The sequence below is a fragment of the Aquila chrysaetos genome, chromosome 14 (assembly GCF_900496995.4).
Source record: "Aquila chrysaetos chrysaetos chromosome 14, bAquChr1.4, whole genome shotgun sequence".
In the NCBI taxonomy this organism is placed as follows: Eukaryota; Metazoa; Chordata; class Aves; order Accipitriformes; family Accipitridae; genus Aquila; species Aquila chrysaetos.
In genome coordinates, this window is record NC_044017.1 from 16,275,756 (window position 1) to 16,347,844 (window position 72,089).

General features: G+C 40.8%; 1 protein-coding gene across 1 annotated transcript; it reads left to right on the top strand.

Moving 5' to 3' along the window:
* Window positions 1-32,004: 32,004 nt before the first annotated feature.
* Window positions 32,005-50,212, top strand: EDNRB (endothelin receptor type B). Its single transcript, XM_030036594.2, is given in 9 exon segments — window positions 32,005-32,113; window positions 32,436-32,720; window positions 32,722-32,988; window positions 41,695-41,807; window positions 41,955-42,159; window positions 42,509-42,658; window positions 44,347-44,480; window positions 45,080-45,188; window positions 46,712-50,212. Coding segments are annotated over 8 exon segments (1,341 nt in total). The 5' UTR covers window positions 32,005-32,113; window positions 32,436-32,489; the 3' UTR covers window positions 46,844-50,212.
* Window positions 50,213-72,089: the final 21,877 nt, after the last annotated feature.

Sequence of the window (72,089 nt, forward strand, 5' to 3'; positions counted from 1 at the left end):
CATAATCGGTGCTATAGGTTAGAAGAATATTTACTGCTGTTTGTGCAGTTCTCAGCATCATACAATTGATACAAACACCTCTGTGGGTAGGATTTAGTTTCATATTCAAGCACTTAAAATCAGGTGTGTATCACACTGCACTTGTGAACTATGAATCTACTCTCACATTGTAGACATGGTGTTCAGTTCAATTGCCTGAATATTGCAGATGTAACGTCCAAGGGTAGCTAAGATCTCCCACAAGGCTGACAGATATGGGACAGGACCTACATGGCATCTGGACCCTTCTAAGTAGCAGAAAAAGGACAAGTAGAATAACCTGGACAACTGCGTCAAGGCCTTGGCCAATACACAGTCATAATACGCTTCCATGAATATAAGCATCAAGTGCCACCTGAGAGTCCAAGGTGCTAAAATATCTGTACACACCTGATGAATGTGACTCAAGACCAATGGGAGACCTGTGATTTTTCTACAAAAGCAGCTGGGGACCACAAGGGAGACTGTAGAGAGTCTGAAATGGCAGTGAATATAGATGTTTAAGCAACTGCATCATGCCAAATGTAGTCTGGAGAGCTACTGGAGTCATCCTAGAGTAGACATCCTGGGGGAGATTCACTTGGCTAAAGATAGGTATGACATTTGAGACTCCTTCAGGTATTTGTGAAACCTTCAAAAGTCAGGCAAGGTATGTGAGCACATATGAGAGACTTGTGCTCTTCTGAAGAGGCAGCTAGATACCTCTCTGTGTCTAAAATTACACTAATCACTTATCAGCAAGCAGCAAGCTGTATATCTATGTTAGGTGAGCTGAAAAGCTCAACACTGCCTATATGGACTTCATTGGCTAAAGCAGGAGCCTGCATTGCATGTAGATTTTTATACTGTCGGCATGTATATTTGAGTGACTGAATCTGGAGTTGAAAGTAAACTAATTCATTAACTAATAGGAAAGATTCTAGTGCATCTGAATTGTTGATGGAAGACTGGACAGGAGTATCACCACTACAATGCCATGTAACCTGAAAGTCAAACCTTATACCAGCCAATACTGATGCTGGAGGACATCCTTAGTATTCTTGTAACTCCATCTTACCTCTCAACTGTGATATATAAGCCATACATTTTAATGTCCCTGTACAATGACACTTATTTGAAGCCCACTCCGCTTTATATTCACAGGCAGTGGTACTGAAAAAAATAGCTTTAAGTGACATGCAAAAGACACAGAAACAGCCTTGAGCCCTTGTTACACTGAGTACAAGCTGCAAAGTGCAAATGTAAAAATTCTTTGGATTTCTTTCACATCATGAATAGTTTTTACCCCTCATTTAGTCCATCTAATGTGTTCATTAAACTATGCAGCTTAAAGTAAACAAATGTAAGAACAGGAAACTGAATAGATAAGTTTAATATTCTTAGGTAGGGACTTTACATTTTCTTAATATAATGCAAGAGCACAGATTTGGTCTTACATTTCTACCCTGAAAACCAGACAAATGCTTACACGAGAGACAAATAAATGTTTGGTCTATTACAAATAACTAGTCTACACAATTTTTCGTACTGTTGTATACTCACGTAACACAGCCTAAACCTTGGAAGACTGAGCTATCTTACCTCTCTCTTTCTGCCAAATAAAAATAAATGGCTTAATTAACATTTAGGCCTTTAACCAAGAGGATTTGAACATGGAATAATTTTTCACCTGAAACACAGCTGGCACTATAAGTCTTTTTTTTATTATTATTTCTTCGCTATTACAAGCTAGAGATTGGAAAATTAAATACCATAGAATTAATCACCAGAAGGTCAGATTTTGCACTCGCTTGTGCCAGAATGCATCCAAAAAAGGACTAGTGGAACCAATGTATTTACATTAATGATATATTTGTATCACTGAGGTGAATCAAGCTCGGTGTATTTAAAATGAGCAGGGGACAGATCTAAGAAACATATATTCCCCCAAAAATTAGCTTCCAAGTAAGGTTGTCAAGACTAGACAACAAGAACTTACATGACAGTCTAAATAAAAGGATCCTGATGAAAATTATTCCAAGGTGATTTCAAGTTCTATGTAAGTTTAAATGAGTGGAGCTCTGTTAAAGGCTCCAGCCAAGTCCAGTGCTCAGTCACGCAGAGGACCAGATGTTTTCATGTCAACCTGGAAAAGGTCTTACGTTAATAAGAGTATAATGAATGGGGCTACTTAGGGTCTAATCATGTCACTGGCATGGGACCAGAGTATACAGTCAGCAGCTCTCAGTGTGAAAACAGTGCCTATGCAAAACAATAAATAAAAATAAATTACAGTATTTTACAGAGTTCACCTTCAGAAGACCCTGACAATTGCTATCTTTTGCCATTCTTTCACTCCAAGTGGCCAAATTGCAGCCCACCACAATGACCATTCGGTAACAAGGAACTGAGGGTGCATGTTACATGTCCTGGAGTGCACAAGAGCCTTTCAAGTATTCCTGAGCTGGGGATTCCTGAGGAATGCGTGGTAACATGTGGCATGGAAGGAGCCAAGCATGGCACCTTCACACAGGGAACAACCCAAACTGCACCTAGGTTTTATATAGCGAGACTTACGTCGTTCACACTAAACAGAAGCACATATTCAGTCTTGGGGCTGAGATCCAGGGGTGGCTTGGGAAGTTACTTTCTTGGCAATGTAAACTTAACTTATGTCATGTTTAAGACCGTGGTAGCTATTTCTTGGAAAGTATGGACTGCAAAGCATGAAGGTGTGCTCAGAAGCAGGAATCAAAATGGAAAAATTACAAACATAAAATAAAATACATAATGACAAAAATAAAAATGTAGACAGTTTATTTTGCCTGGTGTTCCATGGTTTTCTCCCCAGGGGAAGGATTAAAGGTTCTTGTCTCTAGCAGGTAAAGACCCCACCAGAAAAAACAGCCTGACTCATCAGACGCCCTTTGAGGAACAGCCAGAACAAATACAGATGGCCGATAATGCACAGTATATGTCATCTACAGATAACATTCAGTCTGAATACACATTAGAATGGAAGAAAACTGAAATATGAAGATAATTTCTTAGTCAGCCTTACTCATCCACTCCTTCAGAATACCCACAAAAGATAGTCACTTCTATAGAAGTTTTTGCAGAGAAAAACCTTTTTAAAATTTCCTGAGGTATACTTTTTGGAGAATAATATGAAATATAAATGTTCTGAACCAGTACATCCCACAGGTATCATGACAATCCTCTGATCAGCATTAATCATTCAGTTTTAAGGTGATTTTGAGGTAAGCAGAAACTCTGCAACCATTTTGCATGGTCGCAATCTGCCCTGGAAGACTTTTTCTTATCAGCTCTGTGCCTTTCCTATATGCCTTACTGCAGCATGCTCCAGCAGGAATTGGGAATGAGTGATTCTCTTATTATCTTTTTGCATTAAATGAGAAGCTTGCTGAAATAACAATCTTTCTGGCTGTTAGATACAATACAGTACTGTAAATGAAAGGAATGAAAGTGCAAGGGAAGTCCCTCTTTCTGGTGGTCATATAAAGTTACTCAGCTACAGCTTGCTGGCTCTTCCTCGCCGTTTCCCATTGCTAAACTGCAGTACAAGACAGCGAGAAATGCGCTGAGTACTTCCATAGCAGTTGCTACAGGAATGTTACATAGCTACAGATGTGAAAAGAGCTGGTTGTATGATGATGAGGGAGGGGAACAGCAGTTCCCCTAGACAATCTCTCCCTCTCGCAGAACACTACAGAGATTCATATTGCAGAGCCGTGATAAACTGTGGGAAAACAATGAATAATTGGCAGTCTCCTACAGTTGCTTCAGAACTCAGAGCTACCATGCAGCTAAGTGACCTCTGCTTCTCCTAGGTCACCAAGAGGTAAATAACAGGAGAAAGGCAGTAAATGAAGCATTATTGTGCAGGCTCTGCCTGTACTGTATCAGTTCTGTAGAAAAATAAAGGTTTCCTGTGTTCTCTTCCTCCACGGTCTCAACTGTGCGATTAAATGCAGCACTACGCTATGTGTGGTGTGAGTTACTTTGCCCCAGGCTGAGCACTGGGAGGTTCAGGGAAACAAAAAGGTTCCCAGAATGATGTGGTTTACTCAATGAGAGCTTGAGTAAACTGCTTTATATCTGTGGCCTGGAACATATGGGCTGACCAAGGGGCAGTCCCACGCCTGTGCCTTACACTGAGAGGCGGGAAGAGGGGTCCCTGGTCCTGCAGTCGACCCTTCCCTTTCTAAGGCATGTGTGCGTCTCCTACGCTTCTCCCCCACTTGACTCAGGCCATAATTTGCAACACTCCAATATACGAGTGCATTTGCTACAAATCAGTGATTGCATTTTGACATGAAAACATTACTGGGAGGAGGGTGAGAAAAGGTATATTAGGCTGGACAGAATGCTTACAGGCATATCCTGCTTCCAGAACCTGATCTTGCTCATAAAGAGCTAGTTTATATATATGTGGATGGCATTGTAGCATGCCTTGTGGTGATATTCTCAAGGAAATGCTTAGCCCTTCTCTGGCAAAAAGAAGTCTTAGAAAACTGTGGTGTTTTGGTTATGCTCTAAGCTTAAACAAAGCAAACATATGAAACACAGAATTACAATAAATGAAACTTTTTTGTTTGCTTTACTCCTGTGATTTCTGGTCAGTCTCACAGGTCATAATTTACAGTTTTTAAATGTTCAATACCCAGCACATCATGTTAAAGTCATTTTGCTCCAGCAAAAAGGTGATTGGCTTGTCAGTGAAAATATGCAGCATGGTCAGTATCTCTGCCTTGAAAGAGTTGGGCATGATCCTAGAAGCCTTTGTTCTTGCCAGTAATCCTCATGCACATGAACAGCCCCAGTTCAATAATCAGGATTATTCACTTCAGATGCAATAGATACGACTGGCCCCTTAGCTTCCATATTCTGAATCTCACCTTGAAAACGCATTTATGCATGGCTTGGCCACATTCACTGTTGAACATCTACACTTCTTAATTTAAGGCAATGGCTTTTCCAGGTACTTGGGTCAGAATTGTACATTATATTTACACTTCTTTTTGATCTCAAATGTGCTCCACCCAGTTTTTCACATGCAAAAACTAACCACTTTCATGACCCACTTAGTCACTTTTCCTTCAAGGATCCAGACAGCAATTTATCCTTTACTTTTCTATTACAAAAGAAATATCATATGCTCAATGGGAAGAAGGCAGCACATGATTTCTCAGAATCAGGAGCAGATTTGAAATAGCCATAGCTTTGGGCTGCAACCCTGTTTTGTTTGTAGCTTGCTAATTTGCAGCATAAATGCAAATGACAAAACTTCCAAGTATTGGAACATGTTTCTCATAAAAGCCAACACATGCTACACTTACAGGCAGAACTATACTATTGGCCAACAATATAAACTTAAGTAGCTCTTTTGTAGTCAGTTGTCCACCAGGTATAGTGGACAAAGTGTTGAAATTGGTATGGTGGCAATTCAGTGAACAAGAAAGGCAAGACTGGTGTGTAAATGATAGAAACTGTATGAAGATGCATGTGTTTTCAAGAGGAAAGAGGGAGGAAGCTGAAGAAAGAGCCCGCAATAGATAGGGTATCTGGAAAATGTGTAGAATATCTGCTGAATATCTGAGTCTGAAAATATTTTTCACAACAAGCTTATCTGACACATGGAGGATTAAAAATTTATTTCATTACATCTGGCTTTCAACAAAGTATCTGAAACCACATCAGCCCTGGCTTGGGTGGCCAGGCTGCTTTGGTGGTCACTTATTTTCCCACTGGAGACATTCAAGTTTATCTCAGATTAAAGTTCTACCATAATTAAATTTTATGATCTGCAACAGCAAGCTATTCTCATTTAGACTGCTGATATATCACCCTGAACATTCTGAAAAGACAGAGAAGGTCTTGAAAAACAGGCCAAAAAATGCTGTGGATGTTTACATATATCATACCATCCAGCTATTGCACAATGCATCGGCCTGGAGATACTTCTATTTATATTTTCATCGGAGATAAGAGGTATTTATTTTTGCCTTCAAGAACTGTTGATTAAACAATACTTGTCAATAAACATTAAGTTTGCTCAGGTTTCATGAAACAATCAGACAATTAGCTTTTTAAATGTTGAATTAGACTTTCTTGTAAGATGCCATAAAAACTGTAACAATTGAGGCTTTATTAAGGACAGCTGTGTTCTAACTAGAGTCTCAGGGTTTAAAGCTGGTTTGATTTTAGTTACTAGTGGAGACAGCCACCAGAAAAATACAACTTCTCTGCGTTTCATCTGGAGATACCTGCTCATGCACATAGCCCTTACTCAAACAAAGACATTCAGGGGGAAGAGCTGGGCATGCCATCCAGCCAGGAATGATTTGACTAGTACCAATGTCAGAAATATGTCCTTGTGTCTGCCAGCATACAGACACAGAGGGAGCTGAGTGACCCAAGGGAAGACAGCTGAGCATGTAGTCACACCACCTTCTCCTTCTTGCTTTAATTACAGTTCTTACGCAGCAGGTATCATTCATGCTTACACATTTCCTGGGTACGTATGGCTCCCATACATCACAAGTTCAGTTTGGCCCCTCGCAGAATGACTGTGTCCTTGTTTCCAGTCCCCTCTACTTTGAGAAACATTTCAATCTAAATACATTCCCAGCTGGAAGATTCACTTGGTCCAGCTGCCAGAAGAATAGCTCTCTGTATCTGGACAGAGTCCTAGTACTTGATTGTTTCCTAGGGAACCATGCAAGTGTCACACAAAAGCCATACTCCAGAGTATGAAATTCTTAATACATAAATCTATGCTTCTCAATTAGCAGTGACACCGTCACAAGGAAAACACACCAAATGCAGTGAAGAAAAACCTTAATGGGGGCATTCTGATAGCATTTGTTGATGCACACACACTGAAGCTAGCCATGAGAAACTCATTGCCTGGCAAAATGTACAAGCACTTCATTTTCTAAATAATTGGTGCTTGGCGAAATATTTGTGCACACTTATCATCATGTCAGAGATGCCAAGGCCAATTGAAAGTCTAAGGCATTCCTCAGCTGAGATGACAAAGGCCCTCCACTGTGCAATTCAGGCTGCTGTGGCTCAGTGAAACGTTTTATGTAACGCGTCAGACAGACATACTCGAATGTATCTGCTCTGCATGACATTGGTGGCATTCCTTCTGATAGCAAGCGACTTTCATTTAGGCTGGATCAGTTAAAGTTATGTGAGCAGGAAGGATATGAAGCCCATACTGAGTACAGTTTACCATGTGATACACACAAGGTCTTTGCTTAAAAAAGCTTTCAAATATTTCTTGTATCTGTGGGTTGCTATTCCACTTCATTGCCATTTTAGTCTCCAAGGGACATTTCTGTTGTCTTAGCATCCATCCATAATTAGCAGGGGAAGACAAATTAATCAATACTAAAACACCATGAATATATGACTAAACTGGATTTATGATTTTATTTCATATCGCCAGGAATTCTATTATAAGCAAGAACAAACACCCTTTCCCTTTATTTCCAGCCCATCCCTAAAGAAGAGAGCACTCCCTCTGGTATGCTCTAATAGCCCCGTGCCATGTCAGATATGCAAGGCAATCATAAATCCACTTTAGCTTGTTAGTTTACTGCTGTTTTCTATCACCAGACAAGCACAAAGCAACTGGAATGTGTCAGTGAATCTGGCCCTAAATCACACTTCTTTTTTTCTTTTTCAAGTGGTATTTTTAAGCTGTGCCAAGTAATAACATTCCAAGACACCCAGGGAAGAGAGTTACACCACATTCACTGACTTTTTAGCATGTAGATGGCCTGATTCTCTGTGAAGTCCTGGCTGTTTGGCACAGTTTGGGCGAAGCAGTATAAGCCCAGCTTAGTAGTTATACAGAGTTTACTAGAGTAGTATGTATGAGTATGTTATTCCTGAAAGAAGTACACCAGAATTCAATAATTCAATTTCTTTTTTGTTTTATAAATATATTTTAGGGAATTAATTAAGTCATAATTGTAGTGAAGGAAAAGTTTCTCAAAAATTTTCTAAGAGGAATAAGTTTCTTCCCCTTCTTACTTTCCTTTTATTTTGAACTGTGCTACATTTACATTTTACTGTTGTTTTATCAAGAGGAAAACCAGAAGTACATAAGCGACAGTCAGGAAGATAAAGCTGCACTATTAATCCAAAGTTAAAAGTCAGATCTGCAGCAAGGTAAAAAAAATGCATAGAAGATGCAAAGACAGTGGCTGGTGAACCTAGAGAGACAAAATGTCTTTCTTTAGCAAGACATGGATGCACATGAAAGTCTCTTTAACACCACATTCCTGAGTGACTATGCCCGGTTCCATAGTCAGAATAAATGAAATGGTAATTGCTCATCCATTACATTTGACAAGGATGCTGCTGTTATTAAAAAAATCTTGTTTCTTTCGTGTGTCATTCTATTGCAAAGAAAACCATGAGAGTACACCAGTGGTTCATGAGACATCGTGATGATATGAGTGCTCCTGTGGCCAGGGAATGGCTTATAAGCATGGCTTTTAAAACTATGGGACTTACATAGTTTTGTTTAATGTGCCAGGGAAGAGCAACAATCTAATTCTGTTTTTCTGAAACCATGAATAACTGTTTTAGTTGCTTTAAATAAATAAGTGGATCAAATTAGCTATATATATAAAGAAGAAAATTCTCAGGAAAACCAATACAAATACAATATGCCAACCTATAGTCAGCAGCAACTCAAGTAATCTAGGGCAGGAGAGAGAATATTTATACTGGGAGCCAGTTACCACATTTGACACCTAACCCTCCAGCCCAGCAGGGCTCCAAATACAGCCAGCAATTACAGCTAGTTAGGGAACCAAAGGTTACATAGAGACAAATGAGGCCATAAAGGGGCCCTGCTTATCAAAAATTTTGAGAATTACAGATTTCTGTTTTGTATATTCTTCTGCTCGTCTTCCATAGGAGATGTGTTTCATAGGTATTTCACAGTGCTAACTTGGCGGTATATGCTGAAAGTGCAGTATAGTCTGAAAGAGAGATAGTAAATTAGTGATGTAGAGGTCGGTATAATTTAATGGCCTGATTTCACAAAGGCCCAAGGATGTGGTCATCTTTTTCCCTATAAGCCTGTATTTTTGCCTGATTTTTATAAAGCTAATTAAGTGCTGTCAAGTATTTCATCTTGTAAGAAAACCTTTGGTGCTATCTGTCTTTGATACAAACATCTTAAAAGCAGCATGGGAATATGCTTCACTTTCAGAATACCCTATGTTCATATGGCTACCATGTGGGTCAAGAGTCCACCTATGCGTGCCCTTGCCCTAAGCATGCTACCATGCAGTGAATGCTTATGCCCAGAGGCAATATCTATACTAGATCATAAAATAGCCAGGAATGGTGGTCAGGTCAATTGGCACAGTAATTTCCTTTGTCTCTGCTCTTCTGAAGGCTTATTGTAGAAGAAGGTGTAATCTGTGATGTGTAAAATCCAGCCACTAGATGTGTCTGTTTGCAAGTTTGAAACTAAAACTTATTGAGAAAAGGGGGAAGGAAGTCCTAGAAATCATATGTGACCCAGTATCTCAGTTTCCATTTAGATCAACAGTTAGTCAAATTCTCAGAGAACTTGCTGAAATATGTACCTTACCATATTTCACCTGTAACCACAATGTTGGTATTTGGGAAGTAGCCACAGGATAGCAGGATCACAGGATAATTCACAAGTGGGAAGGAACCTCAGCAGGTCTCTAGTCCAAACCGCTGCTCAACGCAGGGGTAGCTCTGAGGTCAGATCAGATTGCTCAGGGCTGCCTGCAGTGGGGTTTGAAAACCTGAAAGAGATAACACAACTGCTCTGGGCAACCTGCTCCACTGCCCTCAAGGTATTGCTTTTTGGTGAGGTTTTTTTGCTTTGTATCACTTGGTAGCTTTTCTGTTCCAATGTAGGACTGTTGTCTTTTGTTCTCCTGTCATGTACCTCCTTAAAGAGCCTGGCTCTGTCTCCCGATGACTGCCCTGTACCAGGGGGCTTCTGTTAGGTCCCCCCAAAGCCATCTCCTCTGCAGGCTGAACGAGCCCACATCCCTCGGCCTTTTCTCAAACGGAAAGCGTGGCAGCTGCCCTGAGCATCCTGGTGGCTCTCCACTGGACCATTCTCAAGATCTGTACAATTGCATAATTACCTTAATAATAATTACCTTAAGCTGACAGGCTAAACCAATTTCTAACATATCTTAAGTTCATTATTAGAATTCAGAAGATTTTAAGGACCTGTTAAAAACAGAAATATTATATTTCTTATGAAAGTACTTTTAAAAAATACTCAGTGTTATTACAAAGTATATACTATGTGGCAGCTGGTTGCCCTCTGCTTTGGATAGGGAGTTCTAATTCAGCTTTAAGCAGGGAAAATCCTAGAATTGGCATGCCAGTTTTTTATTTTGGTCCTTACTAAAATGAGCTCTAAGCTAGTCAACAAAACAGAGAATGAATCAAGGCACTTATTAAAGGCCTATTAAATCTCTGTGCATTCAGAATACTGCTCCTCAGAGCTGAAATCTTTCCTTCTGCTATCTGGGCTTCTAAAAGAAAAGTGATATATAAAAAAATAATTCTACTGTGTGCAGCCAAATCTTTAGGTCAGAAAGGAAAAGAATGTCTACAAGCGTGATGGTCTGGCTAAATGGTCAGAAACAGTGTCAGGAGAAGAGGCTAAATTTCTCATACCTGTTCCCAGCTTACTCAGTGCCTGGATAAAATTAAACACAGCACAAGTCCTGGTAGCTGGTGCCAAAGCACATTGAGTTGTTGTGTAAAAAGCATCATCACAAAGCCATGGGCTTTTAAAGAAAGTGGCAGCAAAGCCTGTCAGCGTGTATTATACACGCTCAGAATACATCAGTTGTATCAGGGAAGATAGGCAAAGGGATATTCACTTTCCAGATTGCAACTCATTTAGGTTCAGATGCTCAGCTCTGTTAAAAACAGAGTAAACCTGGGTGTAGCTGGAAACATGGAAGTCACAGAGCGAATTTTCTAAGGCATTTGAGTATTTCAAGTTATATGATACCTGTGTGTAGTCTTATTTGTATGCATATTGTTTCAGCTTCAACTCTCCACTACCTACGTAATTCCTGAGATGTGATCCAGCTCTTATTGTAACCACACCAGTTTGTTTCCTCTTTTTCCCTGCTTCAACCCTCTTTATGGCAGATACCTAAAAAATAAAGATACAAATGGTCACACAGCACTAGGAAAAACAGCTCCTATCTGAGCCAGTCTCCCAAAGTCAGGAGTTCTTTTCAAAGTAGTAATTTCAAAGGAGCAAGATAACTGCAGATGAACTGACCTTGTTTAAAATCTTGGACAAAACAGAGTCACTCATGCTGCATGCCAAAACTGGTTCTGTCTTAGGGTTGTGAAATCTTTTCTTATGAAATCTTAATCTAATGCAGCACATTTCTTCAAAGGATTTTGGTTTCAACTACAGTTTTCTAATAAACATCACTTTCCTGAGAAAAGCCTAACTGCTTCTACCCATGAGCAGGACATGAGTCTCTTTAGAGTTAGATTATGACATACCAGTTGGGTATACTTTCTTGGGGAACACAGCAGACAGAAAAGCAATTCAAAATGAGTTTCATAAAGCCCCAAATTCGTCTGTTTTGTACTGTTGTATGAGGGGTCAATAGCCACTAAACTTTGCTCCTTCAGTGCAATAACAAAAGCCATGTGCATGACAGGCTAAAGCATAAAAACCTTATGCAGTGTGCCTCAGGATTGTCCTGCGAATTCCCATAAATTCTTCTTTAAAGCCTTGAAAGAATGTCGGATAAAAACATCATTGTTTTGTTCTCCAGTCATGACATGGTCTTGACTCTCATTAGACAATTAATCCCTTTACAGAAGTCTAGTCCTCTCTTAGTGGTCCCTTGGAAGTGAGACTAGCATGGGCAGAAAAAAGAGAGTATTATACTTTAGCAAAGGAATGATATTAAGAAAAACAAATCAAAACAACTCAACTTTAGAATGATTTATTATTATATTGTCAATCCTGGAACAAATTACAGCTTGTCACAAAAATTGCTCCAAATGCTTCTGTGGTCTGGTTTTAGATTATTGCTATCTTTTGGGGCTTGCTTATTCAAAACAGTAAGTGTTATATAATTAAAAACACTATGGTACTTAGTATTTTACACTGATGAGGGACATTTTGGGTCAGATTATGAGCTGTTCATTTGTTCTTGCACTTGTCTCGTTGTTTGACTAAGACAGCATCACTAGTTTATATGCCTTGAAATGACCTTAGTATAATGGAACTAAGGACTTAGCCGTGCACACTGTCCTCACTCAAGGGAATTTCAGACAGGAATCCACTCGCGTGTTTGTTTAACTGTTTCACTGGGTCAGGAAAAGAGTGATCAACATATTGGCAGATCAAGTCCACCTGCGTGGTACTTTGATGAGAGAAAAAACTTATATGAAACCTCTGAAGTTACATGTACATTCCACATGTGGAACAAGTAAGCATTCAGGATTTGTTATGGGAAAATAAAGGCAATACTTTCTCTCCTGTATTACTGGAGATAGAGAAGGAGAAATCATAAAGGCTAATCATGGGGAAAGAAGAATTGTCTGAGATCCTAAAGAACCCCAGTCATTTTTGAAGTATAAAGAACGGAGCACATGGCATCACCAGCACTTCATTAAGAACATGTTCTAATATGCCCTTCTGTCCTTAGAAGTTATCAATATCTAATTATTTGGGGCTCATAATTCTTTTGCTGTTTTCTGCATTTCAGCCACAGCCAAGGCAAAAAAAAAAGCAGCTTAGTGCAAACAGAAGGCACAATTGAATCAAATATGTTTATAGGTTCAGAAGTGGAAACAGAAAGAAACATGCTGATACTTAGTCTTGCATAGTAAATGAACTTATGAATTTGTATATTTAAAAGACCGTCAGTGATACAGAGGATAATCAAGTCCCCTAGATTTATTTAGGTAGCTATTGTTCACTTTTAGCATGATTTTAACAGTAAAAAGGTAAGGGAATACTGGCATTATTGCTGGTGGTAGAAAAAGTTTCCAGGAATGTATTAGGTAAAAAGCAGTGTGGTCTCAGTAGGCACAGAAAAGATCTATCAAATCTTCCAGATTTACCACTTGTCACTGTATGACTTTTCCTCTGACAGCAAATTGATTACTGCTGCACAGACCCTGCGCCATGTGTTAAAAAGGACCTATTAAGGTCTAACCTCTGCAGTGATGGCATCAATATATTTTACCAGGATCAGTGTAGTTTCCACCCATTCCACTTTGTCCACACATCTGCATATATGAAGAGATTAATCCTAATTCTAGTTCAGACAGTAATTTCATACTGCTCAATCACCTAAAATAGCCTTTCAATTTCTACCCTCTCTGTAGGGTAGAAGTCTTTTATTGAAGCGTTATTCTCAGGGCACAGGAAAACTGCACAACCATATATGATGAGATTGCATCATGTCAGTTAGGCTTCTCCTTAACTGCCTCCAAACACTGCACTCACGAAAACCAGGCTATTCTCTGCATCTCCACCAGTTCCATCTGAACATCAGGGAACCCTTTTTTACTGTGAGAGTGACTTAGCACTGGTACAGGTTGCCCACAGAGGTTGAGGAGTCTCCATCCTTGGAGACATTCAAAAGTTGTCTGGACATGGTCCTGGACAACTGGCTGTAGGTGGCCCTGCTTAGCAGGGGGAGGGACCAGATGGCCTCCAGATGTCCCTGCCAACTTCAGCCCTTCTGTGATTCTGCAATTGTGTAATCTCCAGTGCCAAAAAATTGAAGCCTTCTGAGGTAAGGCTTTCAAAGGAAGGATGATAAGGAACTGGGTAAGTATGAAAAAAAAAAAGGTGGGATAGAATAGGGAATTAGCCTAAGTTCAAATATTTAGCATGAAAAGATATCTCAAGCTACATCTTATTGTAGCTCTTCAGCTTATCCTATTTACCATACATTTTGCTACATGAGCCTGCTAAAATTCAGTCATTTGAATTTGCTATTTCTGATAATTGAGAGTGAGGGAAGGCACAGCAGAACACAGACCACTTGCATTCCTGCATGATAATCCAGAACAAAACTCATGTAAAACATGAAATACTTCCCACATTTATCTTACACTTCTGTCTTTGTGATTTGGTCCCTATTAAACAGCCTGTATTACCAAAGCCACTAAGAGCATCCACACAAAGATATCTGAAGAGTGGCCACTCCAGGTCACTGTAGCAGTGAGATTTACCTACGGATGTCAGATGCTCAATCACCTAAGCTGTTCAGGTTCCCTCTTCTCCTTAATAACTTCATTCTCTGGTTGTGGGTTTTGCTTCTTTTTCCCGATTTTCTCCCCCATCCCACTGGGTGGGGGGGGAGTGAGTGAGCGGCTGCATGGTGCTTAGTTGCTGGCTGGGGTTAAACCACGACACTGGTAAAGCCAAATTCTCCTTCCTTGACTGATTAGTGCTCTCCTTGGTTGATTAGTGCTTCAGGTGAAAAAGAAAACTCCAAAGAATTCTTCACCCTATAGCATATAATCCTCCTTTTTGGTCCACAGCTCTCAAGAAGCTCTTTTATTAAGGTACTTCTTTGACTACCTTTCAGACAGGATCTTCCTGTATTCAGTCCTGGATATCTGTGGGGATGTCTAAAGTCTCTGTCTGCGTAATCTAAAATACCTTAGACACTTTTTTCAACTTCTTAGTTATTTCTTAAGTACTCGTCTTCTGATAGCACTCAAGGAAATCTTCCAAGCCTTCATTCACACATCAGTTCAGGGGTCAGCTGTATTCCATAATACCAGCATGAGTTCATCTCACTGGGGTTCACAGGAGTCCTTCAAGATGGAACCAGAAGATTTACTTTATTTTCAGCAATTTTGTAAAGGAAATATCTCACTTGATCTGCAAAACACCTTAAAAGCAAAACCCTGTTCTGTTACTTTCCCAAATAACAGTTTAGTTGATTAGCAGCTGAATCACTATGAATTAACTTAATGTAACTTCGGTTGGATATTTAAAACCACACGTTACAAAGATTTGTGATGTTTCTGTCAGGTTGCATTCACTTCAGACTTGGGAACTAGCTAAGTACTTAATGAAGTGTTTTCATACAGAAAATCATGGGCAAACTTTGGAAAGCTTGGATAAACCAACAGATGTCCAAATGATTATTTAAAGGTCATTTGAACTTAAATTGTGTTTCGTGACAACCTTATGGCATGAAATTCTCACAAATACTTCCTAGTTTTCACTGCACCAAAAGTGCAAATAGTAATTTTTTAAAATTTTATTTACCATGAAAATAGTAATTTCTTAAAATATACTGACAGATACGTATCTAATCCAGCAGCAAATAATACCCTGTGACCACTTAAAACCAAAGTTAACCAGATTTGATTGGTTTGGTTTTGGAAAGGGTTTTAGTTCAATTCAGTGGATGTTCTGAATGATGACTCTAACTGTATTTCCTATAATCTCACTTCTTTTTTACAAAGTAAGTTATTTTGTAAAAGTATCAGGAATTATAATGAGCAATTGGCAATCAGTTATGCTAAAGTAAGACATTATAACATGTTTATAAAAGCTTTTATGGTAACTGTACATCCTCTTAACATTTTAGTTGAACCCAACAAAAAGAATGGTAGAGGAAAAAAATTAAGAGAAAAGAACAATAAAAGAACAAAGAAGAAAAGAGAAAAAAGATCCACATAAATTAAAAAAAGGAATTTGGAAGGGCATGATTCAAATGTCTGGAATTACATTAAGAATCAGGAGCTGATTAGTTGCATTAACAGCAAACTCAACAGCTTTGTTGAAGTCACTGACACCTTTGCATCAGTTTTTCCATCTTTAGTAACAATATTTATCAGAACAGCAATAATGGTTAAAGTTAGATTACCTTTTGTGAGATGAAAATTAATGCCTGGACTCTTACACCTTCAAAAGGTTGTCCAATTATTAATTAGCTTACCTAATTAAAGGGTTTTAAAGCATAAAACATCGTTACAAGATTCTTTTAATAGATCACAAACAGCCAATAAAAATGTTTTTTCCTCACATGTGTAGAAATAAATCATTTGTATAAAATAGAAATTGCCTGCTGTGCTTTTTATGAAAATAACAGTAGCACTTCAGACAATGAAGCTGAGGGTGGGACTACTAACAGTTATAAATACAACATTAACAACGTCATTGTATTTCCCTTGACTTCCACATTTGTATCTCTGGGGAAATAAAGGCCCTGTTACTTACTAACTTGAATTCCTGTCATTGTACTTTGGGAATCAGTTGCTTGAGATGAAAACCTACAACGTATGCCTAAGGTTATCATATTTGGGGTCATTCACAAGCACTGATGTATAGTTTAAAAAAAATCTTTTTTTTTTTTTTTTTTTTTTTTTTTGAGAAAAGCACAGAGAGAGAGACCTGTAATAAATCAAGGTAAACAACAAACTATGTGATAGCAGAAATTGTAGTGGAAAAGTGAAAAATGTCCCACCGCTTTTTTTTTAATTAAAAAAATAACCACAGTGTACTGTGATAATAAGAATATTTTTTTAAAGTTTTCAGCCAGTCCAAAGCAATGATGTGTCAAGCTTTGTAAAAACACCAATTCATCATTTCCTTCCCAGTATCTTTCCCTCCCTCCTGCCACTACACAGTTAAAGTGAACTGATGACAGCAAAACCTTAAACAAAATGCCTATCCACTATTCTAGCTAATACCAGCGGGTAATTATCTCTCAGCATTCACTAAAAATCTACCCTGGGTCAGAGCTGCTGCTAAACTTCTTCCATCAAGCTATAGCATTCCTTTCCCTCTGAAAACATCTATTTTTGTTTAGAAAGGACTTCATTAATGTCATTACATGTTAAATCACATTATACACGTATAGACCCTTTGGTTGGTGTAGAATTCTGTTGCTCCTGTAAATGGGTGACTGAGAGCCCTGCTGGAGCCAGGCATGGTATGAGTAAGGAAGGGACGGGCCAATCAGTTGGACAAAATAATGTCACAAAAGGTCAGCCAGACTTCCAAGGTCCTGGAATCCCAATGCCATCTCAAACACGGTCCAGTTCCTCCTCAAGACTGTCATTCAAAAGAAATTCTTGGAAACACAAATGAAGAAGGAGTCACACAGGGACAGAAGGACACAAGGGCAACGCTCCCAGGCTGCTCTGTGGTGCTTCTCCATAACCTATCTGTGCTCATGGACATTATATATATACTATTTCAAGAAACTCTGAAGTCTTTAAGAGAAATAAGGCAGCACAGTGTCAGCAGTCATTTATTTGGGGTGTAGATGTTACGTATCTTGACGTCCAATTCTTTGCTATTTCCATTTGGTCAAAAAAATTATAGCTGTTCATTTAAAGGGGAATGGCCAAATGCTGGTGTCAGTTAGATGGTGGAATGGCAGCAGCAGTTTCTTGTTGCAATGTTACTTAATCTGTATAGTTAAGACAGGTCAAGGAAGGGTCTTTTCAATTTTAGTCCCTGGACTGAGGCCACATCTATGACGGTGTAATAAATAGGCTAGAGCTATTCCCTGGCACCGAGGCTGAATGGCATGGGACAGCCGACATCCATACAGTTAAACTCTCAGTTTTCAAGACAAAATAGCTATACCCTAACTGCTTGTCAGGATTAGTTCTTGCCCCTGCTAACTCTGGAAGCATGCCCAGGTATTGTTTGGGAGGGTGAGAGCTAGCCACTCCAGCTGTGCCATGGACTGTAGCATACTTTAACAGCATGGACCTCCAAAATCCTGTGCCTGGGATGTTCCCCAGGAATGTCTAGTTTACTTATACAGGCATAGCCAGATGTTCTTGGGATGATAAGAAGTGCTAACTTTCTGCCACATCTGAAACAGTCTCTGCAGTGAGAATGTAGAAACAAAAAAGGCTGAAGTCGTCTGTTTTCCTTTCTTCTACCCTTCCTCCCTCATGCGCTGCAGAAAAAAGAGTAGAATCCAGTCAGCTTCTTTTTCTTCCCCATACTGATATAGCAAGAACATGTTTTAGAAGTAACCTTGTTTCCACAGAACTATCATCAGAGTAGAACAGTTGGGCATGTTTCCCCTTGTCTTCCTCAGTCTAAGACTGAGAAGGATGTGTAAGCCTTCTGTTTTCCCAGTTTTCCTTAGTTTGTCTGACGAGCTGCTTCAGGAAGGTGCTGAGCAGCCTGGAAGAAACAAGGAGCTGCACCTGGGGGGTATGCATGTGAACAGAGCTTACATTGTAGTTTCCTTAGGTGTCACTTTTCCAACATTGTAAGGAGTATCTATTGGGGGTTTCAGTATTTTCCTTTGCCCAACTGGAGAATAGACTTCTGTTTGTGTCTTCTTTATGCATGGCCCAGAAAAGAGGCTCTTGTTATGACTTGGGGCCATTGTTTTTCAGATCTGACCAGACACCCATCTTTCCTAGACATTTCAGACTCAGATGCAAAACAAGGATTACATATGCATGCCTGTGCAGATGAGTATGCCAGTGGTCAGAGCATGTTGATAAGTCCAGAACTATGGATTCCTTCTGGAAAAAAAATAGGAGTCAATTACTAGAAAAAGTGCGTACCTGTGCCTACAGATGAGTGAGAGTGAATGAGGTTATCCTGTTTCAAAGAAAAAAAAAAAAAATATTGGGTGGAGCAGCAAGGGTAAGAACTTTTTGGATGAGAAGTGAGGTTATGAAGACATCAGAAAAGACCTGGTTTGCAAAACAAGCTAAACCTAGGCCCAAATGTGCCATCTTGTACTAAGCATTGTGAAGCCCTATTGCGGCCCTGTGTTTTCCAATCCACCAAAGATCAGGACATTTTGGAAATCTTATAACATAATTTCAACTCCCGAAACTTGCACCAGCCATTGTGAACTCAGGAGAGGCTGAGCCATTAACCAAACCAAACCTTTGGAATTTACTGTCTTTGTCCGTCATTATAAGAGAAGCTTTTTCAACACGTGCCTTTGATGCCCTGTTGTTTTACATTGTACTTCCCAACCCATTGCCCATTGTGTCAAATGCAGACAAATACTAATGTGAATTTATTATATTGACAAAGCTCCAGTGGACACTAACTGTGAGCCAACAACGCCTTTCACTTGGAACCAAGTCCAGGTTTCAGGCCAGTTTTCTCAAGGCTGAACACTTTTTAACAGCAAGCACTTGAAGCACTGACTCTGTTGTCATCAATTGTCTCTGTTTTTCAAACTGGGCACCTAAGTTGATGCTAGGCACAAAGGACAAAAAAGGGCTGAAACAATAAACATTGCAAACACCTACTATATAGTCTCTCTACAGAATTTGGAGAACTCAGTCCTAAAACAATCCTATCTGAAATGCTTTTATGTGTATCAAGGAAAGGAATGGGAAAGGGAAAGAAAGGAAAGGAAAGGAAAGGAAAGGAAAGGAAAGGAAAGGAAAGGAAAGGAAAGGAAAGGAAAGGAAAGGAAAGGAAAGGAAAGGAAAGGAAAGGAAAGGAAAGGAAAGGAAAGGAAAGGGAAAGGAAAGGAAAGGAAAGGAAAGGAAAGGAAAGGAAAGGAAAGGGAAAGGAAAGGAGGTAAATTATTTGCCTCAGACAAATTCTACCCATTTAACTTCACTGGTGGGGCGTACATGTCCTGATAGAAAGGCTTGGGCTGCTCTTCAACTCTGAGGCCAACTGGCCTAGCTACAGTCTCTATAGGTAATTGTTTTCACCTTCCAAAGAAGGGTGGCATCATTCACAGTACCTCTTGGGAACAGACCCTCAAGTGTACTCTCAAATGCTCTGACATCGTATAGGTAGCTATTGCTAGTCAAACCATGTCAGGGACTACTCTAACGACTTAAGAATACTGACAGCTGCAAAATAATGCATGAGCATGCACTTTAATACTGCTTAGTTTTCTAATAACATATGCTGAAAGAGACATCTAAGTTAAGAGCATTATTGCTCTAAGTTTTCTTTCTTGCCAATAGGAGAGAGAGGTCCTTCAGATTTCATATGTCCCAGATCTCACTCTGCATATGTTGGTCTTTTCCCATTGAATCTAGGGGTTCTGGGAAAACTAAGCTCTAACTACCAATGACTTAGTTAAGTTTGTACATTAGTTGGAACTAAACCAGTCCAAATTTTGCCACTCGTATCAAACTACTTACATGATAATTTAAAGTTCTCAGGTCAAAACCTGTCTTCAGTGTTATTTGTGCATACCCAACAAAGACAGCCTAGGCCATCAAATCCATTCAACTTTTTGTACAGTAATGATTTTTAGATTTGCAGATATTCTGAATAGTTTTAATCATTTTGATGCTCCATATAGAAAATTTCCATTTGTCAGAGAACATTGCTTTTTTATTTTTAAGTAAAAAAAATGTTAGACTGCCAAAGCCTTTTCAATAATGTAGAGTATCCTGTGTCCTTTACTCATGACATATTTATTAAACCTGGATTTTGTCCAGAAAAATATACCACTGGTGCTAATTTATTTCTTTCGTTATCACTGGTTTTAACTTTAAGGTAATTGAATACACCTAAGATATTTATTATGAAGGACCCTGTCCTGTCCCTCCAGAAGCCCAATGGGAGTGCTATTATTGATTTCCAGAAGAGTAGGACTGGGTCCAAATTATCTGAATCAATGCCAAGAAAAAGTTTGTTTTGGTCTGAGTTTTTGACTAGTTCCTTATGCCAAAAATAGAGATAAAGGAAATGTTTCCTCTTGATCATGAATATTAACCCATTTGAATCAAAGTATGTGTCACACTCTGACTGTCATTTTAGAAACGGAAACTGTAGGGAACATGCAACGAGCCATTGTCTAGAAAAAGTTATCTGAATTTACTGGTGGCTTAAATGGTGACCAAAGTTACACATGGAGAATTAGTTGGTTAGGAAACAGATGTTAAGAAGGGGAATAAATGATAAAAGAGGCAATGTGACATCATCTGCCCTTGGGTGGATGTAAAATTTATGTGACAAGACACAGAGAAGAATGAGGGATCTCAAGAAATGCAACAAACATGTAGGGAAAAGCTTCTCTTTCGAACTTATTTATCCTATTCTAAACCTTCTTCCAGCTAAAAGCCAGACACTGGGCTTCATCTCATCTAGTTTTAAACATCTAGAAGCTTGAAAATTAAATCTGAGCTAGTGACTATATTCTCACCAAACTCAAAGGAGGGAGAATACTAAATTACCAAGAAGATGAATCCTCTGAGCAATCTTATGCCCTAATGTCCAGATGCAGTTAATCACCTTCAGAGACAACTGATTTCATTCATGCAAAGAAATCTTATAAAAGCTACTTCAGGTTTAGCATCTATCATGCAAATGCCTAGCTCAGGAAAAGCCTCAGCTCATTGCCTAGTCATTGCTGAAGGTCTCATTTGCATCATACTCTTTGAGACACAACACAGCGCTCCACAGACATTCTATGGCCAACCTGCAGAGACTCATTAAGCTATTTAGATAGCTCTCCACCTAGTTTTAAAAAGAGATGGGCTTTTTTTCTTCCCTGTTCCACAGCTGCCAATTCCCTTACAGTTCAGGATGAAACCCTCCATTGTTTTGCCATATGACCTTTTTCCATCAGCTGCTCATCTTCTCCACTACCTCCATTACAAGTGGATCCAGCTCTGATTCTGTGAGAGATCCGTCTGCTTACATTTGAGGTCAGTGGCTCACTAACGGCCTGTCATTCCTCTGTGTGCAGAAGGCAGCTCCAAGGTCCACCGTAACCATGTCTTCAAGGCTTCCCTGGAACTTGCAGGATATGTCTGTATCAATAAATAAGATTAGCCAGGGACTCAAGGATACAACTTAAACAAGGTGTCTGTTTCCAGATTTCTTTCTGGAACTGTCTCTACTGTGCATTACGCCCATAACACACCCAGGCATTATCTAGGCCAGCACTAGCTGGCACAGACATCGCCACACTGCTGTGTGGGGGTTCTCTGAAGAGTGGTGAATTTAACCCATCTGTCAGTTAATAAGAAGTACATGGAACTACTCTTTCCCCTTTGCCAAATCTTGCTCTTGCACAATAATGTTTCAATCCATAACTGTTCATGGTGCTTAACAGACTGGCATGCTCTTGAAGCAAAACACCTGCAATAAGTGGGTCATGAAGCCCTCAGAAATGATGGCTGACTTACATTCTTAAGAACATATTCATCACTGAGCCGCTGATAACGTGGTAGGAACCACTGAGTACACATTTGCAGCTAATGTCAAAAAGTTAGGGAAAGAATCTGTTTCTCTAGCTGTTCCCTTCCTTTTTATTCCAGGTGCAAGAAATATGCCAGTTTCATGTTTCACCTGCTGAACCTGTTGGGGTTTAAAATGTTAAAGGGGGCAAAGGGGTTGCTAAAATAGCAACTGCAAAAAGAATAATGAGAAAGGGAGTGAACTATATCTTTTTTTAACAGTGAGGGCAAGCACAGAGATACATTAGCAGGCTCATTGCTGGTCTGATGTATAACAGTGTTAACTAACCCCAACTGCCTTATACTATCAATAAGCGGCAGTAGATCTGCCCCTTTGTACTTATCAGTCCATGAAAGGGGTTTAAATTTAGTAGGAATTAATTTTAACATTGTTACATTTGTACTGACAAGATACAAATTGGCAAATTGGATGTTACTACAAAAAACTATCATACAGCAGAGAAAATTACAATTGCATTCTTAAATGTTATGGCATCTTATCTTCTTTGCCCTAATTCTCATGGCTTTTTGCTCTTTGCATCTGGACTTCTGGCATAACATAACTATGAAAGAAATGTGTATTTCAGTCAAGTGATTTAAAGGAAGGGTTGCCTCAATCTAAATGCACAGGAATCATGTCTGAGGGATGTAACTTGTATTTAACCAGGAAATTCCCACTAAAATAAAGTGTGGGTTTTTGCAAGGGCATTCTGTGTCTAAAATAGAGGAAGGAGTGATCCTTATTCACGTCATTAGAGTAAGCAGGCAAGGAATCTGTAGTGAGGACACAGGCTAATGGGTTATCATTCTCTTATATTTAATCTAAAAATAAAACTTTGGTACTTTATTTTTAACATAATACAAGCATTCTGCTGACAATGAACAGAAATAGGGGAAATGGCTCAGATATAATGAAACCCTCTTTGACATTTCACCCAAATTAGAATGACCCTTTTGGAAGCTGCAATATTTGCACTTGCTTTTCTTCATTATCATTTCATTTTCTTCCTCTAATGCTAACCAGAAACATAAGTGATGAGGAACCAAGTGAAAGACAGTTATTGCACAATTTCAGTCCTGATGAGGAACAAAACAGCGTAGAAATGGCCATAGGCTGAGTTTTCAGAGGGTTAAAGCTGCTTCCAAAAAGTACCCAGGGCTGCATTTCCTAACCCAAACTGAATGCACACTCCAGCTAACACGAGGTAATACAATGCTGTGAACTTCTGTTCAGTTACTTTGCACATTTTACATGGTCCCATTCTAAAAGACAATTGCATATGAATGTCAAACACACCAGAAAGGAGGGACACGGGGCACAGGAGTAAATTCATGAACCATTTGATCTGCTGTGCACATTAATGAACACAGGAAGACAAAGGTGTGCTAGAGGTGGGTTTGTAGGCCACCAGGAGACTGGCATGGTGGAGAATGAGAAATAAGCAATACAAACCAGGAATGGTGAGAAGGATGCAAGGCAGAAGACTCTTGAAAACCACAACATCTATTTGTTGAATATTTATGAATTTTAAGGACGTTCTCATAGCTGCAGGTGAAAACCCCTGGAGAATTTATTCCCTACTTACAAAGAGTCTTTAGCAAAATAGACTCATGAGGACTACAGCTAAATTTGGAACCGGCTTGCTAAGAATTTCTCACCTGTTTGTACAGTCTTTCTGGAACCTAAAGCAGAAATTTCAGCACAGAATTAAAGACACTATATTCTGCCCGCTTACTACAGAATCACAGCCCTTACTCAATTACAGTGAAAAGATTATAAATATGTCCCTAAGAAGATACTGGCTTTATGAAGGACTCAGAGGTGGTATAAGCCTCTGCAAACAGAAAAGGAGCAAGATCAAGTTTCCAGAGGTAAAAAATTAAACAGTAGAAGAAAGGTCAGCAGATTTGATCTATGAAGGGTAGATGAGAGGGTAGCAGTTTGAATGTTTGAATATCAGTTTTGCCAGAACAGATATCTGGGTCATGCTGCTAGCCTACAAATCTGTGAATATGAAGGTCTCTCTGGGCCTTGTAATACATTCATGTCATATTCAGAAGCTTTGAAGCAGGAGAGTTGGAGGAGAAACCAGAGGGTTGCTCTGAGAAGAAACAGTATTCTGTGGCTTCCAGTAAAGTTCAAGTTCTTCTATGGAAAGATTTCAATAGATGAGGTCAAGGCTACAGAAAGTACATGAGATATTACAGGAAGAGATATGCCAGAAGCAGGTTTTCAATGCCTGGATGAAAAAGCCAAGATCAGGGCGAAGTGAAGAAAGTGGCTTTAGAGAACAGTTAACAAAGGAAAGGAGAGCAGAACCTAGAAGACTACATTTGTACCCCATGCAAACTAGGGAAAAATGAAGTTTGCACTGAGATAGTTCCATAATAGGGAAGCTTACTTGGAAAAAAATGAATCCCAGTAGCAGAAAGTCTCCAGCTTAGAAAAGTGGTTGGAGGAGTTGTAAGGAGTTCATTTCTGACTGATGTTGGGGAGAATATGATTTTGCTGGCCTGGAAGCTTAAGAGAAAGAGATACAGGTACTCTTCTCTAGCAAAGCAGAGAAAGAAGAAAGGGTCATGAAGGGGAGGTCATGGAAAAATGATACCTAAAGGTCAAGGATGGGGAGAGAGCTAAAAACAAGTTAGGGAGAACTTTTCCCTGGAGAAATCAAAATGTATTTTTGAGCAGGAAGTAGCTTTGGAGAGTTCCTCTTGAAACAAAAATACTCCATTTCCTGGAGATAAAAAATAGATTGCTCTTAGGAGCAAAGAGGTCCACTTCAGAGAATGGTGGCTTGATCTGAGAACAAATATGTGACCAGGCTACTAGAGCATCTACAGAGGCTTATTGTAGATCTGTAGACTCAGAAACAAGCAAGGTGATGTTCTGTTAATGGCTGCAAGTGGAGTGAGTGTCACAGAGCACAGGTCTGTGCAAACTGGGTACAAGAGTTCTGGGCTCCTCAGTACAAAAGACATATGAAGCCACTGGAGAGATTCCAGCAAAGGGCCACAAAGATGATTAAGGGGTTGGAGCACCTCTCCTACGAGGATAGGTTGAGAGCGCTGAGACTGTTTATCCTAGCAAAGAGAAGGCTCAGTGGGGGATCTTATTAATGTATATAAATACCTGAAGGGAGGGTGCGAAGAAGATGGAGCCAGGCTCTTTTCAGTGGTGTCCAGTGACAGGACAAGAGACAGTGGGCAAAAACCAAAACACAGGATGTTCCCTCTGAACATCAAGAAATACTTTTTTATTGTGAGGTTGGCTGAGCACTGGCAAAGTTTGCCCACAGATGTTGTGGAGTCTTGATCCTTGGAGATATTCAAAAACTGTCTGGACGCACTTCTGGGCAACCAGCTGTAGGTGGTCTTGCTTGAGCAGGGGGTGGACCAGATGACCTCTAGAAGTCCCTTCTAACCTCAACCATTACGTGATTCTGTAAAGAGTAGTGACGATAGTACCTGTGGCTACAAAACCTACTCAACTGGAGGACCAGAGACAGTAGGAGAAGATATCACACAAAATCACATCATTTAGAAACCAAAGTGGATTCCAGAAAAACCAAACTAAACCAAACCAAACAACTCCAATGAACTTGGGAGAAGAAAGGAGAGCAAACTAAAGAAGAGTCCATTTTGTAGCGCCAGAGTGGTCTGTCTTTCATGGAGGACTTGGAGGTTGCAAGTCAATACCTGTATGGCTTATGTTAAAGGACTATTTTAACAGTGGCTGTGCACCTGAGCAGAAGAACCCACTCTCGCCTTTAAACTCAGATTCTCCAGTGTGTCAAAGTAATGTAAAACATGTCTGGAATGGAAGGAAAGATTTTGAAGCCAGAATCAACTTGGTAATGTCAATAACAAAGTCAGATTTTGAGACTTCTTCCAGAGGCCACGTTCTATAAACAAAACAGCATCTGAAGACAGAACTCCTGTTTTCCCTTGGCTAACAGCATATGATCCTCTAGCACTAAATACAGATGTATGTAAAACTGACATTCACAGTTTGAGCCTTTACTATATAAAGGGAGAAGTCATGTTACTCCATGACCACATTTTTTTAATTGGTGGAGGCTAGATTTTTCTGCAAAATGTACAAGATAACAATAATACATGCCTGTTTTCAATATATTAAGGACTGTATTTGATGAGGTCCTGAGAAGACATGCATCTACAGTAACTACAGAATGTCCATGTAGAATACAAATCCTTCAGCAGTACCTTGAAAAATGTAGCTAAAGTAGCTGTCTCAGCAAGGAGCTGCACTGATATGAGAAAGTATAGTTTCATTTCATTAGGTCTGAGCCTCCCAAATACCTCCTACCAAAAATGTGATGTCCAGTAGGACTAGTAGTGTTAGGAGCTTCCTAAATGGTATCAACCAGCTTCAGTCTTTGCTGACCTGCAGAAGGGTGTGTTCTGACTTTCTCTGCATTGAGAGCTGATGGGCTACCAGCTATTTCCATGGCCAACATCCAAAACCGAGAAAACGGCCAAGCAATCTTTCTCATCCACAATCCAACAGTTGTTTGAAGTAAAAGGGAAGAGCTTCTTCAAAGGTGTGATCAGTAGGGACCTATTTGCACTTATAAGATCTTTTTATATCTTATAAGAGAAAAACTTAGAGCCCAAGGATGTGATATAAATCTGTAGAAAGCCTCTTCTAGCTCTCTATGAGCATTTGAATAGCTTCCAGTCATCCACATAAACAGTACTCCTACCTTTTTGGGTATATGACATCTAAACACTCTCTCTTGCATATTTCCCTGGGTAAATAATTACTGCATTCTGTCAGCGCAGTTTGGTAAGTCATAGAAGCATAGAATCATTTAGGTTGGAAAAGACCCTTAAAATCATTGTGTCCCCTCAAGGGAACAACTCTCACCCTAGAAATGGAAGTGTCTCCCTCTCCAACCCAAGCAGAGGATCCCAGGGATTATTTTAGTTGTTAAGCAGTGCAGCCACGTTACTGCCCAGGAGCCCCAGTGCCTCATGGCAAGAACCAGCTTTCATCACCACTACTTAGGGCAGACCCCACAGTAATAGATTTGATTTGGAGCTAGTTGGAACCATCCTGAACAGAGCCAAGCATGAAGCAAACAAGGAGCCTGTGGAAAGCCAGCTGTCTAGCACCTGAGATCTCTCCCCGGCCCTCTTTTATTTCACAGCATGGATTTCTTTATTCTAGAGATTTTTAATGGAATGGTTTTGTTGGTGTACAGCTTATCAGTACAATATAAAGTCAGTATGTGGTGGTGGGTTCATACAATCCAGATGAACACTGTTTGTATTACATGGCCACACTTGCAGAAAAGCATGGATGAGTGAATCACTGCACCTCTTGTTGAGGTCAGACATTTTGTCTGGAAATGAATTTAATCCAGACTTGAAAGGCTTGCCTGGAGTGATTTCTGTGCAACAACATAAACAATGTATGGTCGGTTATCACCTCCTTTGTACAAACGCACACATTTCCTAGCAGCTGAAAAATGTTTGGGGTTTTTTTTTAACAACTGATCTTATCTAGGCTTCCTGGGAGATTCTGATCCAAACTACAACTGGAATTTAAAAGTAAACCTGGTCACCTTTATTCTATTGAAGTAGCATGGAAAAAAGTGTCTTTAATCATTTCCGTAAAATTGAGAAATACTGCTCTTTCAAACCTGCAGCTACATTTCCAAACCCCTTTTGGTAGCTTTTCCCTTAATAGATGACAATTCCATGTATTTTACGCCTCAGGTTAATTACATGCTGCTATATTAATTTCAGAACTTTAATTTCCCTTATGATTTCCTTTGCTGATGCTGAATAGGAAGGATGAGGGGAATAAGTTTTACTAAGTGGCATATTATTTGTAATCTTAGAGTTAAATGAGAAAATAGAATTTCAGTTAGCATCCAGTCTGACTTAGAGCCCTGAACTTTATTCCATATAAAAATCCTTGAACTCATATAAATAAGGACTATAAGAGACAGACAAATGTCATCTTCTTAGTACAAATTTGATTGTCTTTCATTGTTTTGCATATTGCTGTTTTAAGATAAAATACGGAATCACAATGTAATCTACATTAAAACAGGTATCTGCACCAAACTTCATGTTTTGTTTGTGACATCTACTGTTATTGTTTCAGTATAACCTTTTATGATAACATAAATATTGTTCCACTGTTTCAAGAATTAGGTATAACATCAATACACTGCAGTTGACAGCCAACACTATAATTTATAGAAGTTGCTTAGCTTTGTAGAAGAAGAGACAAAGCATAGCTACACATCACACTAAAATGACTTTCATATTTTTTGCATAAATTTAGACTAAGGGGAAAAAATCAGACAGATAATGTCATTCTTCTTACCATCTGTCCAGGATACAAACACATGGAGTTACAAAACTGCCAATATCCTAATTTCTCAGTTTCTCAAAGTACATTTATTCCTTTAAAGTTGCCATTGGTAATGTTTCTGTGGTAACTTCTAAAACACTGAAAACTATTTTTCTGACTTTAATTCACCTCATGCATCTAATGCGTGGCTCACACTGAGACAGCTATTCTTTCTATTCATCCCAGACTTGCCCCAGTTAGTAGGCAAATTTCCACCAGACTCACTAAAAAGAAAAGCAGGCCTGATGGGGCAGATTTCCAAGGCTACTGAGTTACTGAACAACGTAAACAGAAAGTTAATGAGATTTGCAAAAGTACCTGCAAGGTCACGACAAAATTCCCATTGATTTAATAAGTATAACATGAATTAAAATATACAGTCCTGCAGTGTGTTTCATGAGCTTGTTAATGAAAGGGTTTTCTGATGCCATAATCATGACCACTTCTCATGATTTATACTACATATAACAGAATAATCTTTAAAGTTTTTCTGTTGTTAAAAATCATTCTGGTAGTGATTACAAGTTATCCAGTCTATTTACTTTCTGTATGACACTCCAAATTAAAAAAAAAAAAAAAAGTCAGAGCATTATCATCGTTCATGGAAATGTTGCATCTGACATAATTAAAATAGTGACTAGCTATAAGTCATGTAATTGTTAATAGCTAGTGGGATGGAATGTAGAATATGATAAAATGAGTGTCAGACAGTCTGGAGGATCTTTTAGATGGTGGTCCAGCTTTCCGTGTTTTGTACAAATGTGAACTTTCTGTAGGACAAGGAGTATTTCTGCTTTCTAGAAAACAAAACAAAACAAACAAAAAAACTCCTGGATACACTAGCAGCAGTTTGCATAATCTTATATAATGAATTCCATACAGTTCAGTGAGGAATTTATTTCATAGCTTAATTAGCAAAGGCCACTTAAGGGGCACCAGTCTATTATTTACAGATGGTTTTCTCTTGTTGCAATCTAGATTAATTTGTTAGTTGCTTCTTCATTTAAACTACAGCTAATTTGCCCAGATATCCACTATGCTTTCAGTGTTTAATACAGTATTATCTTAATCCTCACATAAATGTCTGTGAAACTGTGTTTTCCTTTACTTTTTCATTAATTAAAGCAGACTTGTACCACAGCATATGCTCTTTTTAATTTCTCAAATATTTTAATCTCTGAAAAATCAGAGTAGAAACAAAAAGGGTGGTAAACTTAGCTAGTTGTATTTCCTTGACTATCCCATCATTTCTGATGAACAGTCAATTTTTTTTTCATTATTGAATGTTCATCCTAACCAACAGTAACTATGAAAAGAGCTGGTCCAGGCAAACTGCTGGCAGCCAGAAACAGCTTAGATGCTTTGTCACATAGACCCATTTTGTGGAATACTGCAGAGCAACATGCTTCAGGTATCAGCAGCTGCCCAGAGTTCTATATATATTAGTGATGTTACTAAAAATTTCTGAAACTAAGTTGCTATTACTAAAACTTCTGAAGCTGAAGTAAGTGGCAGCAATGGTGTTGCTACCAAACGGTAACAAACATATCTTGTGGAGCTGTGCTAACAGAAGTGTTAGCAAATATATCTTAATGTAGTCGCAATCTATTTCTTGATGGTCCGGATCAGCATAGAAGCCTTTGAGACTTAGCAAGAACCTTGCAAGTAAAAAGCATTTCAAGATAAAAGCTAATGCTCTCTTAATAGGCAAGAGTTTCTAATAAAAATCAATACTGCCTTGAACAAAACATTGTTCACTTACGGATCGCTGAATTGGAAATTGAGAAAACGCAGAAGTGAAAACTGAAAAGACTTTGTTTAGGTCCCCAGGGCTCAGAATACTATAGGGTTAATCCAATGGTCACACTTTTGTCATTGGGAGAGGAATCCGCCCCGGTGCTGCAAAACGAAACCTGCTGCAAAACACAATCTGAAAAAGCCTGAACCTGAAAAGATCAGTCTTCCAGCTGGAGTGCAATCAACCTCCAGCTACCCTCATACAGTTTAGAAGTGACCCTGGTGCCTTTATTTCACAAATACTGCAATATAAAATGGGGAAGAAAAACGATTGTGCCAGCTAAATTAGGAAATGGATAAAGAATGTTTAAATGGGGAAGGTGCTTGATACAGCAGATTTTTAAACAAAGATGGAGATGTGAAAAGGAAGCTAAATGAGGATGAGAAAAGGCTGTCCGCTACAGCAGCTCAAGATGTTAGCAGGAGATGCCGGGAAGATAAGATAGATCAGACCAGCAATTTTGGGGAGAGTTTTGAAAGAAACATTTGGTTTTCAGTGTTTTTCTCTACGTGTATGTCAATAATGTAGGAGAGTGGGTCACTTCTGTAATGAAGCATTTGTGCCTTTCATGTTCTGCATATGATTTAGCTTCCAGCATGATTTAAAAAAAAAAAAAAATGAGGGAGATGTACGTAGAGATGCTGGAAGACAGCTTTAAATTCCACTCTTTTTAGTTAGAGATGCAATTGTTTCCAACCTTCAGAGGCTGTCCTTAGCCCCCACAAAGTCCTGTCCAAATCTCTTTGCTCCTTTCCTTACGCTTCGCTGAAGGGCGCAACGACTGGAACGGGCTCGCTGAGATCAGCTGCATCGCTAAGGCTGCCCAAAGCGGCCACCAGACAACCGAGCTGGACCACCGCAGCTTCGGAACGGTCCAAATACTCTTTCTGATGTAAGAAGAGTATACAAAGTACCCGGTGTTGTGAAGCGCTTTCAACCGCGGCACTAATCTCGTACGCGCGGCACACGCAGCTTCCCCAGCAGGCGTGTGAGAGGGGGGCTGCCCGAGGAGGGGGGTAAAATGCGGGGGGGGGAAAACCCGGTACCCAGCCACTGGGAATGAGTGCCGGAGAGGGCAGCGGGGAAAAGCCCTCTTCCTCCCCGCGGGCGTCCTCTCGCAATGCCAAAACCTCTTGTGACAACCCTTCCGATCTGGAAAATTGTTCCCAAACCCGCAAAACTACTTCCTTCGGCTGCCGCAGCCCACCCGCTACAGGACGAGGCGTGCCAAAGGGGCAGGTCGCAGGGCAGATCGCCGGGCGGGCACCGGGACGGGGAGCGCTTCGGCCGGGGGGGGCCGGGCCGCGCTGGGCTGGGCTCCGCGGCGGCCCCCGCGGGGCGGGTGGGGAGGAGGGCGCGGGTGGGGTCTGGCCGTGACTGATGGGCCAGATGCGGTTGAATGTTTTAGAAAAGGGGGGGCCCCTGCCCCGCTGGCGCGGCTTTAGCCACGGGGTTTGGTGCGCGGCTGTCGGCCGCCGGGTCCCGCCGCAAGCGCCCGTCCCTCCCGCCGCCGCGACCCGGGGGCGCCCATCGGCGGCGGCGAGCGGCGGCAGCCGGCCGCGGGAGGGGGCAGCCGGCCGGGGCGCGGAGCGCGGCAACCGGCGGAGCGCGTTTCCCTCGCTCGGCAGGCAGAGCCCCGCAGGCGGCGGGCGGGGAGGATCGGCTCGGCTCCGCTCGGCGAGGTGAGGGGGAGAGAAGAGGAGAGGAGAGGAGCGGGGCCGGGGGGGGGGGGGGGCGCAGAGCGGGGCGACGCCGAGCAGGTCCCGCCGGAGTCGCGGGGCGGGAGGGGGAGCACGGACACACGACTTCTCGCCCCAGCCGCCGCGCGGGTTTTCTCCCCGGCGCTGCTCTGCCGGCGGCACCGCCGGCACCGCCGCCCGTCCGCGTCCGGTGTCAGGCAGCGCCCCGGCTCCGTCCGCGGGCGGCGGGAGCGGCGGGCGGCGGCGGCGGGCGGCGGGGCGCGGTGTCCCCGCAGCTGACGCGCCGTCCCCTCTCTCCGCGCAGGTCGGCGCTGACGGCGGCGGGCGCCCGGCGGGGGATCGGCCGCGCCGCAGCGCCATGCCCGCCGCCCGGCCGCGGCGGCTGCCCGCCCTCCTCCTCCTCCTCCTCCTCCTGCTGCTGCAGCTCCTCAGCGGCCGCGCCGCCGCCGAGGGCGACGGCTCCCTGCGCCCGCCGGCCCCGGGCGGGCAGAGCCCGCCGGCGGCGGCCGACGCCTTCCCCCCGACGGCCGGGACCCCCGCGCTGCGGGGCGCCGAGCCCAACGCCTCCCGCCCGGCCGCGCTGCCCAAGGGCGGGGGGGGGGGCGGCTGGGGGGCGGCCGCGCTCGGCCTCGCCCCCCATGTGCACCGGGCAAACGGAGATCAAGGAGACTTTCAAGTACATCAACACGGTGGTCTCCTGCCTCGTGTTCGTCCTGGGCATCATCGGCAACTCCACGCTGCTGCGGATCATCTACAAGAACAAGTGCATGAGGAACGGCCCCAACATCCTCATCGCCAGCCTGGCCCTGGGCGACCTGCTTCACATCATCATCGACATCCCCATCAACGTCTACAAGGTGAGGGGGAGCCGGGGCCGGGAGCGGGCGCGGGGCTGCGGCGGGCTCTCCTCGGGGCTCCCCGCCGGCCCGCGGCAGGGACCCGGCACCTCCGTGGCTGCCGGCGGGGAAACGCGCCCCGCTTCTGCCCGGGAGACACCCGGGGGCTAGACCTCATGCCAAAAACCTGCCGGAAGGTGGTATTCGGGGCAGATGTTGGCCTTGTCGTCCCACGTGGCACCCCCCCCCCCCGTGCCCCGGTCCCAACCCTTTCAGCGGTCCGGGCTGGGAATGGGGCAGAAGCGTGCGGCTGGAGGTGGCCAGGGTCTGGCAGTCACCTGGAAACAGGTGCTGTCCTAGGGATAAGGGAAATAAATGCAACAGATAAATGCGCAATGGGTTCATGGCTTCCCTCCTTTCCCCCAGGAATGGAGGGGGAGGCACGGAAGACCCTCTCCTGTGGGGCGAGTACCGCTGGGTCCCTCTTGCCCAGCTGGGGCAGGCTTAGTCGTATATACGTCCCATGGGTCCGTACGGTCACTGGTGGCACAGGGACTGTTTCAGGAGGAGCCACGCTCATTCAAACTGCCCGATCTGTATTAGTTTTATACGTGCAGCACTTGTGAGGCACGATGCTCTCCTGAGCTGTGAACCCTTTTCCCCGTTGGCCAGTGTTGCAGCGTGGGCAGCCGAGAGGGAGTGAGCCGTACCTGCTGCTCTTGCACCTTCTTTACTCTGCCCTTTGACGTGATAAGACTTGTCATGGAAGGAGTACAATCTCTCCCTCCTCCACACAGCTTGCCCTGTCTATTTGTCCTTAGGAATTCATTGGGCAGTTGAATCCAGCCTCTAGTTACAATCAGCACTCTTGGGAGTGATGCTGGAAATCACAAGGCATCTTCTGCCTCGAGAGTTTACAGTCTGGGTCCCCGAGCACCCATCAGTTACTGCATAAAGTGAACATGAGAGCCTTCGTCTATTCCTTCTCCTCACTTCATACGCATGTTTGTAAACTCTGGGTTTTGTTACTTTTAGCTGTGGAAAACCACGTTGAAGGGACAGGTTTTGAATTTAGTCTTCTGTATCTGTAGTGATTACTCCCAGAAGGTGCTGAATTGGGAGAATCCTGTATCTTTATCCTTTTAAAGTATGGAAGTATTACAAAGCAAGGAACATCATAACTGTGTTAAATTCATGAGCTGGATAACTTGGATTACATGAGAGTTCTTCGATTTGGAGTTTCAGTATTTTCCATACTATACATTTATCATAGTTCTTGTGAGAGGCGTGTACTCTCCTGAGTGAGAGTGGAATTTATGAAATAAAATACTTTAAGCTGTTTTGAAAAAAATGTGGTTTTGTAAAAAAAGATACTGAACAAAAATTTTTTCATCTGTTCTCGGAAAAAAATCAAAAAGATTAAATCAATAACAGCTACTCAGTACAAGACTTTACAATCTCAGTGACACTATTTCAAAATTAAATTAATGATAACATGCAATAATATACCACAGTCCTTATCTTGATTGAATGATCATCAAATATATCTTTATGAGTAGGTTGGAGGAATAAAAGGTCAGATTGCAAACCGATAAATGTTATACCAGCTGTAAGTGCAGGATTTTTATTGTGCTATTGATAATGCTGGGAGCTAAGCAATAGCTCTCAGGTGCTAAATCTCCCACGCTACTACTCACATTAATGAAGAGCCCATAATAAATTTACATCTCCCTTACAATAGTGAGAGAAATATTTGCTGTTTTAAAACAGGACTTCTGAGTAAATGTAAGTTAAAAAAAAAAACAACCAAAACAAACCTTAGACATTGTGTTTATTTAATCAAAATTAAGAGTTTGAGTGAGGTTTGAAGTGATGATAGCTTTTCATCAACTCTACATCCCATTTAATTCCACCTGCAGAGCAACATTATGAGGGAGAATACAGCAATGCAATCAAAAACTGGCTGCAATCACCCAGCAGTATGGGAAAAACAAAGGCTAGCAAAGGCTTGGTTTGTAAATCAAGTATACTTAACAGTTGTAACTTGCAATTTGAAACAATTTTAAACTGGATGAAACAGATCTTCAGAATTGCTACCAGATCCTCAGTTAGACAGCTGCGTGAAAAAGAATGTGAGAGAATTTCTCATGTTAATAAAATGCCAGCAGTTTACTCAACAACACTTGTAGTAGGAAGTGTGAAAGTGTCTATGAATGCTTTCCAGACAGACCCATAAGAGAGAACTCAGAATTAGCATTAGGAACAGCATTTTATTAGGTATTAAAAGTGATAACTGCAAAACATGTGACTGTTTAAGTTAAGTGAATATTTAAGTAGCTGAAAAAAATACACAAATGAAAATTTACATCCTTAAATTGAGGGTATCTAAATAAAGAAAAGCAGGTGTTAGCTAGATTGTGAGGCAAACGCAGTCCAATGTGTAAGATGCCAATTAGTCCACTGCACTTGATAAATCTGAATATTGATCAATACGTTCAGTAGAAAATGGAAAGTATTGGAATCTGTCACACAGTCAGAAAAGTGGGTATGAAATGAGGTCTTGAGGGGCGTTCAGTTCCAGCATGCAAAACCTGGAAGACCTTTTCGGTGTTCAGGGTCCTGGTAAACAATCTGGTTTTGACTGTACCCCAGAATTGCAGAATGGGAGGCAGAGAAAAGCCTGAGACAATCATTCTGCAGTATGTAACGTTGTAGCAGTGTAGATTGCAAAATCGCTACTAACTGGATGTGAAGGTGGTCCTATGCCTGGTCAACTGCTTCACTAAACAGACTAAGTAAGCATGTCTGTCTTAATTTGAGCCTGCAAACAGCAATTAAAGGTGTGAACATAAGGAGCAGAAGGATAGAGTAGGCGGTCAGTAAGCTTTTTATGTCCTTCTCTGCACTTAATCTTTGGAAGACGAGACAGTGGCAGCTTGTACACCTGACAGTACAGGTCTGCAGTTCTGGAAGGCTTATGCTCAGTTTCCCAAATTGACAAAGTTGGTTAACTCCCACGTGTAAGAGACCAAAACAACATCAGGATTGGAAATTCCAAACTTACATTAGTTCTGCCTCTCAGGCATATTTGTGTAATAAGATAGGAACATAGACTTAAAAAAGCCATAATCAAATAATATAGTAACATGCTTCCTCTTCTGATATATAGACATCATCTCTCTCTCTCATTCTGTAATATTCATTCTCTTATATTAAATCTGATTTATTGTCATGTTCCAATGGATTTTTAACAGGGGGAACAATCTATCCTCTGCACACTCTTGTGTGGATTACTAAACTCTATCTATTTGCTATGACGCAAATGGCTGAGGAAGAAAATCTACATGGAAATACTGTCACAGGTTCCTTTATCTCAGAGCACAATGGAAGACCGGAGAAAAAATTTCCAGGGAAGGAACAAAAATTGGTCTTTATCCAAGCCAATGATCAAAGGCCAAAGTCAGCTTTGTAAGCAATGATTTTTTTTCAGTAATATATTTTAGGGATTACATAAAAAATAAAGTTAACATTATATAGCATTATCAAGCACTGGAAATATAAGAAAGACCACATTAGGGACTGCATATCCCATGCAGACACAAACTGGCCCCTTTGTTAATCCAGCTGTGCTCTAAAAAAGGCAGGATTTCCGTGGAAATGTCTTTGTGATGACCTTACTAACTCTTGTAATGCAAGTACCTATAGGGCATGCATCATGATAAAGCCACTCTCTTCCTAATTTTCCCAAAAAGTCAAGGTGCTTGTCTTTAGAAAACATTGTTATTAGTCCATATTACAACTCTTAGCCACTAGTCCTTCTGATGTTGCAGATAACCGCCATTTTATTGGGAGAAATGCATTATTTCCTTTCTTTTAACATCTGAACCACTTACTTGAGGTCTTGCAAAGTTCATCTCAGAATTTCTTACACAAAGTTGATTGATGTCTGACCACTTTAAGGTAGAAGTCTATTTTGCTTAGGAACCCTTTATGGTCAACAAATGCAGCTTATAGGGACTTAAGAAATATCTGAATTGTCCAGTGGAGGAACCTGTCCAGACTCTACAGGCAACGGGGGGTAACTTTGTTCTGTAGTTGGATGGGAACAATCTACACTGACGTCCAATATATGGGGTAGTGGAAATGTCTGTATGTTGTTGAAAGTACACATACATAGTTTTCATGATGGATCTCCAAACTGAAGTACGTTAGATGATGTCAGTATAGATTTGTAAATTTAGAGTAGTTTTTTCATTATGTATACATTTGTTATGTATACATTCACTTAAAAGATGCATGTGACAAATTTCAAAAAAAGTTTTCATCTTATTTAGTTTTTTGCTTCTACCCTGTGTTTATGCTTCCCAATCTGACAGCAGCATGGCTTTCTTAATAGTTACTTTTGACGCAGCCCTTTCACTGGGATTGTGAAATTGCAGAAATTTTTTACTTTGACAATACTTTATAAGGTTTCTGTCATTTTCAAGATGTCTGTATTATATTACTTAATGAAGTATTTTTTAAAAAAAAAATGAAGTTTCTAAGCAGAAGTTACTAATAAAGACACAGAAAAAGAAACTAATTGCCTGCCTCATATTAAGATTTATACTGTTCCTTGGATAAATCAGCAGAACATTCTTAACTTAATTAGGAAGCGGGAAATATATTTTCTTGTCTAGAGGGAAGATCCCTGCCCTGTCATCATAATTATTGTTAAATATTAGTAAGTTTTGTAATGTTGTCTGACTTATCCCTGATCATAAGCTTAATTCCCTGGGCAAACTTCCTGTTTGGAAAAATGCTTGCTCCTGTGAAATACTGAAAAAAACTTTTATCTGCATGACCTCCCCATCTCAAAAGTATCAGGTGAAAATCTGCCAGTCATTTCACAGATACATTGAAAAAATGTTGCTTGTGAATTAGGTGTACAGTTGCATGTCTGGTTTCCTGTGTAACTCTGCAATTCATAATGGTGAAAATACAGTCCTATCATCTTGTGAACGAGCCTTGCTGTGTGCGCACAGCTAGGAAGAAGTATGAATTCCTGCTCTGCATTTCCATGTGCATTCGTTGCTCGAGACTAGTACACTGACGTAAATTAAGTGCACGCTTTGCTAATTCTTTGTGCCCGACTGCCGAAAGTCAACAGTAGTGGGTTGGAGCCGTGGCATCAGCCGTCTGGCTGGTGGCCACAGCAGCCCAGCCATCGAGAGCAGCGTATTGTGCTCTCATGCTGGCGTATTCCAGCAGCAGATTATGAACATCTTTCTGTTCCTACACAACCAAGAGGAAGCAGGGCAGGAATTGCAATTCACAGGTGTGTCTCTGAGTCACTACATCTCTTGGGGCTACTTCCATAGCTGTGCAGCTTTCGCATCAGTTTAGGCTCAGGTCTCTGCCTGGTCTGGGAAAGTGTTGGCTAGGAGTGCATCAGATGTATTGGTTCTTTTAAGTATTATTTATCTCACTTCGTTCTGCACTGTGTTCCCTTTCCTTTCATTCTTACTTCATTTCATCTTCCACAGATTTCTGTGGCTTAGCAGTTAAAACTTTGCCAGTGTAAAATAAGTGACTGTAAAACATTGGAAAAGGTCACTCAGAATACAGCCGGTGGTAGTCTTCTCTTGGCAATTTACTGCTGAAAACGCAACATTATTTTTCTCTTCGCTGCCAGTTGGCAGTATCTCACGACTCCAAGACATTTATCATTTGTAAAATGGCACTCTTTGTACAGATACCCTATTATGAATGATAAGAAAATCTTTCACCCATACAAAATGGCATTAGACTACATCTATACTTCACTAAGAATAATCATTTCTCTTGTCCACAAATATGATGCTCTTGAATACTTTACAGTGGATTTTCACTGTACTTTAAGGGAGTGTTTTGAGGAGATGGCAATACAGAGGACAAACAGAAACAAAAAGCATAGTTCAGCAATTAAAACATTCTACTTTTTACCTTTTACTTTCTTAATGTTTTCAAGCTTTTGCCACGAAGCGTATCATTAACCACTTGCAATACCATGATGGAGAAACTTATGACTCATGCGTTAAAATGCTCAAATTTCACAATACATCAGCTGCAAGAGATAAAGGACATGTTTTTCCAATCCAATGCAGACAGCTGTGTGTCCATTCTGCCCCTGATTTAAGCTGGCTGAATGCAAGTATAATATTTTGATGTTATGCTAAACCCAAGCTCGTGCACCCTTTCTCTCAGTAGACTGCATTCGCTCGTGTGCAGCCCCATTATAATCCAGCCATATGGCTCCCAAACTGGAGCTGGCTCAAATCCAGTCAGCTTGGAGCACAGGTGTGACTGTCTGCACCTGAGAGATAAGCATTAGTTCAGGGAAATCTCCGATGTGTGGCTGAGCAGTTGTGATTTTAGGGAAGTGAGACAGGGAGTGTCTTGCATGTACACCAGCTAGCGGTAGCTGAAAGTCTTCAGCAGAATCTTCCAACAGAAATTTGATCAAAGTTCTGAACTGAGTTCAACAAAGAACATAATATTTTAATTTTGCAGTGCTTTTTTAATGAGTCATCTCTGGTTTAATATATACACATGTACAATATACAATAGATACTATAAACAAGTATGCAGTGTACTTACTACCCAGTCCTTGATTTCTATAGCAACTAGGTGTGGTAGGCTGGAGGTTCAATGCCTGATTGATATAAATTAAATTAGCCCAGGTGTCACTTGGTTCTGTAGAGTGTACATTTAGAACACCTCTAATTATTCACACTGCAATTTTAATAGGAGTTTGCTACTATCAACCCCTTACAGCAATTCAAAAGAAGTCTCAGGGAGAGGCTTTACTGAAAATACTTTAATTAGAGATTGACTTATTTTCCCACATCACATAAGTAAAATATACTGCATGGTTATTACAGCCTCATCCCTACCTCCTCTGCTTTATTACTTTCCATAAAATTCTCAAGAAACACATATCCTTAGAATTTATTTTTCTGCTTCATTTCTGCAGAAGCATTATACTCTTTGTCTTACTTAAAAGTAGATCATTTAAGAAACAGATCAAAGCTGGGCTATGTTACAGTTTTCCTACTGCTCTTCTTTCAAAGATTCCATTTCAGCACAGGACTAAATCAGATTTCTGAAGGTATTCTGATACCTGAAAATACTTCATAGGGATTTCCAAAAGCACATGGTCATGAAATGGACTTAACTTCCTTCATGTTAAAAAGAGTGATACTTATATGAGGGCTTTTCAGAAACTGTCTCGGACCATGTCACTGTTTAGCCATACATGCACATGTATGTGTGCTTAAGGACTTTGCTGAACCAAGCCAACGTGAGCAGGCAGCTCTGTGGCTATCTACAATCATTTTGGTCCCCAGCAGAATCTATACAATATGATGATCTATTTCTTCTTTTCCTACATCCCTGTTAAATAAGATGTCTGAGGAGACCTGAGCTCAGGGAAAGATTTTGCAGTCTCTTTTGAGCAGTTATCGTTCTTCTTTCCTCTCCTTTTCCATTTTGTAGCCCTCTATCTGCAACAGATCCAAAAGGCCTCATTTGAAGAAAGTTAAGAAAAACAGAGATGGACTTAGATAATGTAACTAATTACAGAAACGCAGAAAGTTTACTTTTGTGTATAACGATTGCGAGTATTTCTTGGCATAACCTCAGTTCTGGAGAGTCTTGTTTTTATGAGGAACTGGAAGATTTGGCTGCTGCTGTGGTGTAGTTGAGCCATTAGAGTAGCTCACATCAGAGTACAAAGATTAAATGTTTCAGTTTCTAAACTGAAGCTACAGGCGAACAGTTCATGGCATCAGCTGTGAGGAAGGCGCTCTCTGTGTCCAGTAAGTCTTGTCCCCTAAATCAGTTAAAATGTACTGCTGGGGATGTGACAGAAGATTTCCATTAAAGTGTATGACCCAAAGTGCAATTGAAGCAACCTAAAATTCATTGTGTTGTTTTCTTTATTCCGTACCACTTATAGGTATGCTGAATGTGCAGATAGTCCTTTAGGTATTGTAATACAGAATAATTGGAAAACTGGTCAATAAAGATCTTCAGTGTGGGATATATCTGATCTGTCTTTACCTGCTGCTAACCATTTAGTTCAAACTAGCTGTTTTGGCTCCCTGAGTGTCCAGTGGATCCCTCCTTTCGTTATCAGATGGTCAGCTGAAAACTGTGGGATAAATTGTTCTCCAGTGTTGCCTGACTTCTCAGCTGAGGGAGCCTAGACACCAAGCTTCAAATAAACCCCACCCCAGATGTGCAGTTGTTGGCTTTGTCCCTGTTCTGATCAGCCTCAAGTAATTTTCTGTATTTCTAGTAAATAGGGAGTTACTTGGAACATGTAAGAAAAGCAATGAACACTCAAGACAGCCAATACAAAGATGAAGGAAATCCCCACCTGCTCAGTCATTTTTCACCATAAACACTGGGGTGGTGAAGTTAGAAGCAAAATGAGTGGAGTTTGGTGAAGTTAGAAGCAAAATGAGTGGAGTTTGCAGGGCTTGAGAAGTCAGGACTAAGCCATTGTGCATATCCTTGCCCAGCCAGGGAGTGACTGTGAAGCTACTGCCTAGTTTTTAGGATACACACCTTGCAGACTCCCTTGTGAAAAGGTTCTTCTTGACTAAGTTTTACATGGTGGAAAAGAGAAACAATCAAGACAGAAGTCCATGTTGCAGCTTTTTTTAAAATGGTTCATTTCTAATTGTTGTTTTCTTTTCACAGCTGCTTGCAGAGGACTGGCCCTTTGGTGTCGAAATGTGCAAATTAGTACCCTTCATTCAAAAGGCATCAGTGGGCATCACAGTGCTGAGTTTATGTGCCCTCAGTATAGATAGGTGAGACCCATTTTTTCATCAAACTCTATAATTTCTTTTCTCGCCTTTCCACTCAGGTGATATAATACTAATAAGCTGAGCTTAAGCCAGTTAAACCAGGTGGGTTTTCTTATATTTTTAATTTCCAAATGTGTGCTATTGCTTCAGGTACCGAGCAGTTGCTTCTTGGAGTCGCATTAAAGGAATTGGAGTGCCGAAGTGGACTGCTGTTGAAATTGTATTGATCTGGGTTATATCGGTGATATTGGCTGTTCCAGAAGCTATTGCATTTGACATGATTACGATGGAGTACAGAGGAAAGGATCTTAGAATCTGCCTGCTTCACCCAACACAGAAAACATCCTTTATGATGGTAAGATGCTGACGTTTATAAAATCACAGCTCTCGGGAGCAGTTCTTGGATCTTCTCAGTGTCATGTGGATGGTAATGGGCACAAGTGTATGTGAGATGTAGGTGAATATAATGTTCAGATGAAATGCTGACAAATTTCTGAAGTATATCGGTTAAAAGAAGAGCATCCAGAAACTTTTGTCTTTTTGTGGGCTTTGGGCATATTACTATCTTGTCCTGTTTTCTCATCTGGAATGTACACCTTACAGAGATACTTTTCAGGACAGACTGACCAAATAGTTAGAGCATACTTTCCAAAATGCTCAACGTTCAACTCCTAACGATGTTTTTGCTTTTGTTTTCCTTCCAGTTTTACAAGCAAGCTAAGGACTGGTGGCTGTTTAGCTTTTACTTCTGCTTGCCACTGGCTATCACAGCATTTTTCTATACTCTCATGACCTGTGAGATGTTACGAAAGAAAAGTGGGATGCAGATTGCTTTAAATGACCACTTAAAACAGGTAAAAATTTATCCCTGACAACTCTGCTGATTGTAGAGAGGATGACAATAATACCTTTACTGACTTTACTGCCACCTCATTATTCCACTCTTGTATGACAGCTTCAAGATTACTACTAAGAAGTTTCCTAACACTGGTGCTGCTGAACTCATATATATATATATATCTATCTGCGTGTGTGTGTGTATATATATATATATACACACACACTCATATATATCTATATCTGTGTGTGTGTGTGTGTGTGTGTGTGTGTGTGTGTATATATACACCAGAGCTCTCAGAAACCTAAGATTTTAACTGACAATCACAAAACTGTTTTCTTTTTGTTTGGTGTTAATCCTTCAAGTTTTATAGTTTTTATTTCTTCTTTACAATCATAAGAGATAGATATTTTGTAGTGAAAACTGAGGTCATGCTGTAATCTAAAAGCTGGTGCTGTAAAATTATTAATTATTTTGAATCATTTTTGTGCAGAACTGTAGCGAGGTTAGCAGTATATGTTAGCAGAACAAAGCACATTCCAAAATAAGTGCCAAGTTAGTAGTGCACCAGAAACAAACATCATATGTCACTAGAATTAAACTACATTTGTACTATAAAGTATATTTGTGCTCCTTTCCTCTTACCTCAATAAAGCTCTAATTGAAATCTCTTGGCGCATTTAAAATAAGACCTGAGATCAAAGCACAAGAAAATGCAATCGAAAACAAGCTGGTATTTGAAAGTGATTGGGGAGATGAATATCATAGAATTATAGTATGGTTTGGGTTGGAAGGGACCTTTAAAGGCCATCTAGTCCAACCCTCCTGCAGCGAGCAGGGACATCTTCAACCAGATCAGGTTGCTCAGAGCCCCGTCCAACCTGACCTTGAATGTTTCCAGGGATGGGGCATCTACCACTGCTCTGGGCAACCTGTGCCAGTGGTTCTCCACCCTCATTGTAAAAAATGTCTGCCTTATATCTAGTCTGACTCTACCCTCTTTTCATTTAAAACCATTATCCCTTGTCCTATCGCTACAGATGCTGCTAAAAAGTCTGTCCCCGTCTTTCTTATAAGCCCCCTTTAAGTACTGAAAGGCTGCTATAAGGTCTCCCCAGAGCCTTCTCCAGGCTGAACAACCCCAACTCTCTCAGCCTTTCTACATAGGAGAGGTGTTCCATCTCTCTGATCATTTTGTGGCCCTCCTCTGGACCTGCTCTAGCAGGTCCATGTCCTTCTTGTACTGGGGACCCCAGAGCTGAATGCAGTACTCCAGGTGGGGTCTCACGAGGGTGGAGCAGAGGGGGAGGATCACCTCCCTCGACCTGCTGGTCATGCTGCTTTTGATGCAGCCCAGGATATGGCTGGCTTTCTGGGCTGTGAGCGCCCGTGACATTACCGGCTCATGTCCAGCTTTTCATCCACAAATATATTAATTTAAACAATTGCTTTCATGTCCTTGATTTTTCATATTATTACTGATACTTTTTAAAATTAGAGATACAGAGAATCAGTGCAAGACATGTAAAACAGTAGAAAAGATTAAGTACATATTCCAAGAAAAAAAGGTATTCTGATGTTCTCCTAACTCCTACTTTGATAGGGGGTTTATTTTGTTTATTAAACATTTGGATATGAGAAGACAACAACAATCAGGAGAGAGACAGAAACTATAACACTGTTCTGTCCAATTTTCTTTTTCAGAGACGTGAGGTGGCCAAAACCGTGTTCTGTCTGGTACTTGTTTTTGCCTTGTGTTGGCTCCCACTTCACTTAAGCAGAATATTGAAGCTTACTATTTATGATCAGAAGGACCCCAACAGATGCGAACTTTTAAGGTGAGACTGTAAAAATAAAATACCTGCGTGCTGCTGACATTCTCCATAAGCGTTGGATTTCCTAATGAATTAGCTTATTTTGTGTGTCTGAAATTTTCCCTGCTCCTTCATCCAGGACACTCTGGTTTCACGCCAGTAGCAGAGTCAGGAAATTATGAGGAATCCCGTGAACACAGACTTCCCATAGACACAGGCTTCTGTCCTGTTTGCCTGTCTTTTCCTGATCCCTTTTGGGACTGTCCTGCTGTCTTGTGGTGTTATGTGGGTGGAGGGGGGATTTCTGTCCCTGTTTTCCCTTTCAACAGAATAGCTAGGATTAAATCTGTGAGGAAACACTTGTGAATGTCTCCTCCCACAAGTTAAGGTGGTTGAATCTTCTGAAATTACTTTCATGAGAATGGTCTACTGATTCAAACTTTATTATTGATCACAATTGTTACCTCCATGAGTTAATCCTGTCGATATAAGCCCCTTTACTATTACGTTTAATAGTTAGTCTTGGTTGAGTGAAGCTGAGTCTAATTTTCATAGTTGTAAACCTCTACTAAGCCTTTTCACAGAAAATGAGAAGTGTCTCACTTACTTTAATTTCCACACAGCTTTTTTCTTGTGATGGACTACATTGGTATTAACATGGCTTCACTGAATTCCTGCATCAATCCGATAGCTCTGTATCTGGTGAGCAAAAGATTCCAAAACTGCTTTAAGGTAAGAGGCTGCGGGGAGCTGCTCCTCTGGTTAAAAGATGATGTCAGCAGTAAAATGCATTCCATAACATGCACAAAGTGTTTTAAATGGTCATTACATTTTATTTTCAATTTTAACTGGGTTGTGGTAGGTGTTCTCTCCCTCTCCTGCTGAAGCTACATAGAAAGGAATTAAGGATTCGTAGGGACAAAAAGAGAAAGCAAAAGAGAGGAGCGTGCAATAACGCCTCTCAGCACCATGCTAATCAGTGCTACATCACTTCCTGACTGGAGCTGGCACCCAGCCACTTCGAGAGCACTGACAAAGCAGACTCGGACCGCGCTGCGGAGATTCACGTAGCCATATCCTCTGCAACCCAACGGGGAGGGCGCTGACCCCGGGTTCCCCCCAGCCTGACTGAGCGCTTACATCAGTAGGCAGTTGTGTAAGGCAGAGGTATCCACTCGTCCTGTTCCAATGCCAACATTTTATGAGACGGACCTGTTCGTAGTTTTGCCATGGTTTGAGTGAATAGTCCTGGGCACTAATTCTCCATGCAGGATTTGAGGCTCTGGATCGCATGTGGATTGCAGCCCATCCATTGTTCAACCTTCATGTCTGCTCAGAGAAATGTCCAGATTTGGTCCGTAGAGCTTTTTTTGTGACCCCTTACTGTATTCAGACACTGTATCAGGGTTCTTACATTGCCTGCTGCAAATTCTTTGATTTTTCTTTTGTTGCCAAGCATTTAACCATTGGCCACTGCTAGGCTTATTCCCTGGCTGTGCAAATTCCTTACTGGATATGTCTTTCCATCAGAAGGCAGGCTGCTCTACATCTAGTATTGTTGGGGTATTTCCCTCATAATGCAACAGCACACATTACAGATGCTTTAGTGTTGGTCTTGTCTTCCCTGTTTTCATTACTGGCTCCCTGAAAAAGTCACTGGAGCTGAGAGCACCTAAGAGATCTGTAGCATCCTGAGCGTGGTAACAAGTAGGTGTTCAGGATCCCAGATGGACTTCCAGGACTCAAAGGCCAGTCAGTAGCATCAGCAAAAAGTCTGCAGTACATCTGGTAAATATTTGAACTGTATGTAGGTTTTCACCATTCTCTTTCCCCCCCCCTCAACTACATAGCCACATCTTGCTTAGAAAGTATAGATTACTGTGCATACATTTTTTTCCAAGAAAGATTATCAGACAAAGGACAACAAGGACAACAATTTTATTTTCAGGTGCATTTAGAATTGCACACCAGACTCAAAGAGGTATGTGTGTGGCCATTATTACATATAACTCATTATAACTCTTCCTGCCCTCCAGCACTCAGGTTGGTTGCTAATGGGACGTCCCAGATGTTAGTGGCCATTTGAGCAAAGCAGAGCTTAACTTTGTTTCTTTGCTTATGCTGTAATGCCAAAATCGTAGCTTGCACACTTGACGTTTCTTACTGTACCGCTGAAGAAGGGCAGTGTTGCAGTGCATTTTGCCACGTGTGCAAAACAAAATGATGTAAAATGCTTATTCCTTTTTTTTTAACAGTCATGCTTATGTTGCTGGTGCCAATCCAAAGATCTGTTGTCCCTGGAGGAAAGGCAGTCCTGTTTAAAGTTCAAAGCTAATGATCACGGATATGATAATTTCCGCTCCAGTAACAAGTACAGCTCTTCATAAAACAAGCATAAAAGGTATATTCTCTTACATTAATGCTGGTGCCTTTTTAAGTAAAAGTGGCAATTACTTTTAACGAGATGGTAATGTTTAGAAAAGTCTAGGTTTGTGTTTGCACAAAAAAAGAACATAAAAAAATAATTGCCCCAAAACTGTGTCACGTTCAAAATCATGGACGTTTTTAAAATCGTCATTTGTGGAACATGAAGAAAAGTGTAGAAAGAACAAGTCATTGTTAGCACTTGAATACTTCTGAATCAGCACTTCCAAAAGATCCCCACTTCCTGTACATTAAAAGATCATTTGTATTCGCTATAACAGTTGTAGGAACTGAAGTCACAGTAATTACTAAGCAGTATAATATAACATGAATTGGATCAAAGCCATTATTATATATAACTCAATATATTAACTTTTATAAAGCAGATTAACCACCATCACTATTGTGGGGGTTTTTTTTAAATAAAACATGAAATACTTTGTAATAGAAGTTCAAATGTAAAAAAGTAGCATTTTTATCAGGGTTATAATAGAGGTAGCTAATGAAAATATGCATTTTCATCCTATGAAAAAGGATGCAGTCAAGTCAAAAGTGCATTTCAATCTGATGATTGTTTTTACTTGTTGTTGTTAGAAGGAACGTCCCAAGGCCTCTATAAATACCATTTTGTAACCACTTTGTGTGTTCAATGCATTTGGCAGCACTTTGGGCATGGTCCATTTCACTGTTTCCATGTTATTCGTGTTTAATGACATCGGAGGAGAGAAAAACACACCAAAAGCAAAAATTAATACTAGAACCATACAAATGATGGATAGTATTGGAAACCAGCTATTTTTATCTGAAAACATATTGATTGTATCCCACATAAACAGTGAGCGTTCAAGAGCCTGACGGTTCTTTACTCAAGATACTTTTGCAACAATTTACAACTGTTTTTGCAATCCTAATACTGTCTTGGGGCAAAATCCTTTAGAAATAGCAGGTAAAAAAAAATGTAACCAAGGAAAACAGAGGGAGAATTTGAACTTCTATTTTCTTTTAGATTTAAATCTTCGTAAAGAAAATAATTCACAAACTGTACTTCTAGAGAACAGTACTATGTAGCACACTTGTCTTCATGCTGTTTTAAAATATGTTCTACTTCTATAGTTCCATATTTATGGGCTTAAGAAGATGTGTGATTAGTTTCTGCTTCTGTAAATAGTTTAGTGAAGCATAATTAATTATAAAGAATAAAAATATGGGCAGGACCCTGTGAGAAAACAGAAAGATAAAGATGCCTGTAGTAAACATGATGTGTGTTGCCAGGAGCAGTGCACGTTTTGTACATACATGACAGGTCATTCTTTGGCTTTTCATTTCCTATTAATTTGTTACAGATGTCCCCAAAGACTTATTAACATATTTCGTGCACTAAGGCATGGGTTTTTCAAGAAAAAATGTCATATAACATGCTTTTATAAAAGACATTTTCAATAGGCATGGTATTTTATTATAATAAAAATATTTATCAAAACTCAGGAATTTTTTTTTTTTTAATTTCCAAATTTTACGTGTAAGTATTTTTACCTTTTTTCCCAGTCTTGAATAACTTCAGATTTTTGAACAAAGTGCCTTAAATATGCTCAGGATGAAAACAGTTTTCATTAAAACGTTCAGCTGATGTTACCTTAGCTGGGTTTCATCTCATCTGACTTTAGGTAGCTACAGCTACCTTGCAGACAGCTAAAAACAGGAGAGGTGAACCCCATTCCTGGTGTTGCCCCATCAACAGCTAGTACGCATATGCTTGTATAAGCAAGCTGAGGACCTATGCACATGCATTTGAGCATGGGCACGTGTGTGTTGTGTGTGTCGGTATGTGTGCAAGCGTGTATGTTGTCTACCATTAGGTTGCTGTTACCATCTTTCTGCAGCACATGCACCCAGCCGCTATAATGCTGAACTTTTATAAATACAGATATATTTAAAGTTTTGTTCTTTACATTTTTACCTTAACTTTCATGGTAACTTTCTCACGGTAAGCCGTGAATATCACTTCACTCTGCCTGCATCTATTTCTGTGAAATGCATTTCATCTGTTAAGGATGGATAATCAGTTAAATCCTAAGTTTGATACTGATCAGTGTTATTTTCATCAAGTTATATCATTACAATATTGTACATGTATATTATTGTTCTTTTTATTTAAAATATAGCTATTGTATTGGCAAATATGTAACATATTTTTCATTTTTTCCTGGACTAATTCTTTGTTGAGTCCTGCTAAATCAGACATTTAGGCTTTGCAAATAAAGACCATATATACTGCCCACTTTTTGGAGTTAATATATACATATTAGTACACTTCTTGTCTTTTTTGCAGTATTTTTCAAAGCAGTATTTTTACTGAAGCTCTCATTTCCTGTAATAAAAATTTTCAAAACTTCTGCTCTCATATGGTTAAAAGAATACACAGGAGAGCTCCAGTGCATCTGTGTTCTAGCTAAGATTAAATCTCTTAATAGTGAAGACAGCCATTTTCAAAAGTCCTCTGTAAAAGGTCTATTCCTCCATCCACTGAAATCGATGAAGGTTTAACCATTCAATTCAGTTGGAGCAGAATTAGGGCACAACAACAGCTCTTTAGAAAACCTAGCTGACATTTGCTACCTTGAATAAAAAAAGCTAAATACTCTTTTTTTTTTTTTTTTTTGACAAAGGAGTTGTTTAGAAAAGTTAGGAAAAGAGGGTAAAATCCACTCGTGGGGTAAAACAGACAGTCTAAGGCGCTCTCAGCCTCAAACAGGGGGTCACAGGTAGCAGAACAACTGCAGAGAAGCACATGCATCTTTTTAGGAATTCAATGTGCGACAAGAGTAAGTCGTCTTTCCCAATGGTCTGAAGAGTTGACACAGAATGGCTTCAGATGAAAAAAATAAACTTGTAAGAAACTACATCACATCTCTGTGTTTTGGCCTTCAGGTAGTAGCTAGATTTTACTTCCCCAGCTGCTCTGAATTCTGCCTGCACACAGCTCTCTCGGAGTTAAGAGAGGGCATTTCAGACTGGGTGGACTGAACTGATACACTGGTACTACACCTCAGAGAACTGAATGCAAAATTTGATGGTTATGAAGCATCTGCTGTGAACTGTGGCATTTCACTGTCCAAAACAGCTCTTAACACACAGGTGGCTTAGCAAGAGAATGTTGTGTGTACTGAAATAATGTTTAAAGGATTTTTTTTTTAATTGTTCTGTATAGCTGTGTAAAATAGTTCTATATTCCAGTTTCTGTGGTCACTTAAAATAGCAACTTCTGTGGTTCAGACAGTGTAAACATAATAAATTACCAATAAAATATTTGTAATTTTGATTAATTACAAAAAGATGTCTGACCTTTTTTTCTTCTAGGGGGTCCCATTTAATTGTTAAACAGTGACAGTGATGTAAGAAAGAAATAAGCAATTCAGAACTAAAAATCAAAGCTTTTGAGTGTGTTAGTGTTATATAGCTGAAAACTGGAGAGAGTTCAGACTTGCAAACGCACTGCAAAATTGTCTGATGTTTGTCGGAACAATCAGTCATGCCTATCTTTGCTCTGTTTGTTTTTGCTCAAAACGTCAGTTGCAGTCTCTTCTCTACACACCCATATATAGTCACAAATCCTCCTGTGTTAGGGACATCACAAATAAAAGGCATGAAACTTTTAGTTCATTAGTTTAGAAGTGCATGCACTCAATGTTGGAATATGCCTCATGAAAACTATCATCCCTATGTATACTGACAGTGTAATTTTGTGCATATTTCAATTTACTTTTTTAAAAGCAGTGGAAAACAGTATCAGACTAAATATGCTCTAGCTGGTCAAATATATAACTTTATATGATTGCAGTATCTGTACATCGCAAAATGTGTTTGCTGCTACTGCTATTTTATTCCAAATAGTTAGGTTTCCTTCTGCTTAGTTGGTGGCCTGCTGCATCCGTATAGATTTGTCTTTTTTTCATGGTCCCACAACCTTTAGCACATAGTTTCAAGTTTCCTATGCCTGGAACAGAGGTACCTGTAGATATGAGATCTCTTGTAAGTAAATATTCTACTCAATATCTCTCATGGCCTCTTCACTTCCTTTCCCTTCATCTTTGGTCCTCAGTAATGCGATGGTCTTGAAGTCTTCACCAACAACTCATTACAAAGAAGCATTTTTTGCATATTTCTTTTGAGATCCTACAGCTTTCTACAGGTAGGCCATAGTCTTCACAGCCCAGCTAACTTACTCCCTTGCCACAGTTCACTTTTCTAACTATTGGTCTCGTCTACAGCTTTATCTACTGCAGTCTTGGCTCTTTCATTTAGGAGATTAACTGCAGCTTGTCAGTTTTCTAAACACACAAGAATTTACATAGCAACTTGGATATACATGTAGCTTACGTTCTTCAAACACTGAGTTCACTCTAACCACTCTTGAGGAGGGTAGATTTGGCACGCTGGTGTTGGTGGAGCAGGATGGTCCAACTGGCAACCTGTGGCTGGGTCTGGTCCATAGAGTGGTTCACTTTTTACTGCACCTTCCCTGCAGCCGGCTGCTCAGAGCATCGTGTGCTTGTAGTCTACTCAGGAAGGCCCAGGAGTTCTCCATGTACATGCTGTGCACTTCTATTCAAATTTCTAATCCAAGCTGCTGAACAGGTGTCCACATCAGAAGATCAAGGGAGACAAAAGGACTCAAAATTAGTCTTCTATATTCTGCTGGTCATCTTTCTTCTCAGTCAGCAGTGGTAAGATTACTGTATTACATAGCAACAGCAGTCACATGATTTACTGGCTTGCAATTGCTAACTTAAAAGTGCTATCATTAAATAAAACCCTGGCATCTATTTGGTCTTGTCAGTCTTTCTAAGTACCCTCATTTACCTGTGAAGGAGGTCCCAAAGCTCACCTTCACCACTGAAAAGGCACCCCCCCCCACACCTCAGTCCTCTTTCCTTCTCCTGAAAAAGAAAACTCACCTAGAAAGAAAATTCTACTATAATTAAAAGTAAAACCTTCAGAAATTGATATTTTACCTTAGTAATCAGTATCCTAAACCTCCATGAAATCTCCGTGACAAGCCAAAGACGTCCTGATTGTGGGAGGTAGTATCTGGAAGTCATTTTACTGTCATGATGTGGTAACTAGTTAGATCATACAGCTCAGCAGGGGGCTTTGTATGCTATGGGATGCGAGACCACACCAAAATTTTCAGAACAGTAATGTGGAAAATTCCACATTAATATCTACATGATGCCTGCCAGTGGATATCTGCAATTATAACTTCAGTGTTGCCATGAAACTTCCCATCCTCTGTAGCCACCCTAGAAGAGTGCCCTGGAAAAAAGTGAGAGTCAAAACCTGAAACCCAGTAAAACCTGAAAGGAAACCCTGGTAAGGAATTAGGGTAACCATACCTTCTTCACAAACCACACTCTCCAAAACTTGCTTCTACTTGTTTCGCTCTTGGGGGAGCAGAATGGGGGGAAGCATTTGTTGCCCTTTTCCCTTTTCATGACATTAATTTCCCAAAGTTTGCATTAGTGGCTTACAAGGCTGGTTACCCTGAAGAAACAGATCAATGGTGAAACCAAGGGAGTCAGACAATGGCTCTCAGTTGAAGGTAACAGGAAAAAGAATAATGACAAATCCCCAGGATGCTCACATCTTCACAAGGAGGACATGTTCAACACATGCCCAGCCTTTGCAGGGGCAGGAGAGAAACATGCCAAGCTAATAAAAACAAAACTGGTGGGTTTGATAAGTTTTAGTTAGAGCTGCAAGTGAGATGGCAGAAATCATGCAAAGTGGATTATTTTTTTGATGAAACTAAACTGGAAAAAGCATCGCAATTGCTAATGGGTGTTCACAGGACCAGACTGGAGCTTGCCAAAGGTATAGGAAGCTTTTCCCTGAAATGCACCTGCAGCAGGTGGCATGTCCTACAGATTTGGCCCTATTGGTCATCTTAACTTGCTAGCATAGATGTCGTGTTAATTTCTGCTGTATTTAAATACCTGAAACCTGCAGTAACAAGACTTATACACTTTTGATGCATATTTATATGTATATATAGATATGTATTTATATATTTATACCTCTGTATACACAAATAAAATGTTACATATTATGGAATATAAATTGTGTGGTATACAGAATATTTTTCATTAGTTTTGTCTGAAAAAGTTGTTTCAATAAAAATCAAGCATTTTTACAAAGTCACATCAATCTGAACAAAACCTAGCCCACTGTCTTAAAAAAAAACCCAACACTTTTAATGTGTTCTATCACCTTGATCTCATATTTTGAATTTTAAGCATTTTTTAATATAGTTTGAAACAATTTTACATTGGTTCATGCCATGATATGAGTACTGTAAACTACGTATGTCACACATGTAAACTATGAATGCCTGCCTAACTACTGGATTAGTCTATTGCATTTTTAAATTTTGTGTTCATAAGCAATAATAAAAGCCACTGCACACTGACATATTTTTGTTGTTTTCTGACTTGGATATCAGTTCATAATAATAAAAGTCTGAAATACTGACAAATAATGCACTACTCACACTGAATGACAAAATTATGAAATGTAATGAAAATATGTATAAGCATTTATTAAGTGGTATTCATAAACCTGAAGATCCAAAGAGAAATGGTTATGAAATAATTTTATAATTTCATTACTTTAATAACTGGTAATTTAACTATTTCATAGCTTTGAACTTTGTAACTTTTATGACCAATTTATGATAACAGAAAAGCTTCCCCCCCCAAAAAAAAATGTTAGAACTTTATATTTTGATAGAAGATGGAAACAGACTGTGAAATGTGAAATGAACCATGAAATTGATAACTCTGTTTCAACTACCTCCATAGGTTATGAAGATACTTCCTGTAGGACTAACTGCTAAAATTCTCTTGGTAAATTTGTTTACCCAAGTTTCAAACAGACAAAGAATATGGCAAACTCCCAGATATTTGCAACTCATTATTTAGTATCTTGGAAGCATTTGATCTTTATAAATGTGTTCATACTTAAGCTGAGATATTTCACTTACAAATGTCTTCATAGGAAAACCAATGTGTCACAAATATGTGAGGTCATTTGATATTTGTTTACATATGTATGTAATTTACGCAAGAGAGTTCAACATAAATTATTTTTTAGTTGACTGAAATAGAACAAATTGATAGTGTAATATTCAATATACAAGTCAGATGCATTTAAAATACTCTATTTATAAACATATCTATGCATACATGTGTTTTTATCTGTGTGTGTACATACATACACAAATATACATATATTACATAAGCCAAAATGTTGGTCACAGTAAAAGCAGCATATAAAACTAGAGAAGGTATAGTTGGGAGTAAAAATACCAGAAATTTCTAGTATATGTGATTATCTGAGACTTCCACTGTGCTTTTGCCTACTCAAGAGCTTACAGCTTTTATAGAAATAACCAAGTTTTCCAACTATTCAAGGTCTGACGATGATTATGCCAGTCTTTCCAATGAGTTGTAAAACCTGGAGTACAATCACATTTCATGGCACTCTTATAAAAGAGCAAGATTACTAACCGTGGGCTTTTGGCCAAATTACAATTTAAATAATTACAATCTGCTTCCTCTGTTCCTCTCTCTCCTCATCAACTGCAGCTTGGCTTAGAAGAGCATGCTGCCCTGTTCTGCAGTTTCGCACTTTGCGTGGAGACATCTGCTCTGTCTCACGCTGGAGGTGACTACATTTCAATGCTAGAAAATGGGAGCCTTCCAAATCCTTTGTCAATCTGTAGAATATTTGGGGGTGTTTCAGAATGAAAAGCAGAATTTAAATGTAAAATCAGTATCTTAACACTCAGAGTTTCTTTCAGTATATGTCAACTCAATGTTAAGTGTATCTAAATCACTCCTTTTTTTACTGACTCTGTTAAGGAGTTTTATAAACATCTGTTTTAAAAGGCTTTTAAATCTTTGTCTATCTTTTATTTGTGTAGTTAGAAAGATTTATTATGATCTGGAATCCACTAAATAATATTAAAGTACTTTGAATAGGCATTAGGCATGTCTACAAGGATAAGCGTAGAAAGCCAGGAGCTGCAGAGCTCAGTGTGCACCAAGCTTAGGCTAAGGCAGTTGCATTCCTTCCAGAGCAGACCAGGCTAACTTCTATTCAACTCAAATCTTGGGTAGAGTGAGCTAGTGTTAGTCTGCTTCCACCCGTGCAGGTGCATCCTAAGTGATGTGTAACTACTTACTAAGGCAAAACTAAGTGTTTGAGCCATTAGACTGTACAGGATCATCACCATTTATTAAAAAAAAAAAAAAAAAAAAAAAGGCTTGTTGTTTGCTTATATTCAGAAATTTCAGAATTCCCAATGGAAAACAAAGTATTTTCCAACCAGTGATGTTTGTGAAGTAAAATTGGCTTGGAAATGAGCTGGATTTAATTGTATTTGTTTGAAAGAATCAGTGAAGAACTGGCAATACTGGTTTTAAAGTGTTTCATTACTTAAGTGCACTTTTGGAGCACCTGGCAGACAAGGAGATGTTGAGAGCTGGGACGGCTTAGCCTGGAGAAGAAAAGGCTCAGGAAGGATCTCATCGATGTGTATAAATACCTGATGGGGAGATGGGGATGAGTAAAGAAAACAGAGCCAGGCGCCTCTCAGTGGTGCCAGGTGAACAGACAAGAGACAGTGGGCACAAACTGAAACACAGAAAATTTCATTTATAAGAAAAACATTCTTTAGTGGAAAACCAGAACAGATTGCCCAGAGAGGCTGTGGAGCCTCCATCCTTGGAGATACCTAAAACCTGATGGGGCACAGCCCTGAGCACCCTCCTCTGTAGGTGGTGCTGCTTGGAGTGGGGCGTTGGAGTAGATGATCTCCAAAGGTCTCTGCCAACTTCAACAATTCTGTGATTCAAATGTAATCTATTCTATCAAGCATGTAATTCCTATACAAACCTAGGAAAGCTGCCACTGTTGGAGAATGGGCATATGATCAGACAGACAGGTTACTGCATTAGAAAAAAGTGAGGAACCATTTTTGCCCTTACCTGTTCCTATTTCAGTGCTGGCCAAGTCTTCGTTAGTCACTTTTCTTTGACTAGAAAGATACTGGGAGGTTATCGATGAAGAACTGATGTTTTGATATGTAGCATTGAGTAAGAATAAATGTACTTACGACAACAAGGACATTTTGGAAAGCTTGTCTTACAATGCACCAAAACTCCCTTCCTTGTGGGATAGTTGGACAGCTAAAGTTAATGGAACTTTGCCATGCAAAGATGTGTTGATGTGTAAGAGAACTGACAGGACTTTCTCAGAAAAGGCCCTTCAGGGCTGTAATTTTTTTAACGGTACCATGGGAGAGCTATGCTGTAGTAGACATGTTGATTTTATGACAGATGAACAAGTTGAATTCCACTGAGTGATTTATTTTATTTTATTTTGTTTTGTTTTGTTTATTTTATTTTATTTATTATTTTATTTTATTTTGTTGTGGGCAAATGTATGTCAGGTATAGTGCTAATAATACTAGGTAGCTATGTTTAAATAAATGTTTAAAATAAATATTCAAAGTCTGCATGTCTTCTTTCTGTAGACTCTAGCATATCTGGGGTTTGTCTACCCTTTTATATCTTTCAACAGGGATTAAGTTATGGTTGTGTCTCTCATTGCATTAACTCATTGTATACTAAATATGAAGCCATGGTATCTCAAGATTTTCTTTTTCTGAATAATTTTTTTCTATAACCTGAATAAATAAGATGAACCTAGTGCATCTTTTGGAGGGTAAGAAGCAAAAGAGTATCTTACTTGTAAGGTGATGCTAGTGATAATGTATACACTTTCCTCCATTTTGTCCCATTAACAATTGTATGCATTTAGGGTGACCTTGAAGGAGTAATTCTGTTGTTCAGAAACCTTTGATTTTGCTGGTCTTCTTGAAAAGCATGAAGGAAGCTGTGAAACACACATCATATATATACAGATGTCAAATACAGTTAATGAAGATAAGCAGATGCATTCCTTAATAGTAATTAAACAAGAGGAGGGAAACACTGTCTACTTCGATTAAGAATTTTCTCTTCAAGTCTCCCTACCTGACAAGGCATGTCAGTTTCTTCACTTCATTTATACTAATATGCTTTTTAAATTATTCCTTAAAATATACACCACATTAAAAACAACACCAGACTTCTGTGTAATACAGGATTATAGATTTGCAGCTGCAACTGCAATGTAAGTACTTAAGATTGTGACTTATTTTGCTGTAAGAGGCACACAAAGACACTGACAAACTACTACACAATATTTGAAAGATATTCATGTCGAAGTCATCTCACACTGGAACTTGACAAAATACTTATTGTACATATGACTCTCCTTTCAATATGTCCCAGAATGAGATTTTTCTCTTTTTACAATGGTAAAAACATTAAATAATCTTTACACATTGGTCCATTACCACCCCCTGACCTTTTCTTTTTTTTTGTGCTTGTAGCAGTGTACACTAGCCTTTACAAAGTTTCACACTGTTGACTGCAGACCACCTTACTGGTCTCTAATTCATCAAGACAGTTTTGAATTCTAATACCATCTTCCAGTCTGCTTCCATATTCTGTTTCACATGCAATTCATTAAGTGTACACTATGTATAATCAGTCCAAGTCAATTGTAAAAGTACTGAACAGAACCATGTCTGCAAACAATCCTTGCGAGGTCTTACTTGAAATGATCTACCAACTTGACAGAGATAGCTCCTATTTAAGGATGGTTTTAAAACTACATGGGTTCAGAACGACCTTATAGTGATTACTTTTTAGATAAATCTTCTTCAGGATATTCACAAGGACATCAGGTGAGACAAGGTCAAAAGTCTTGGAAAAGTCAAAGTCTAACCTCTAAGCTAGTCAGTTCTTATTTCTGTCTCATGTAGATCAAACACATCATTGCGCCAACCACCATTGCATATACTAGGTCTCTTGCACAGACCCTTCCTTCTGTTTCTGTTCATGCTGTTTCCAAGTGACGCTGTGGTGCCTTCTGCCAAAACTGCCTTCCCACTCTGAGTTTGGACAACATGGATTGTGAGACACAATAGGGGAGGAATGGAAACTTAATCCTATGGCTGCAGTGGTTATCCCAGCAGGACACCTCTTTTAAAAAGCTGTCCTCTGGGATCTCCCTTTCTCTGAAGCAGAAGACAAGCAGAATTGGTGTCCTTGTCATGGCTACTGCTTTGAACACAGTTGACTGGAGGTTCTGGACCTGAAGAAACAGCTTCTTGTTTGTGTGCGAGGGACAGGATCCACAGTAGCATTCAAAGGAGCTGTGTTCAGTGAAGGGAAGGGACCTTGGAAATCTATTCTCAGGGCTGCCTCACGGGCAGCTCACTCAGTTGCTGAAACTACAACAGAAGGACTTTCTTGAACAAAAAGACAGAGGGAACAGTTTCTGATGCAGCTAGTTGCTATGTAGATTATATCCTGTAGCTTGTGGTCCTCAGGTATTAAAAGGCACAGCAGCCATTGCAGTCATGGCACATAGCCCTTAATATAGCACAAAACCCACATTGGGGTGCCACAGGATTTCTCAGTGGCATTCTACTGCCACACGGCTGTTAGGTATGTGATGGTGTGGACTCCACAGGTTCACACACCAATATCCCCATCAGACACTGGACGACACTTCAGATGGAGATGGATTTGGTTTCTTCCAAAACTAATCTACTTTGAAACCACTGAAATTGCTCTAAGAACCAAACCAAATCCCAGCAAGTGAAGAAAATCTAGGGGTTTATTTCAAAACCCACCCTACTGCTCTGAACCAAACTGCTGTAGACAGAGACAGAAGCACTTATTTTAGGAAAACTGATTCATGAGGCACCTAAAATTCAGATACAGATAGCCTACCTTGATTTAACCCACATATGCTTTCACTATTTTTATACCCATCTTCAGCCTTCTCTTCTCTCTACTTTTTGTGTAATTCCTTTTTATTTTTCAGATTATTGAAGTGTTTCTACACTCAAATTTAGCAAAAGAGCTGTAATTTTAATTCTGAGTTTTCATTTCATAGTTATGTATTGGGGTTGTTTATTTGGGGACAGCTTTTTAGAAAGATTTTGTAAAGTTCCAAGTGACTATAATATCTAGGAAACCCTTGTGTAAGGCAGAATATATAATATACACCCCCAGACCACAGAGGTATCATGGAATCAGGAATGTGTCTGGAAAATTCCAGGGATGAGATCCAGTAATGCAAATAATTACTTGCATGTTGCAAATATTTATTTGGAGTAAATAAAGAGTGAGAGAGGTTCTGGCACAATGACTAGCCTAGTGACTGAAATGATAAACCATTACAAACAACTGTGAAAAGGTCTCCATTAGATTTTTGTTATTTCACAGTTTTTCACAGAAGAGTTATCCATTTTCTTGTCATCTACTTCCTCTTCTCAGTATAAATAACATCACAATAAACCCTCTGTTCAATGTTTCTCATTAAATGATACAAGTAGGAACATCACACACATCAGAGCCAAAAAACAGCTAAGAAAACCAGGAATAGTGTGTCATACTGTGGCTAATATGTTAAGGGAACCAGACACCCTGTAATGTCTCAGCTGTCACTGGTATCCAGATACATAAAACAGTTTAAAATACCACAATGCAACTTACAGTAATGACTTTACCTTCATTAAAGAGAGAAGCACTTTATTGCAACCATTTTTTAGTACATGAAAACATACTTGCTTAGGGTCTATATTGAACTGTACATACATCAAACAGCTGCGCAACCCTGGTTTGTGTAGAACCAGCTCCACAAAGGGAAGCAGCATAGTCACGTTACCACAGATGATTGACTGGCCCTTGTGCATGATATGGTTAATTAGCCTGAGCTCATCACCGGAACAACACTGCTGTATTGCTTATCAGATCTAAGGTAACATCATTCCTATGCCATGCCATGCAGATACAGATAGCAGCTCTCTCAGAGCAGTGAAGAATGGACATATCCATACAGTCATAGATAAAGGGCAGAAGGGCTCAAATATTGTTACCCGGTCTGATCCCATCAATGACAGAGTCCACACACAGAGTTTCACAGGGTTATTTCTGCTTCAGGATAAGTAGTCCCCTTGAAAATTAAAACTTGCCTGTAGAGAAATGTCCAATCTAGATTTAAAAACTGCCAATGATGCCACACTTCTTTGGTGAGTTAATTTAGCTGCTAATTTCATGGATTGTTAAGGAAAAAAAGTGCTTTGTTTTTTGTTTGAATTTATAGCTTCACCTTTTTGACAGAGGAGCTTGTCAGGTCTCTGACTGTTGGACTGAACAGCTCTTTGCTATTTGTCCTGCTTTTGTGTACCGTGACCAGTTATCCTTGAGTAATCACGTTGATAAGCTAAGTAGATTGAAATTCTGGAGACTTTCCAGGTCTTTAATATTCCCATGGCTTTTCTTTGACCCCTCTCCAAATTATTCACATCCATCATGAATTCTGAGCACTAGAACTGGACACACTATTCCAGTAGCAATCTCTTCTCTGCCAAATGCAGCAATGACTTAACCTTCCACTCCCGTCCAGTGGATCACCTAATGATAGCATTTGCCTTTTTTTGTCCATGTGGTCTCAATAAAGGGTTATAACATGCCCTCTTCAGAATCATTACTTCACAGGAAAGTCCTCTCTCCTGTTTTTATGGCTTACATTTTTGTTCCTATATGTTAGACCCTCTATTTGGCTGTACAGAAATGTCATTTGTCTGTCTATTCTTGCTTACCCAGTGTCCCTGGACACTCTTCATCGCTGATCTGTCTCTTCTTAATTTATCTCTCCTGTTATCTGTGTCATCACCAAATTTTGTCAGACAGACTGTTATGTTGCTTTCCCCAGTGTTTTGGGCCTGTGTGGCGGGGCTTTGGTACCGGGGTAGGGCCCGCAGGGCTGGCTGCTGCTGGAAGCTGCTGGAAGCTTCCCCGGCTGGGAGCCGGACCCGCCTCTGGGAGAACAGATTCCAGAGGGGAAACCTGCCGGGAGTCGGGGGATCGGGATGGGAGAGGAACCCCTGTGCGGATCCCGAGGGCAGGGAGGAAGGAGGGGATGCCCCTGCAGCCCGTGGGGAGACCAGGCGGCAGGCTGTCCGTCCCCCCCCAAGATGGCCGCTGCCCCATGGGAAAGTCTGCGCTGGAGCAGCCTGGCACTGAAGGACTGCGGCCCGTGGGAGGGACTCACACTGGAGAAGTTCGTGGAGGACTGTCTCCCGCGGGAGGGACCCCCGGCGGAGCAGGGGAGGAGTGCGGAGTCCTCCTCCCCCTGAGGAGGAAGGAGCGGCAGAGACAAGGTATGACGGACTGACCCCAACCGCCATTCCCCGTCCCCCTGCGCCGCCGGGGGAGGAGGGAGAGAGAACCAGGAGTGGGGCTGGGCCGGGACGGAGGGAGGGCTGGGGGAAGGTGTGCTGAGGTGTGGGTTTACTTCTCAGTGTCCTTCTTTTGATTTGATTGGAAGCAAATTAAATTGATTTTGTTTTTTCCCCAAGTTGAGCCTGTCTTTTGCCCGTGACCATAAGTGGTGAGTGATCCCTCCCTGTGCTTGTCTCAACCCACGAGCGTTTCTTTATATTTTCTCCTCATCCCACCAGGGCCAGGGGGGAGGAGTGAGCAAGCGGCTTCATGGTGCTTTGTTGCTGGCTGGTCTTAAACCAGGACATCCAGTCATTGGTAAAAATGCTCAATGACATATAGCCAAAAATATTCCCTCTGGCATCTCATGGAAAACGTAGTTAATCAAACAAGACAGAGATACACTCTTATTTACAATGACATATGGAGATAAACAGGTTTTCATCAATGTGATGTGTGCTACATTGACCTGTTTTTCTGTAGTGTGTTAGTGAAGATGTCATGCAGTGCCAAGTCAAACCTCTACCAGAAGTTTTTCAGTTCTCCAACCAAAGTTGGATCTTCACTCAAAATACTCAGTAACTTTGCAAAGATTCATTTCTCTTGATTTCATTGATTGAAATTAATGATATTAACCTTTCTTAATATTTATTAATCAGCATTTGCAAACTCACCCGTTATTTGGCCTAATACTGTGCTCTGGCTGCCAGGCCTGCATTATCCATTTTCTGTTTTAAAATAATGGCACAGAGTTAGCTTCTCTCCGGTCCTCTGGAAATTCCAAGGCTTCTTGAAAATCAACACCAGAGGTTCTTTATACTAATCTCAACACTAATCTTGACAAGGGTTTGGCTGCAAGATTATTGGAACTGTTAACTTGAAATCATGCGACTTCTTGCACCTGCTAGCTATCCTTAGTACCACTGGAGGATATTAAACCATTGTCACCCAACAGGAAGACATCATTCATTTTTCTCCCCAGTCCATAATACAGAAATTAAACACTTTAGGAATGCCTCTGCCTTTTCTGTGTCAGCCATTGCAATTCTGTTAGGGTCATCTGCGCAGGCCAAGGGCACTCATCCTACCTGATCCTCAAGGCAGAATGGTGGCCACTCACCTGAGAGCAAAGGCTGCAGCTCCAGCTGCAGTGTCTGCAGCATCTACCCCAGCGGTGGCCAATGCATCCACCCAGATGGAGCTGCTGAAGGGAGGCCTCAGACTGCAGGAAGGGCCAAGTCCTTTGTCCTGGGGCAGGGACAGGCAGCAGAGCTGCCTGCAGACGGTGTGCCCAGGCGGAGGACCCCCTGCAGCGGGCGGCTGGGCTGCAGGAGGCAGTGAGAAGGCCGCGTAGCATCGGTGAGGCTGACAAGGAGTTAGATAGCTGGTTCCAAGCACAGTCTGCAGTAGACCCACAGCCCACAGCCGAACAGCCAAATCCTCCCACATCAGCACACACGGAAGGGCGGGTGGCCAATAATGTAGAAGAATGGAAGCTTGCAACAGCAAGGACCAGCAGAAGGAAGAGACTTCCCCCAAAGCCTGAGGTGCCCTTGCAGAACCACTTCACCACTCTGCAGACTGAAGAGGAAAGACCCATCACATCAGGAGAGACGCTGGAGCTGAGTAAGCATCATGGTTTAACCCCAGCCGGCAACTAAGCACCACGCAGCCGCTCGCTCACTCCCCGCCCCCAGCAGGATGGGGGAGAAAATCGGGAAAAGAAGTAAAACTCGTGGGTTGAGATAAGAATGGTTTAATAGAACAGAAAAGAAGAAACTAATAATGATAATGATAACACTAATAAAATGACAACAGTAATAATGAAAGGATTGGAATGTACAAATGATGCGCAGTGCAATTGCTCACCACCCGCCAATCAACGCCCAGTTAGTCCCTGAGCAGCAATTCCCCCCTGCCCCCACTCCCCCCAGTTCCTATACTAGATGTGACATCACATGGTATGGAATACCCCATTGGCCAGTTTGGGTCAGGTGCCCTGGCTGCGTCCTGTGCCAACTTCTTGGGCCCCTCCAGCCTTCTTGCTGACTGGGCTTGAGAAGCTGAAAAATCCTTGACTTTAGACTAAATGCTACTCAGCAACAACTGAAAACATCAGTGTCTTATCAACATTCCTTGCATACTGAACTCAAAACATAGCACTGTACCAGCTACTAGGAAGACAATTAACTCTATCCCAGCTGAAACCAGGACAGTAAGGCAGCCCCATCTGCTCCCCGTGTAACAACCAGTGCAACTAAGAAAAGGTGATGGGTGATAGTAGTAGGCGACTCTCTTCTGAGAGGTACGGAGACACCCGTCTGCCTACTTGACGCTCTCTAGAGAGGTGTACTGCTTACTGGGCGCTTGTGTCAGGGATGCCACCAAGAGACTACGAAGCCTCGTACCATCCATCAACTATTGTCTGCTGCTGTTGTTTCATATGGGCACCAGTGATAGAGCCAGGAGCAGTCTGAAGAGTATCAAGAGGGATTACAGAGCCCTGGAAGTGGTAGTAAGGGACTCTGGAGCACATCATCAATCCTCCCAGTCAAAGGGAAGGGGTTTGAAAGGGCCACTTGAATCTGGCAAATCAACAAATGGTTACAGGTCTGGTGCCACAGTCAGGGGTTCGGCTACTTAGACCACAGGCCTCACTTTGAGAAACGTGGTCTAATGGGGGCTGACAGGGTTCATCTGTCAGAGAGGGAGAAAAGCATTTTTGGTCATAGGCTTGCCAAGCTGATGAAGAGGGCTTTAAACTAAAGTTGCTGGGGGGGGAACCTCAATCCATCCCACTCCTACCATTTTGATGCCAGTGCCAGCAATAGATGCCCAGAGCTTGGAGAGGGATCACAGATCAGCAGGAGAGCACCTGAAGAGCTGCACAAAGGAATTCCAGCCAGCAAGTCAGCTTCATCAGGAGCCCAACTTAAATGCCTCTATGCAAATGCACATAGCATGGGGAATAAACAAGAGGAGAGAGATGTGCGCACACCTGCAGGGCTATGATTTTATTGGCATCACGGAGATGTGGTGGGATGGCTCCTATGACTATAGTGTTGGAATGGAAGGACGCAAGCTCTTTAGAAAGGACAGGCAGGGGAGACAAGGAGGGGGTGTCACCCTCTATGTCAATGACCAGCTGGAGTGCATGGAGCTTTGCCTGGGGATGGATGAGGAGCAGACCAAGAGTTTACGGGTCAGGATTGAAGGGAGGGCAGGGACAGATGACATTATAGTGGGGGTCTGCTACAGGCCACCTGACCAGGAAGACTAAGCAAATGAGGCCCTCTATAGACAGATAGGAGCAGCCTCAGGTTCACAAGCCCTGGTCCTCATGGGGGACTTCAAGCACCTTGATATCTGTTGGAGGGACAACGCAGCAGGGCATAAGCAATCCAGGAGGTTCCTGGAATGTGTTGATGACAACTTCCTTCTCCAAGTGATAGAGGAGGCAATGAGGAGAGGTGCTATGCTGGACCTTGTTCTCACCAACAAGGAGGGGCTGGTGGGGAATGTGAAGCTCAAGGGCAGCCTTGGGTGTAGTGACCATGAAATGGTGGAGTTCAAGATCCTTAGGGCAGCGAGGAGGGTGCACAGCAAGCTTGCTACTCTGGGCTTCAGGAGAGCAGACTTTGGCCTCTTCAGGGATCTGCTTGGTAGAGGAACCTCCCGCACTCTCTACCACCTTTCAAAGATGATGCTGAGGAGCACCACAATGACATAAACCAGCTCCCTCAGCAATCTTTGATGCTTTCAGTCCAGTCCCATGGTCTCGTATATGACCAATTTGCTTAAGTGATCTCTAATTCCAGCACCCTCTACCATGGGTAACGTTTCTTTCCCCCAGACTCTGCCACAGAGATTCAGAAAGCCTGAAAGCAGACCTTTTCAGTAGGAACGAAGGCAAAACAGACACTGAGTCAGTCTGTCTTTTCTACATCCTTCATCATCAAGTCATCCACCCCATTCAGCAGTGGATCTGCATTTTCGATAGTCTTCCTTTTGCTCCCAATGTACTTATAGAAGTTCTTATTGTTGCCTTTCCTATCGCTCCTCAGGTTAAACTCCAGCCAGACTTTGGCTTTCCTAACTTCATCCCTTCAAGTTCAAGCAATGCTTTCCATACTCCTCCTTAGTCCATCCCCGCTTCCACTTTCTATGTATTTCCATTTTGTGTTTGAGCTCAGTCAGGCATTCCCTGTTCAGCCAGGCTGGCTGCCTGCCACACCTGCTGTTTCCTGCACATCCGGATGGTCTTCTTGTGCTTTGAGGAGTTGTCCCTGGAGATCACTGCCCTGCCCTGCGCTTTGAGTGAGGGTTTGCTACAGAAGGCACTGCCAAAGATTTTAGCGTTTCTACAATTCTGCTAGAAGAACAGTTTATATTAGTGTTTCCTAATCCACTTCAGACAAAACAAACCAGGTAAACTGCTTAAACTAAAGAAATCAGTCCAAGTGATTTTTCCTGAAATGAGTTAGGGAGCACTCACTGGCTAAAATCACTTTACTGACTGGATATGGGGCAGTAAATGGCATAAAGGTGGTAACAAACAGCTGGAGGGAAACAGACCACTGAAACTCAGTGAATGTATGTCTTCAGCCCATGCTCAAATTGGCAATAGTTAGAGCAAAATTAGGAAAGGTCAATCTGGCACCAACCAAAGTGAACATTTTTCAAGTTATGCCCCAGAACCGCCACCCCCAACACACAAATTTATAATTTATTTTTATATATATATATATATGTGCAATAGTTGAACAAGTAATTTTAAATCCATTATGATATTTTAAATACCTTATGTACCTCTAGATACCTGGGGTATTCTGATACTTTCTCTCAATATCTTTTCTTGGCACTGTTTCATATTCTATTAAATACTTCAATATTAATTCACCTGGGAGAATTAAAGGTTATGAGAATAATTCCAAACATAGATTTTAGGCCAGATAAGTGGCAGGAGTTGAGATCATCTCAGACAAGGGTAATATATTGAAATTACAGCTTCATGATCTGGATTATGGGATAAGCCCTCAACTTTCAGAAAAAAAGTAAAATCACTTTTTCGTTTTTTTTTTGTGTGTGGACAACACCCTGAAAACATCTGCAAACTAAGAATTACTCTTATAGTTACTAACTGGTCTTGCACTAGTTGTGTCCCCTTCTCATAGTCCTGCTGGTTATCCGTACTGCTGGAGCTAAGTGCACAACCGCTCCAGCAGTGATTGTGCGAACTTCTGGCTGTCCTCACCCTACCAGCAGGCTTGGAAGGTTTGAAGCATAATAGAGATGGAAGAAATTCTCTGCAGTTACAGGTGGGCCTTGTCATTGTGCAAAATCACAGTTCCTGGCCTTTAATGTGCTATTGCCCTATCGCTAAAAATGTGTCACTAAAAGTGGTGTGTCCTATCGACCATCACTGCCAATTTTGTGGTTGAGATCCACTTGGGAAACGGCTTCTCCCACACCCTTACCAGACATGACATAGAGTCTTTATCAAAACCTTGTTGGTGCATCTTTTCCATGAGTGGTCTAGGTCTCAGTTTATTAGGACTATGAGGGCTGTCATGGTAGGCAAAGGTTGGGGGAGACTTATTCACTGGTCCCCCTGAGTTTTGTTCTGTGATACACCAGAGGCCACCTCAACAAGTGTGCCCTGTGAGGTACCTCTGCCAAAATCTCATGAGATGGCCAGGGTCCTGATCTATCTGTTACCAACTAAACAACAACCAACTAAATTTTGTATTTGCAAATATAAGTTAAATTTCCAGTTAATTTCAATTATATTTCTGGCAAATAACCAGACTAACTGATAGGGGAAAATATTATTCAGTTCCAGCCTTATATTTATTGTATCAGCTTTTATAAAATTCAGCCACAAATGAATTAAAAACATCAGTTCTTTGGAAAACAGTTAAATGTAGCAATTTTTCTCCATTTCAAATACGTACAGTTCTTTTCAGTTATTCCCTGGCTAAAAATTCTAATGTTCTCTCCACTGTTTGTTTTTTCATAATGATTTTGCCATTGTTAAGTCTCCTCCCCTTTACTGGAAATAACATTTCATTTTTCCCTCTCTTCAAACATCCTAGTCTGCAGATGAGCAGGATACAGAAAAAGGCACACCTACTTACTGAATCTAAACATGCCTGAGTTATCATGACATCTTCAAAGTGCTCCTCTTCCTTCCACTCTGCCCCCCACCCTTGTTGCCACATACATATTACAATTGCTTTTGATGTCAGTGTGTCTGGATTCCTGGTTCTAGTGTCAACCATCATCTAGGATACTTAAAAGAAAAATTGAAAGAGGAAGAACAAGTCCGACTAGGCCTATGTTTTTTTGTAGGAAGCCTTGAGAACATGAATCATTTTAGACATGGGAATAATCAGATTAAAATCAGATGGGTTTAATCCATTTGTTTTAAGAAGCTGTGAAAATACCTTACAAGACCATGGACTAAGAGCCAAGTCTAGAGCCATGGTTTTGTATACATAGCATAACTTGGTACTTTGAGCTATGCTAGAAATCAGGAACAAAATAGATACATTAATGGGTACTCTAATTAGGTATCAGCCATGCTAAAGCCCAAGTGGTAGTTTTCAATTGCCTAAACACAGATGACTAGAATAATTTGAGACGTCTTTGTGCTCTGCCAGCTCTCCCCAGTGTCTCTTTTTGTGTGCCATAGTTGATGTGCTCAGTGTGATGGGTGGTGAGAAACCTCCCTGAGGTCTCTGGGTCATCTCCCGCAGACTCCTCTCCCCCTACCATTTATTGACCAACCTAACAAGTCTACATTCGTAGTGCTATTTTGGATACAGTCCCACATCTGTACCAGTGAATCTCCTGTGACAGTCTGCTTCTAAGCACACACAAGATTACTACCATTTTGGCACAGCTGAGCAGCTCAGTATATATCCCATGTTTATACACAAGTGGGATTTTAAATTATGCCTGTTTTCCAAGAAGACCAGTCTGGCAGGTAGACTCTGTGCACACATAACACACTTCTAAGGCATAAACTCCATGAAGAATACAGCAGTCATGACCATCTTCCTTCTAAAGTTCAAAACCAGGGTATTTGCTCTGCAAAAAAGGGTATTTACTATTCAAAAAAGGTTATTCACTGTCTTATTCCCTTCCAGCCCTTTATAGAATAACTCAACAGATACAGTACCTTCTAAAAAGCCAGGGGGACATGACTTTTCAAATGTCAGTTTGCCTTTTCTCACCTCTAAGAAGTGTACCAGACATCAGGCTGCAGGCTGCTAGTGTCGAGAAGCAAAGATTATCCATCCCTGCTGTTCATCTGTGCCACTATACAAAAATCAAAAATGCAGCCAAGATTGATCAGTCTGGAGAGCAAGCAGTCAATTTTGATTACTCTTCTCCAGCAATTAGGACACTCACTCACAAATTTGGGATTCTCATTCCTACTCCAAATCTGCATTTGACATGAAGCAGTCACCAGCTAGCAAGACCACTGAGTGCATTCATGACTTCCTTTTCTTGCTAAATTATGTAAAGCCCTGAATGTAAAGAAAAAACCCCAATGAAATCTATCTTTCTTCACCAGAAAGAGAATGCCTCATCAACACATTACAAAAGTCATCACAAAGAAGCTTGATTTGCTTTCTGTGACTAATTAGTATCTATTCAAGTCTTTATTTAGAACAAGGAGGGTAAGGTCACTGCAAGTCAGTCGTCAGAATTGTTTAACTCAGAAATCAAATTATTTTGGATTGCTATTTGTATTTCCTGTTATATATGAAAAAGAGCAGAAATCCACTAAGCTGCAACTTGTGAGGCAGGCTAGGCATTAGTTGTAAATTCAGATTTTTAATGTGGCATAGATAGCCAAGACACATCGGGTTTAACGTTGGCACAGATACCCACAAATCTGAGATTGCTGATGGACAAAGTCTTTTATTTTTCTTCAAACAAACTGTAATTAAGACTGAGTCTACCTGAATGTCACGTGAAAGATTGCCTTACAACTCTGGGATTTCTGTCATTGTACTCATGTTTATGTGTTCTTCTGCACTTAGAAGATTTTCTAAAATTTGTCTGGGGGTTTTAATATCTTGGATGTCTACAAAAATATTTAAATTCAATTTAATTTCCAGTACCATGTATTCTCTTTTTCCAACTCTAAACCAAAATAAACAATAAAGCATGTCTTAAATTTCAAATCTAGAATTGCACGTCGGTTCTTTTTCTTTAAGTAAACTTGCATAATGTTTTAAATTTTTACAAAAACTTTGGAGACCATTATGCCTTCTTGGTGTACAGGTTCTTTGGGATTTTTTAAATAGAATAATTAACTTAATTTGACAGTATGATATAATGGGTATTTTCAGTCCCAAATCCCAACTGTAGTCAATACATATATTGTGTGCACATCTCTCCAGAACACCATGCAAAACCTCTAGGAAAACCTAGCCCCTGCAACCAAGGGAAACTATACTCTTATTACCATGTTGGTGAAGCCAGCAACGCCCTATCTATACTGCCATCTGGTCTCCCAATAATGTCACAGAGCAGTCCGCAGGCAAGCGGCCAGTATTCCTACCCCAGGGCAGAGGACCCTTACTTCCCAGGCTATACTTCACACTCAGCTTTCACCTGGTGCAGGCAGCCAACAGAGAAGTATGCTGGATTTCTATTGTTCCTCAGAATTCCCAAAAATACACATAGTTGTCACTGGTCATGTTGCTTCCACACAGCTTCATTTTCTGCCTGGAAACTTAATTATGGGAGATTTAAGAGAATTTGGAATATTCATCCAAGATTCGGTGTGGAAATCCTGAATGATATGCTGATCTCCTGTCTACATAACCCGGATTTGATTGCAGCATGACTGGAGATCAGCTGCACAGGAGGTTCACTGAGAACATGGCCCATATGCAGCACATTTCGTGTTTACTTTCACATTAATGGAATAGCACAAAAAGAATAGGTGTTTACTGTCTCCTCCAAACATAGGATTAAAACCCATACGATACTCAGTACGTGTAAACTTGTAAATTATTAGTAGGTCCCCATTATAGTTTTGGCCCATGCAAATCAGGATTCTTCCAAACACTTACTAGATGTTAGCATGGGCCAGGGACTACTCCACGTAGACATAGTGCAGCCACGCTAATTGAGGGCTAAGGGAATTCAGCTCTACAGATGTAGGCCACTCCATGCTGGTGAATGCTTACAGGCACATTTAGTTTATGTGCCTAAATGTAGCATATGGGTACATCTATACTACTAAGTAGAGAGAAACAGAGAGTGGGGTCAAACACTAGACCCCATCATGATAGCCTTTTATTACTGCCTATTTATTAGCTTTCCTGGACATATTTTGGGTTGCTCATACTAGCTCTCTTCAAGACAAATCTCTAGAGATGGGCTAACTCTAAGCAGTTTGGATGCTGGACCATCTCTGCCACTAGAGAACTACGAAATAGCCCATAGTCCAATTTAACTAGCTAAGGTATAACCTTAATTGGTCAGGAACATCAGCATCCTATAGGTATGATGGAGGTACTGATAATACCTGATAACACACTACAAACCAATCCCAGAAAAGTCAGTGAGACTTTCACATGCAGCATAACACAGGAAGATAATGTGAAGTATCTTAGCTTGAGAGAACAGAGACAAAATGAGGGAACCTCCGCTTCCCAACAGACCATAACATAGCCAGAGAAGATCGTGCCTTCTGTTCTCCATGTTGAAGCTGGACCACTGTGCAGAAAGGACCACAAGATTCATGCAGCCAGAGACAGTACAGGAAAGAAAACACCTTGTTCAGAAGATCAGGGACACAAGGGCTCCCCCGGGGAGTTTGTGTTGTGATCCATGGATCAAGCACTGGTGTAATCCCATAGCTTATTAATAAAAAGTGGTTGAGCAGTTCCAGCAGAACAGAGCTGAAGGCAGGATGCCTGCCTTCCACAAATTTCTCTTCTCACAGGGATTCAGAATCAGGGACCTGGCTGACACCCCATTACCTCACAGACTTTTTCTTTTATCACAGAATCACAGAATGGTTGAGGTTGGAAGGGACTCTGGTCCACTGCCCCTGCTGAAGCAAGGCCACCTACAGCCGGTTGCCCAGGACCACGACCAGATGGCTTTTAAATATTTCTGATGGGGGAGACTCCACAGCCACTGCAGGCACCCTGCTGCAGTGCTCAGTCACCCTCACAGTAAAAAAGTCTTTCCTGATGTTTCAGTTTGTGCCATTGCCTCTTACCTTCATCCCTGCACAGTGATTCAGCTTTAACAGCAAATGAAGACTATCCCTGCATCTTTATTTTGGCAGTGATTATATCAAATGGCAACTATGGATTCAAGGCTCTTTATAAAAAGAAGGACTTGAAAACCAAAGCTCCCACTTCCTAACTATTACATGAGAGCCATGTCCTGCCTCCAGCCACATAATGAACTGAACCCTATGTTGTCCGTATGCTCAGTGGAGCACAGGCACCTCCCAACTTCAGCTAGGTTTCTCTTCATTTCATGTAGGTATCTAAGGACTTTACTGGTATATAGGTGCTTACAGTCCACAGGAGTCACTTAGGTACCACAACTGCTAGGCTTAATATAGCCCTACATGTTTTCATCGGCCTGTAAATCAATCAAGGAATGCATCAATAGAAGACAAACATTCCTTAGTATCAGATGGTAAAAAGTACCTTATAAAATAAGTAGTTAATAGTAGCTAGTAAACACATCATGTCTTAAGCACTATCTTACTTTATTGGAATGTAACAAAGGTTAGAAGACATGAAGACAACTA